The following is a 72,089-nucleotide window of genomic DNA, read 5'->3' as shown; positions in this document are numbered from 1 at the left end:
TTCGGGGATGAATAAAGTGTTACCGTATCATATCGTATCGTATCGTAGATCCATGAACAGAATGCAGAGAGTTAACTCCAATTAAGTAATATTGCCACTGAAGAGGGATAATGAAAACAGATCTTCAAATTGGTAACATGTCTTGAACACAAATTGTGTTAATTAACTGACACTGGGTCACAGATTTACATCGTGCATTTTAGCTTCCAGTGCAATAAAATTGTCTAAAAATAGACACAATTTTCTCATTTTTATTTAAATTGATCAGCCTTCCAGGAGAGTGAATGAAACTCAATCGTGAGGCACAGTTTTGATGTAAAAATGCATATAATACAGTGCAGTGGGAGTCAGCTTGCATAATAATTTAGCCTATTGTAATTATAGCATGAAATGGTATCACTGTAGGTGGGTGGATATCTGGATATTTGCCACATCGCTCAAGGAACAAATACTAGTAGGCAGCACGGTGGTGCAGCTGGCAGAGCTGCCGCCTCACAGCACGAGAGACTCGGGTTCAATCCTTACCTTGAGTGTTGACTGTGTTGGTGTTCTCCTTGTGACTGAGATGTTCCTCCAGATGTTCCGGTTACCTCCCCCATCCCAAAGACACGTGGGGTTGCAGGTATATTGGCCTCTGTAATATTCACCCGCGTGTGTAGAGGATGCATGCATATGTAGGGCAACATAATTAGTGAGAATGGATGATCAATGGTCAGCGTGGATTCGGTGAGGTGAAGAGCCTATATCCATGCTGTATCTATCAATTCAAATAAAAAATATCCATATTGGTGGATCTCAAAATTCAACTCATCTTGAAACTCTGTGTTTCAATTTTCCCCACAATCATTGCGAAGAACAAACTGGTTTTGAAAATAGGCTTCTGCGCCTTCCAACTGATGGTATTGGTTTGGCAAGTCCAGTTTAGTTGAAAAGAGCTGATTTTTCTTTTGAAACACAAGAGGTACAATGCTGAAGAAGCTGACCATTGTAGCCTTATTCTTATACCCTTATTCTTATAAGGGTATATTAACATGCTCGGGGTTGCGGGGTTGACGGGAGCTCATGAGTGGTGGTGAGGTTCTGAGAAGGGATTCCTCTGCTCAGAAAATTAAAAATTAATATTTAAAAAAAATTAAAAAAAATAATTTTCAATTTAATTTAGTTCAGGAAATAAATTTCTAGGGAAAAGCAGTGAAATTGAATATGTAGAACTTTAAAACAGGGCAACTGAATGCAACATTGTGAACTAAACCGAGTGAACCAACCAAGTCTTTTTTGGCATTCAGTTAGATTATTGCTGATCTGCAACTCAACACCAGTTACATCCAGCGGCATCATATTTATACGGCCCCCTAACAAAATCCCAACAGTACTGAAAGCCTCATTTAGCCCACGATTCACAGAACTCTGGGAGAGCAAGTTTCAGCTTTATACTCACCCCAGGGTAGATTCTGTAAACCCTGCAATAATGAACTGCAGTCCAGAATAGAGCCCTGATTATTTTCATTTCAGATTTGGCAATAATTTATGATAATTGTAGCTGCATTTTTGATGTGTAGCTGATTGTAGCTGATTTTCACCCAGAGAGTTGTGAATCTGTGGAATTCTCTGCCACAGATGGTAGTGGAGGCCAAATCACTGGATGTTTTCAAGAGAGTTAAATATTGCTTAAGGGAGTCAAGGGATATGGGGAGAAAGCAGGAACAGGGTACTGATTTTGGATGATCAGCCATGATCATATTGAATGAGGTGCTGCCTCAAAGAGCCGAATGGCCTACTCCTGCACCTATTTTCTGTTTACATGTAGTTCCTGTCGCTTAGTGACTAATTCAAATGAGTGGTCACTAAACAGTCATGTCAAACTAACATTTTGAGTATATTTTTTGCTCTCTTACCTGCGCAAGTTGGCTAGACTGGAAAGCAAGGCCTTTTGTTTCTTCATAATTAAATAGCTGAAGTAATTAAATATGGTCTGGTCTTACAGTGCCATCTAGAGTTTGCACTCTGTATGTTTGCCAACTGGCACGGAAAATGTGAGCAGTTTTTGAATCCTGGGATTTCATGGGAGACTAATAGTCATATAATTTACTTCTGTGAAACAGCATATTTTCCCACCTCTGATCTGCTTTCTCCTTTCTTCAGTGGTATTGTCTCCACCAGTGTACTGCTAGTTGCTTTCATTAAACCAATACCAGCCTTGCTTTGTACCTTATATGTCTTCAACGTGGTACAAATATGATCCTATAAATTACCTTGCTTGATTTTGATTTGTTTGATTTTCACCACCTTATTTCATGAGATGCCATAAAGTTGGGCCATCTCTATTACCTCAGCAGTAGGTAAGATATTTAGGAAATGTTACTAAGATTGAGAGGGTGGGAGAAAGAACTTGGAAGATGTTAAAGGTGGAGTCTTTGGCTTCAAAGTTGCTTTGGTCTGCAAAATGCTATCTTGCTAAAGGAGTTGAAGGGCACTGGACGGATCAATGTTGAGTGATGAATAAATTTCCTCCTGGTACTAATTTTGATTAATTTTGGTTTCATTTAGCAGAAATCAGCAGAGCAATATTGAACAAGGCGTCGCTGAGGATTTCAAGTCCTGGCAAACAATATTAAACTTCCAATGTTGCGTGAAATAGGCTGACGGTACTGTGTGAAGAAAGTACTCTGGAGATGAGGAGAAAGAGGTGGAAGAAGGGGAAAAACTGGAGGAAAAAGGGCAGAAGGATAACAGGAGGTTGAGGAGGATACCAACAAAGATAAAGGAGTATTTCTAGAGGAGATGCTTGCATATATGGGCGGGATAATCGCAGCCATTATCTAGTTAAAGAACATCTTTGAGAGACAGACTTCCATGATCCTCCTCCATTCCATTTCATTTGAACAACAGAGAGATCCAAATGTGCATTACCCTCTGTTTTATAATTTATTTGCCAGAGTAATTTCTGGGACTGGTCCACTAGTTCTAGGGAGAGCAACAAAAAGGAAGTTGAATAATTCTAGATTTCCCATCAAAAGGACATAATTTCGCCATATTCAGGGACTCAGCGGCCAACCTAATCCCATCCCAAGTATCCCATTACCATCGTTGACTTCATCAGTAAGTGTGCAGAAGAATGCATGCCAAAGAAAACAATACAAATTATAGACACAATATGCTGCAGTAACTCAACGCCTCAGGCAACATCTCTTGGAAAAATAGATAGGTAACGTTTCAGGTCGGGACTCTTCTTAAGACTGATAGTGGACGATCTGGAGGCAAGAAAAGACCAGGACAAACCAGGGCCGGCGTAATAGACATCAGTCAATAGTCTCTCTCCGGTGATAGAGACTGGGAGATCAAGAAAAGGGAAAGAGGTATCAGAGATATGATGAAGAAAGATCAAGAATGACTTCCACTCTGCCCTCAAATGCACCTGGAATGACATCTACCACAAAGCTACCGCCACCCACAGTTATCTGGACAACACTTCTTCCCACCCTGCCTCTTGGAAAGATGCTATCCCCTATTCTCAATTCCTCCGTCTCCACAGCGTCAGTTACCAAGATAAGGTTTTCCATACAGGGATATCCGAGATGTCCTCATTCTTTAGTGAATGTGGTTTCCCCCCTTTTGTCATAAATGGATCCCTCACACGTGTCTCCTCTGTGTCTGGTAGTTCTGCTCTCGTGCCCCCTCTCCTCAGATGCAACAAGGACAGTTTCCTCAATCTTTACCTTTCGCCCCAACAGCCCCCGCATCCAACACATCATCTCCCAACATTTTCATCACCTCCACCACTAATCCAATCTTCCCATCTCCACCTCTTTCTGCCTTCCACAGAGAACGTTCCCTCCGCAACCCCTTGGTTCATGTATCCCTTCCCACCCAACCCACCCCCTCCCCGGGTACTTTCCCCAATGCAACTGCAGGAGATGCAACACCTGTCCTTATAGCCCCTCCCTCAACTTCATCCAGGGCCCCTGATAGTCATTCCAGGTGAGACAGAGGTTCACATATACTTCCACTAAAGGCCTCCTCCACTACCAGCATGAGGCCACACAAACAACACCTCATATTTTGCTTGGGTAGCTTACAACCCAGCAATATGAACATTGAATTCTCTAATTTTAGCTTTTTGCTACATACACTCCCCTTCCCAACTCCATTGCTCCCCCCCGCCCTTTTTCCTCCACTGAAAATTTGGTTAACCAGTTCCACAACCTGCCACAATATATCCCTCTTGTGATCACATTGTCCCTGGCCAACAGGCAGCCTATCAGGGAACATCCCTGCCTGAGGTCATCTGATGCCGGCCCTGGTTTGTCCTGATTTTTACCTTGCTTCCATTCCTCCCAGCTGCCCGAAAAAGTGTCTCGATCCGATACATCACCTGTCCATTTTCTCCAGTGATGCTGCCTGACCCGCTGAATTACTCCAGCATTTTGTATTTTTCTTTGGCATAAACCAGCATCTGCAGTTCCCTTTTATTATATTAAGACAATACAAGTGTTCCCTAACCAAAGAAAAACAATGATAAACCCTGAGGTCTAGACTTTAGAGATACAAAGTAGAAACAGGCCCTTTGGCCCACTGAGTCCAAACCGACCAGCGATAACGCTGTACACCAGAACTATCCCACACACTAGGGACAATTTACAATTCATGGAAGACAATTAACCTGGACCTTATTTAATTAATTTAATTAATTAAGACAATTAACCTGGACCTCGTTGGAGTGTGGGAGGAAATATGAGCACCAGAGAAAACCCACGTGGTCACAGGGAGAACATACAAACTCCGTATAGACAGCACCCGTAGTCGTGATGGAGCCCGGGTCTCTGACGCTGCCAGGCAGCAACTCTATCACCAACCACTGTGCCGCCCTAAGGTCTATTCATAGATTTAGTCCAAGTCTGCAACATGTCTACAGAGAAGCCATCTCTTTGAGCTTAGACATTGCTAGAACATCCCGATGCAAGGAACCTGCAGATCCCTAGTGTGTAGGATAGTGCTAGTGTACGGGGTTATCGCTGGTCGGCGTGGACTCGGTGGGCCGAAGGGTCTGTTTCCACTCTGTATCTCTAAAATCACAGCACCAGAGACCCGAGCTCGATCCTGACTCCTGGTGCTGTCTCTATGGAGATATGCATCTGCAACCACATTGGCCACCACATGTCTGACTATCCATCTTCAGAATGACCCATGGAATGGATTGGGTCGGATGGAGTCACTGGCTGTGTTCTCAAGACCTGCGGCGTCCAACTGGCAGGTGAATTCATGGACCGCGATAACCTCTCTCTGTTCTATTTTGAAATTCCTACCTGCTTTAAGAAGACTACTATTAACCCAGTGCCAAAAAAAAATAAGGAGACATGCCTTAACAACTACCATCTGGTGGCTCTGACATCCACCATCTTGAAGTGCACCGATAGACTGGTGATGGCGCACATCAACCAGCCTTCAAGACAGACTTGATCCACTGCAGTTTGCTTACCGTCACATGTCCACAGCAGAAGCCATCTCCTTGGGCTTAGATTCATTGCTAGAACACCTGAATGCAAGGAATCTATATCAGACTCCTACTTATTGACTGTAGCTCCATCTTCAACACCATAATCACAACCAAACTCATATACAAACGCCTGGACCTGGGAGGTATCACCCTCCTCTGCCACTGGATCCTTGACTTCATTTGACCCACAGACACAATCAGTGAGAATAGGTGACAATACATCCTCCATGATCATGCTTAACCCTTGTGCCCTGCAACGATGCGTCCTCAGTCTCTCCCCCAGACACTCACAACTGTGTGGCCAAATTCTCCCCTAACTCCATCAATAAATTTGCAGATGACACCAACATAGTGGGTCAGAGCTTGACCAATAATGACATGGAGAACAGTAAGGAGATAGCGAGCTTAGTAGCAAGGTGTCAGGACAACGACCTCTCAATGTCAGAAAAACAAATAAACTAGTTATTGCCTGCAGGCAACAATCTGTAAGATTGAAGAGAGATCAGGTAAATGGCATTAACTAGATTAGTATGCATTCAACTGGACAAATTACCTTCTTCCATGTTGCAATAATTCTGTGATCTCAGAATTGTTCTACAGATGGTATTTATCTTAGATAGTACAACAAAATTAAGTTTTTCTCTATAGTTGCTGTTTTAATTTAGGAAAGGCAGCAACTAATGTGGACACTGAAATCCAACTAACATTAATATGATAATAAATCACAAAGGGTAGAGGAACTCATTGGGTCAGGCAGCATCTGTGCATTAAATGGACAGGTGACATTTTGCATTGTAGCTTTCTTCAGTCTGAAGAAGGGTCCTAGCCCAAAACATTATCTATTCCTCACCTCCGTAGAGACGGCCTGACCTGCTAAGTTGCTCAGATTCCAGATTCTGCAGTTCCCTGTGTCTCAATACGATAATGACCAGATATTTTGTTTGGAGATGTTGAATGAGACATGAAAATCTGTAGGGAGATCAGGCTGAAATTGTCTGCTCTTCTTCAAGCATTGTACTGGAAGGGCGGATCAGAATTCAGCTTAATTGATCGCTTAAAAGACAGATGATCGCAGTAATCTTAATTCTTTTTCACATCAGCATTGAAAGAAGTATCAATTGCCAAAATTTGCTCCTTAACAAGCAACATTGATAACTCTGAAGTGATTTGATTTAATTTATAGCTTTTGAGAGTCAGATGCTAAAGTAATATGTAACACTGGACATTGATGAGGTTCTTGAGGTTGAAAAGAAGCCAAATTATCCAAAGATTGTGTTAATATAATGCTCTGTGGGTTCTCAAGTCTCCTTTGCATTGTACAATCCAAACAGTATAATACAAGACCCTTAGACATTTCTTTGGGTGCATTTAATATTCAAATGTACTTATTTAACTGAAGGGTCTACACATTACTGAAATTCTATGGACAAATTTAAGCGTAGGAACTGAGCAAAATAAAACCTAAAAAATTGATGGTTTCATAGGCAAGTAGCTAACTCTCACTGCACTTCTTAAACATGGTTGTGCGGCGGTAGAGTTGCTGTCTTATAGTGCCAGACCCGGGTTTGATCTTGACTATGGGTGTTGTCTGTACGGAATTTGTACATTCACCCTGTGAGCACATGAGTTTTCCCCGGGTGCTCCGGTTTCCTCCCACACTCCAAAAAATACAGGTTTGTAGGTTAATTGGGTTTAGGAAAGATTGTAAATTGTCTCTAGTGTTTAGGATAGAGCTAGTGTACGAGGATCGCTGGTCTGTGCGAACTCATTGGGCCGAAGGGCCTGTTTCCACGTTGTATCTCTAAACTAAACTAAACTGAGCTAAACTAAATAGAGGTTAGAAATCCTTAACCTTTCCATGCAATCCACTTGTCCTGGGAAAGGCATGTTATTATTATGCAGGAGTAAATGTTGGATTTCATGAGAACCATTTATTCTCTGTGATAAACATAACATTGTTTCATGGTATGATATGGTATGGTACTTTATTTGTCACATGTGCCGAGGTACTGTGAAATTCATGAAAGTAATTTCAATATCACTCAAGAAGCATGATGACGAACAAAGTAATCTAATTAATAACAAAGCAAACTAATTGATTGGGATGCAATCAACTGGAGAAGTTCTCAAGTGGAGAAGTTCTCAAGTCTCCTGTGTATTAATGGCATACAGTACAATCCAAGACTCTTAGACATTTCCTTACAACCCTCTACAACTAAGTTGTGTGCCTGAGTGAAACCAGGGCTGCACAGTGGCACAGCAGTTAGGGCTGCTGTTTCCTGATTCTCTCCTTGACTGCTTGGCTCTAGTTTCCACCCACCTGCCAAAGACATGATGCTAGGCTAATTAGCTCCTGTAAATTAACCCTTTAAAAACGTTTTTTTTAAAACGATAATGGAATCAAAGAGTAGTTGATGGGCATTTGAGGGAAGTAATAGTGAAGTAAAGACAGTGGGGCAGAATGAGACCGATGGGGTCTGTCAACTGGGAAACATTGCAGATTTACCAGGCCAAGTAACGAACTCAGTTTCATAGTAAGTAAGAAGATCTAGAAAACTTAAACAAAATGGCAAAGGCAGAGGGTGGGAACGTAACCACTTACATGTTCCTTTCAAGTTATATATGAGTCTGGCTTGGATATATATCACTGTCTTCTCTTTGCTACTGTTTTCAAATCCTGAAGCTCCTCGCCCAACAGAAGGACTGCAGCAGTCCAAGGAGGTGGCCTACCACCACTCACTTTCTCAAGGGCAATCAGTAATGGGCAGTAAATGCTGGTCTTCCCAGCAACAACTTGCATTCAACGTCAGAACTTAAAACTTTGCATAAGATACAGTGAGAGAGATCAGCCAGGTGTACAATGGAATAGATGGCCAGTGCTAACAAGGAGAAAGATGTGGGTATGAGCAGCAGATGAGGAGAGGTGGGATAAAAACAGTTTCAGTTCAGTTTAGTTTATTGTCACGTGTACCAAGATACAGTGAAAACCTTTTGTTGCATGCTAACCAGTTAGCGGAAAGACAATACAATCGATCCATTTACAGTGTATAGAAAATTGTGGAGTGATTGCACAGACAATGATATGGCAGTTGATAAAAGTCATTTCATTTGGAGCTAATTTTGGGGTCAAATGTGCCACTAAAACTTTGATTCAGTTTATTCATCATTGAAATTGTAGGAGTTACTAAACCACTACCTTTGCAGAGTCAGCAGATTGCCTAGAATAACTCCTGAAGGACCTCGTTATCAGAGTGCAGTGGATTTGACAGCAACAGTCAGATGGCTGGAATTTGTCAGATGTATTTGTACATGGTTGAACAGGAGTTCCCATACCACCACACAGTCACAAAGGTAAATGGCAGCAAATTGGACCGATGTATTTCCAGTTTCACAAAATCAATAGTGTCTACACTTCCACTAAAATAGCTCAAGAAAAACTTTTACAAATCAGTGAAAATCCAAATAAAAACTGCAGATGCTTAAAATCTAAAACAAAATGTGAACATGCTGGAAATACTCAGCAGATGGGAGAGAATCAGAGTCAACATTTCTGGTTGAAGGCCATTTCAAAACTGAAACATTGACCCCTATTCTGTTCCCACCGATGCAGAATGACCTGCTGGGTATTTCCAGCATTTTCTGTTTTCGTGTTTAAAATGTTTACACAATGAGGTCACAAAGATAAGTAGTTTATTCACTATGAGGAGTGTGTTCTTGTCCATGAAGTAGTTTTGGATTTTTCATAGCTCCAAAGATCCATTGATGTAATTCGTAAGCAGGTAGTAAGCCTTTGATTTAGTGAGCTTCTAGTTTAGACTGCAAGTTTCTCTTTTCATTTGTAATGGCCTTCTGGAGGACTTACCTGGACTTCTTAATTGATTGTTAATCACCTGAATTGAATGCCACAGATCTGTAACTCGATAGATTGCAGATTTCCTGGTTCATCCAAGGCTTCTTGTTAGGGAACACTTGGATGGTCTTGCAGAAACATACTCGTCCACACATTTCTTTATGAAGTTGGAAACAACCATTCATATCAATATCTCAGAAACATGGAGACAAGAAACTGCTGTTGCTGGAATCCTGACCAAAAAACAAATGGTTGGCGGAACTCAGTGTGCAGGCTGCATCCGTAGAAGGAATGGGCAGATGATGTTTTGTAGTGGGACCCTTCTTCAGACTGATGGAGTAGCGGGAGAAAGCTGAAAGAGGGGTAGGATCTTGCAGAGTGAGAAAAGACCCTGTGACGATGCTTGGGACCATAACTGGGCAGAAATCAAGTTCTGGGAAGACTGGGGAGTAGATCCTAGGGACTCTGGCTCCCCAAGAATTCCTGAATTCCTTTGGCATTGGCATTGGCATAGGCATATTATTGTCACGTGTACTGAGATACAGTACATACCATACATGAGTACATGCTCATCAGGTAGTACAAAAAAATAAATAACCAGTGTACAGAATATTATGTTATAGAGATTACAGACTCTTTTATGAGAAGCCCGTTCAGTAGTCCAATAACAGCGTGGAAGAAATTGTTCCTGAATCTGGTGATACATGATTTTAAGCTTTCGTATCATCTGCCCGATGGGGGAGGGGAATAACAGTGTGAAATTTGGATGATTGTGTTGGCTGCTTTCCAGTGTGAAGCATAGATGGAATCGCTGGAGGGGAGGTTGGTTTGTGTGATGGGCTGGGATGCATCCACAACTCTGCAATTTCTTGCGATCTTTGGCAGAGCAGTTCGAATATAAAACATCGAAAGGTACATCACAGGAACCAGCCTTTCAGACCACATTGTCTGTGCCAAATCTGCCGGCACAGGATCTATTTCTCACCATTCCTTGCATATTTATGTGCCTATCTAAAAGCCTCTTAAACACCGCTATTGCAACAACCTCCACCACCCCTTAGCAGAGTGGTCCAGGCTCTGTGTAAAAAAGTGTGCTAATAGTTTGTTTAAACTGTGCCCATTTTTCCTTAAAGCTATGCCCTCCAATCTTTGCCATTTCAACCCTGGGATAAAGGTCCTGACTCTCTACCCTATCTATGTCCCTTAATTTTATAATGTATACTTTTATTAGGTCTTTATCAAACTCCAGTGTTCTAGTGAAAACAACTTCTCCAACCTCTGTCCAACCTCTCCTTGTAGCCAACCTCCCCCCCCCCCCCCCTCCCTCCCCCCAAATCCAGGCAATATTCCAGTAAATGTCTTCAGCACCCTTTCCAAAGCCTCCACATCCTTCCCCTAATGGGGCGAACAAAATCGACGCAATACTCCAAATGTGGCCGAAGCAAAGTCTTACAGAGCTGCATTATGACTTCCTGACTCTTATACTCGATGCCTTAACCAATGAAGGCAGGCATACCATGCATCATCCTTACCACTCTATCTACTTACGTTGCTACTTTTAGGGTGCTATGGACCTGGACGACAAGGTCCCTCAGCACATTAGCGCTGTTGAGGGTCTTGCTTTCAATGTTAGGGGTTTTGCCGTCAATGCTGTTAAGGGTCTTGCTAAACTAAATTAAGATGTTTTCTGTGGTGCATCCGTAGAAGTTGGTATGAGTAACAGGAGACATACTGAATTTCCTGAGTCTTCTGAAGAGTTAAGGGCCTGTCCCACTTTAGGCGATTTTAAGGCGACTGCCGGCGACTAGGCTGTCGCCAACAGTTCGCTGGGGTGTCGCGGGCATGATCGTGAGGAGCCTTCCAAGAATCGTAGTGCGTCGCTGAGAAATCAACCATAGTGAAATTTCTCGGCGACAGCTGGCTTGTCGCCAGGTATCGTTGCTTATTGTGGGTGCTGTCACATGCTGTCCCCAGGTTTGCTAGGTTGTCTAGTCTTAGATGCATTTAGAAGCACCTAATATTAAATTAAGTAAAGTCATTTGAAGATACCATAAAATACTTGCGTTTAACCAATTTATTTACCGTCAGGACATTTGACAGGTAGATTGGAGGCGACAGTTTGACAGTCAGGTAAGCGTGGGAATTTTTGCGATGTTTATGGCCATCGGCGATTACATTTAAAATCAGATATGCACCTCCCGTATATTTTCAAAGAATGCCCACACTCATCACAAAAATCCATTTAACCACTTTTAAAATTAAATTTCTTAATACTTCTATTAGTAAACTGGAAGTCAATCCAGCTTATGCCTTGTTACCGTGAAGCTTGGTTTTCAAGTAACCCGGGCAAGATGTTATATTTCAAAACTCTCAAGTACTTACCGACTTGTCAGTGATTTCAGCGAAAATTTGGACACCGGAGAAGCATTGACAGCGCGGGAATTTTGCGATGTTTCCGAAGACGGTGTAATCTCGACCTGACTCGGCATTGTCGTGGTCATTGTCGTGGTCATTGTCGTCGGGTAAAAGAAACTTTTGGCGATCTGCTACGACTTTGACAGTCGCCGGCAGTCACCTAAACAATCGCCTAAGTGGGACAGGCCTTTTAGAGGCGCTGCTATGGTTACTTGACTGTGGCATCAATATGGTTGGACCAAGAAAATTGTGGGTGATTTTCCTTCCTTGTTGTGAGACGTCATTGATGTTTCATTGAAATCTTCACTCATGGCAATTGGCATAATGCACACAAAGCCTGGAATTAGAGTGGTTCAGGACCATCACATCACATTATCCAATCCAACTGCCCTGTGCCTACAAACATGCTCATCATTCGAGGTATTCAGTATTCTTTAATTTTACAGCCCAGTGGTATGAATATTGATTTCTCTCACTTCAGGTGGCCCCGGCATTCCTTCTCTCTCTATGCCTCCCCCACCCAATTTCCATTAGCTTCTTATTTTCACCCTACAAACAGCTTACAGTGGCCTGTTTCCTTTATCATCATTACTTTTTTGCATATATTTCATTCATTGTTCTTTATCTCTCCACATCACCGTCTGTATATCTCGTTTCCCTTATCCCTAACCAGTCTGAAGAAGGATCTCGACCCGAAACGTCACCAATTCCTTCTCTCCAGAGATGCTGCCTGTCCCGCTGAGTTACTCCAGCTTTTTGTGTCTATCTTCTTTTATTTACTAATTGATGGTCTTTCAAACCAATCTGTGTCAAGTTGGTGTAGGAAAGGATGCTGAAAGGTAGACACAAAATTGAAGGTAGACACAAAATTCACAATCTGACCTTTCTGCCCTGGGCCTCCTCCATTGTCAGAGTGAGGCCCAGCGCAAATTGGAGGAACAGCACCTCATATTTTGTTTGGGTAGCTTATACCCTAGTGGTATGAACATTAACTTCTCTAACTTCAAATAGCCCTTGCTTTCCCTCTCTCTCCATTCTATCTTGGGTAGCTTATACCCGAGCGGTATGATCATTAACTTCTCTAACTTCAAATGGCCCTTGCTTTCCCTCTCTCTCCATTCTATCTCTGTCCCGCCCACTCCCCTGACATCAGTCTGAAGAAGGGTCTCGACCCGAAACGTCACCCATTCCTTCTTTCCAGAGATGCTGCCTGTCCCACTGACTTACTCCAGCATTTTGTGTCTACCTTTATGTCAAGTTGGTTGTGTTTTTATTCACAGGGAAATATCATACTGCCATAAGTGAAAACTGCCAGAAATAGAAATGTATATAAAATATAGAATGTAAAACATATTTTAATATTTAAAACTCCTGGAGAGCACTATCAGTTCTTCGACTGACTAAAACATGGAAAACTTCACAGTGGCAGAACAGTTTATTTGTGAGATTAAAAAAAACATAGATGAGACCATTTAGCCAAGATTCTTCTAATCAGCACTATTTTAGGCTTTGTAGCATCTTACTTAAGATAGATAGTATGTAATCAGCACTAATCTAATGACGTGACAATAAATCTATACTGTTATCTCTTACAAAGTACAAAGTAAGTCATCTATTTAGCAACTCAGAGGAAAACAAATGTGGTCCTACATGCCCCAAAGCACTCAAATCTAATTAACATTGTTGCTTAGGCACTGGGGAAAATAAAAATATATATCTATTTTAAATTATACATATATAGATACATAGATCCATAGACAAATGGTGCAGACGTGGGCCATTCGGCCCTTCGAGCCAGCACCGTCATTCAATGTGATCATGGCTGATCATCCGCAATCTGTACCCCGTTCCTGCCTTCTCCCCATACCCCTTGATTCCGCTAGCCCGAAGAGCTCTATCTAACTCTCTTTTGAATGCATCCAGTGAATCATCCTCCACTGCCTTCTGAGGCAGAGAATTCCACAAATTCACAACTCTCTGTGTGAAAAAGTTTTTCCTCATCTCAGTTTTTCCTCGTCTTATTCTTAATTATACTAAAATAAAGAAAAATAAATTAGTAAGTGTAACATCATTGATCAAAATATATATTGTACAGATTGTAAGTCAGCAAATTACATTGAAAATAATTGAATCGAATAATTTCAAGGCTGTGAAATCAATGGAGAGGACACTGATGCCTGAACTGCTATCATAGTCATCATGCATCTTATAGTAGATCAATTTGGTATACACTTTTTAAAAATGGTTTGTCATAATTAAAAAAACACTAAACTTATTTTTATCATGCTAGGTATTAAAATGTCAATAAACAATTTATACCTAATCATACTAATTGGATTTTTATTAAAAGTGAGCATATTATAATTAATATAATGGCTTGGTTCAGGATCCAATGTTAATTAATGCCTGTCAATTCCTGTTAGGTTCCTGTAGTTTATAGATTGTCAGCATTTTTTTGTTTCTAAAATAACCTGAGATTTTGTGCAGACTCAGTTCTGCTATTAACTTTTCTTACTCAGAAGTTGGGTTTGGTGATTTGCAATGGTATTCCATGCTTTTTTCCCCAAGTTTCAACTCTAGGCTTGAAATTGGAAATCCTAAACTTTAAGGTACCTTGCTGCTGCTTGTTGCTTATTTTGAGTTTTTTTTAGTTTCCCAGTGAAATAACATGGAAAATATGATTCATAGTAAGAAATGCATTTAAAGTACATTCACAGAAAGTGTGCAGGTTCCCTCTATCAAAGGAATGTTAAACTGAGGCTCTGAGGTGAATGTAAATAATCTCATGGAGTATTCAAAGAAAGCTTGATCTCCCATAGACCTGGATAACATAGGGGAGCACAGTGGTGCAACTGGTAGAACTGTTGCCTCACAGTGTCAGAGACCCAGGTTCAATCTTGACCTCAGGTGTGGAGGTGTGTGTGGTGTTTGCATGTTCTCTCTATGACAAAATGGGTTTCGTTCAGGTGCTCCAGTTTCCTCCAACATCCCAAAGACATGCAGGTTTGTAGATTAATTTGCCTCTGTAAATTGACGCTAGTATGTAGGGAGTGGATGACAAAGTGGGAAAACATGGACCTAGTGTGAACTGGTGATCGATTGTCGGGAACCAAGAGATATGGAGCTGGGAAATGGTACTGAGGTAGAAGATCATCTTGTGATTCTGATGAATGGAAAAGCAGATAACATTTCTTACAGATTCAAGAAGCTGCAGATGTAAACTGCTGGAGTAACTTAGCGGGCCAGTCTGGAGAACATGAAGAGGTGACGTTTCTGGAAGGAACTTGACTCAAAATGTCATCTATCCATAGATAGACATAAAAATCTGGAGTAACTCAGTGGGTCAGGCAGCATCTCTGGAGAAAAGGAATAGGTGATGTTTTGTGTCGAACCCCTTCTTCAGAATGACAGTCAGAGGGAAACAAAAGATATGGGTACATAGAACAAATGAATGAAAGATATGCAAAAAGCAACGATGATCAAGGAAAGATGGAGCTCACAATGGTCCATTATTGGCTGTGGGGAAGATAATAATGAGTGATACAAACACTCAACAGTAAAACTAGTATGATGACTAGGATGGGGGAGAGATGGAGAGAGAGGGGATGCAAGGGTTACTTGAAGTTAAAGAACTCAATATTCATACCATTGGGTTGTAAGCTGCCCAAACGAAATATGAGATGCGATTCCTCCAATTTGTGTTGGGCCTCGCTGACAATGGAGGAAGCCCAGGACCGAAAGGTCAGAATGGGAATAGGAGTTAAAGTGCTTGGTAACCGGGAGATCGCGTAGGCCAAGGCAGACTGAGCGAAGGTGTTCAGCAAAACGATCGCCCGGTCCATCTATCTATGGTCTCCAGAGATGTTGACTGACTTGCTGACTTACTCCAGCACCTTGTGATCAATTTTTAGTCTTATTGATGGAACCTAAGTAAACATTGATGGAATATAAGTAAACATTGCAATAACTCTGGTGCTATATATTTTTACTCCTCCTTCATATCTTAAGAGGGTCGTTGCTTGGTGTTTTGTGCAAAGTGCAATGCTCAGGATCCTGCAGTAATCATCACCATTCTGGCTCGTGTACATTTTAAGTTTGCCATCAGACCAGTTGAGGTTTCTGAAGGGTAACATCGCTATACCAATGGCTTTCACAATGTCTTGTTATCAGATGGCATTCCTGTGTCTAACTGGTTGCATTACTTATCAATAGATTTACCTCTTATAGCACAGACAATTCATTGCCACTGTGCTCTTAAATTCCGTGAAGGTCATTATTAGAGACAGTATTGCATTACACAACTCTTGTTTGAATGATTATATGAAAAGAATAATGAACATCATTATCTTAATTCTCCAACAATTGATTAATTTTCCATCTTAACAGAAGGAACAATGAGATTAAGAAACCAAATTGGAGGTTGATTGAACAATCTTTATTTGCCATATTATTTATCATTGAAAACATTATTACATCCGTAGAAAAATAGTTTCATTATTTTTAAATATAGAATTAAACATCAAATGGCTATATTGTACATCTCTTATTTGTTTTGTACATATCTTTAGTACATTCAGCATAAATAAAGTAATGTGGAGGTTGATTTTGTTTTTATATTATTAGCATTCCATAAAAAGTATTTCTGAAAATTAATTATTTTTTCTATTCAAGAGCTTTCTTTGAAAGCTAAGGTAATTGATTCTTGCATGCTTCTTGGAAAGTCCGTTTAATAATGTATCTTAAATCTTTAGTCTTTGATTTTTCTCAATAAGTTTTTTGTAATTGAGCATGTCTAGCTCTTTGTGGATCTTCTAAATGTTCTCCTGAAAGCTCAGTGCTTAATGTTCCTGAAAAGCCTCCTTATGCATGTAACGCCATTCAATTGCAACAAGTAGTGGCCAATGTTCATCAGTTAGTTTTGGGCAAATCAGAACTCCAGATTTTGGTATTAATACAGGATATGCAAAAAATATCACATTCCTCATGCAGAATTAAGTTGTTGTAAAGGTTTTTTACTGTGATGTATTCTTTTGATCAAGTTGGTCTCCCATTCTGCACAATTTGTGGTATTCCGTTGCTTAGGTTATCTGGGATGTCCTGCACATGAAAACAAGAGAACATTTTATTTTAATGTTTCTGTGTGATTATCTTAATACACAGAGGAATTAGTGTATATGCAATATTTGAAAAATGGCTGACATGAGCTGTGGTAGAGTAAGTGAAGGGTATGTTAAAGAAGTGAAATAATGATCAACCCCTCCAAACAAGTGACAATTTTATCACCCAAACATCTCCCTTCCCCCACTTTCTAGGGCTCGATTCTTGATGGGTGCCATGAACTAATTCAACCCCACAGCCAGCACACCATCCCAAACCCGCATCTGCATCCTGGTCACAGTCTGACTGTCTGGCACTGTCACTATGGTACCCCTGGAGGCAGCCTTGTGCCACCCTAATGCACATTGGGTCAAAGCCTATTCATCACAATAACACAATGAACAGAGCAGAATGAATGTGGAAACTAAGAAAAGAACCTCAAAGTAATTTCAAAATCTACGCAGTATAACATAGGAATCAGAACGGCATGTCATCATTAATATATTAATTTTCAGAATTGTTGCTGGAAGACCAGCATTTAGTACACATCAATAATTCCTTCTGGGAAGGTTGTAGTGGGACACCTTCTTGAATTGCTGCAGTCCTTCAGGTGAAAGTCCTGTTTGGGAGGAAGGTCCAGGGTTTGGAAGCAATGACACTGAAGGACCAGTGGTTTCTTTCCACGTCATGATGGTAGGCACCCTGCAAGTGGTGATGTTCCCATGCATTGCCTGGCCTTGTCCTTCTTGACAGCAGTTGTAGGCTTGTGAGGTGCAATCAGAATAGCCTGGGCGGGTGATGCAGTGCATAATATAGATGGTGTACACTGTAGATAACATCTACTGGTGATAGGAAATTAATGTTTAGGGTGCTGCATGGGCTGTTTTCCGGCTGGTGTTGAATTCCTTGAACGCTGTTCAATCACCTACACAAGTGGAGAGTATTCTACCATGCTCCAGACTTATGTCTCCTAGATGAAAGAAAGGCTTTAGGATGAAAGAGGGAGTTATTCACCACAGGAATCCAGTCTCTGATCTGCTGGTGGCCATTGTATTATGTGGCTGGTTCATTTGAGCTTCTGATCACTGATGGCTCCCAGGTTGTTGAATTTGGAGGTACAGCAATGGTAATGCCATTCCATGTTTGGATCAAGGCTATAATGAGATATAGTGCTATGTAATCCTGACGAGACTCAAACTGAACATCAGTGAATAAGTTATTGAGAAGTAAGTGCCACTTGATGGTGCCATCAAAGACTTTCCATCACCTTGATGGTGACTGAGGGTGGAATGCTCATGTGGTAACTAGTCAAAGTGAATTTGTCTTTTATGAACAGGATGTACATGAGTACTGGAAGAGCTTAGCTAGAGGTACATTCAGTTCTGGATCACACGTCTTCAATATTACAGTCAGGATGACCATTATCTGCATCCTGTGCTCTCAGCTGTTTCTTGATATCGTCTTGAGATAACTGAATAGGCTGAAAATAGTTTCTATACTGTTGAGGACCTCAGCTTGAGGCCAAGATGAACAGATAAAATGGAAACAGGTCTGCCATTCAGCCCCGTATGGCAGTTTCACCATTCAATAAGAATCATGCTTGATCTTTTACATTTTTACTTGACAGCACTAACACCAATATCCCTTTATTCCCTTCACCTCGAAATCCATCAATGTCATATCCAAAGATTCACTACCCAGTGGGTGATGAAATTCTTCACAGTTCTGCTCTGAATGGATGACCCCTTGCTACTAGTATTTGATTCCTGGTTCCAGACTCTCCACTATTTGCCACTTCCAGATGAACATGACAGTAAATGTTTATGTCTTCTCTTTAGCACTCACATATTGGGCCCTTCCATCTCTGAAGGTGGAGATTTCTTGAAACCTCTGCCTCCTGTTAGCAGTTTAATTGACCATCGCCATTCATAAGACAGTGTGCAGAGCTGGTGTTTGTGAAATTGTATGCTTTGTCTATTCCATGCTGTTTTTGTTTAGTATGTTGTCCTACGTTGTAGTTTCACCAGATAGGCATCTCATTTCTGGGAGTCACTGGTGCCTGACATGACCTTCCATGCTCCTTAATGAGCCAGGTTGACATCATAGACTTTGTCCATGGAAATGATGCATCACAATACTGAGAACTATATTCTGAACTCTGTATCTTCTCTTTTGCTCTACCAGTTTTACCTGATTGTATTTGTGTATAGTATTTTCTGATCTGATTGAAGAGCATGCAAATAAAGCTTTTCACTGTACCTGGATACACATGACAATAATAAACCTAAACCTAATTCTAAATCTGAAAATGACTTGGCAGCAAAATGAGGGATATGTGGACTATGGAATTAACAGAAAGTGGTAGTGTATATTTCTGCTTCTAATGGTCCACTGAAACTCAGGATGTCTTCTGGAGTCTATCCAATTTAGAACAATTATAATGCTCACAGCACAATGGAGAATGTCTCTGGTGTAAAGGTAAGACTTTGTCTCCACCAGGACAGTGCAGTGGTCACTTGTACCATTAGAGACTTATTCTAGTAGTTAAGTATGTCAGGATTCAACCAGCAAGCTTACGTCCTCCATCCAGAGTAAATTCTCTGCTATTTCTACGTTCAGTGCTTCTGCCAAGTGTTATATTCAAATATGGAGGAGCACTGGTTCATTACCTGGAGAAGGTGGCAGGAAGAGGTTTCTTGGCCCATGTTTGACATGATTCCAGGAGAATTCATGGGATCTACAATCAGCATTAGAACACAGAGAGCGACGCCTTCCCACTGTGCTGTTCCCTTGAGTAGATCTCTCCTGGCAGTGAGAGAGGACATACCGAGAGAACATGATGGAGGAGTGTGGCATGCTGTTTGTATAGATGACTGTGTCAGGATGCTGCTTGTTTTGTCTGTGGGACAGTTCTGACAATTTTTTGTGAGGAGAACTTTGTACAGGGAGGTGATTTTACCATGCCTGATCTTAGTGCCTTGGCTAAACCAGGTGGATTCACAATTTTTTTTTCTTGCATTATCATTGCAGTTATGGTCAAACTAAATCGTTTGCTGGGCATTTAAATGTGAATGAGATGGTTCCACATCTAACCTGCTGAGAATTTCTGCTGAGAAGAAAATTAGGAAGGTTTTTACAGCAATGATTAATAATGCTCGTTGCCTTTTAACATTATTAAAGGAAATTAAATTCCACAGCAGGATTTGAATTCACACATCTGGATTATTATTGTAAGTCAATGTCAATTTAATAAATACATCACTCCAATATGTAGTGCAGTATTAAGGTGGAATAGCTAAAAGAGAAGAATGACAAGATTTTTCTCAAATACACAAGGGGTAGAGAGCCAAGTTCAGTTCTGCAGCCTATAAACAATGTTATTGGTTGGAAAAGAGGAAGAGGGTGGGTGTGCCTCTGAAATATGCAAAAGAGTTAACAGTATCGATTAGGTGAAGCCAGAATATCACATAAAACATAGAACACACAGCACAAGCTGTGCATGGTGCCAAGGCAGGCTCTTATTTGCCTACAAATAATCCATATGTGGATAAATGTGAGGTTATCCATTTTGGTGGCGAAAACAGGAAGGCAGATTATTATCTGAATGGTGTCAGGTTAGGAAAAGGTGAAGTACAACAAGACCTGGGTATCCTTGTACATCAGTCACTGAAAGTAAGCATGCAGTGAAGAAAGCTAGTGGCATGATGGCCTTCATAACGAGAGGAGTTGAATATTGGAGCAAAGAGATCCTACTGCAGTTGTACAGGGCCCTGCTGAGACCACACCTAGAGTATTGTATGCAGTTTAGGTCTCCTAATTTGAGGAAGGACATTCTTGCTATTGAGGGAGTGCAGCGTAGGTTCACAACGTTAATTCCCGGGATGGCGGGACGGTCATATGATAAAAGAATGGAGTGACTGGGTGTTTATTCACTGGAATTTAGAAGGATGAGAGGGGATATTATAGAAACATATAACATTTTTAAGGGATTGGACACGCTAGATGCAGGAAACATGTTCTCGATGTTGGGAGAGTCCAGAACCAGGGGTCACAGTTTAAGAATAAGGAGTGGGCCATTTAAGACTGAGATGAGGAAAAACATTTTCACCCAGAGAGTTGTGAATCTGTGGAATTCTCTGCCACAGACCGCAGTGGGGGCCAATGGATGTTTTCAAGAGAGAGTTAGACATAGCTCTTACGGTTAATGGAATCAAGGGATATGGGAAGAAAGCAGGAACAGGGTACTGATTGTGGATGATCAGCCATGATCACATTGAATGGCGGTGCTGGCTCGAATGGCCAAATGGCCTACTCCTGCACCTATTGTCTATGTAACTATGTATCTATGTATCGTCGTGGCTATCCCTCGAGGTCGAGGATGATGGTCTACGTTCCTTGACAGAACAAAGACGCCTGTGCGTGTGTTTGTTTAACATGTACTTGATGTTGCATGGTCCTTCACAAATCAATCAACTAATTCCAATGGCAAGGGAACCAAGACGATTGGAGCTGATAGATTTGTTGCAGCCTTCATTCGCCTTCACAGCCGTTGAGTTCAAGATAACTTCATCCGCCTGGTCTGCCGTTGAGGTCTTGTAGGTTCGATCATTCTTAGTCTAGACCATCATCCTCGACCTTACCGCCATGGCTGGCCCTACCAGAAGCTAGTGCTTCCAAAGGCATCCCTCTTAGAATCATGGGGGCACGCAAGCCTCTTCGCCACAACAAGGTGAACGATCCGAAGAGTGGCATGTATAGCACTCCATTCGGTGTATATCCATGTACCTATTTAAAAGCTTCTTAAACACCACTATCACATCTGCCTTCAACAGCACACTGGTAGCTTGTTCCAGGCACTCACTACCCTGTGCATACCAAAAGACTTGCCCATCTCCTTTAAACGTTGTCCTTCTCACCTTTAAAGATATGTCCTCTAGTACATGATATTTCCATCCTGTAAAAAAGTTCCAACTGTTTACCATAAGTATACCTTTCATAATTTGATATACTTCCAACAGTTCTCCCCTCAACCTACGACATTCCAGTGAAAGCAATCTATGTCTGTTCAACCTCCCCTTGTTACTTCTAAAACAGGTAGAAAAGGACCAAACAATGTAATTCTAACTAAAAATGGACAAAAATACCATTTAAACAGCTATTAAGTAAGAAATCTTATTTAAAATGTTCAACTTTTCGGAACATGATGATGGGTAGGGCAGTGGAAAATCAAAATACATCAAAATAGTTGCTGATTTAATAGATTGGGCATTAAGGGATGGAGGAAAAAGAATGGGTGACATATAAATTCAACTATAAGGACATACATACACCAGTTTTTTTTCCCCATATTTAGCGTTAGAAGTATCTCTTGGTCAAGCATGTTGGATATTTTTTACTCAGCAGTTTAGTTGCAGTATTGAATTCTGATTTATAGAAGTAGAATCTTTGAAAAGAGCAGCAATTTTCATATGGCTTACTTCTGAGCATGGCAAAAGAGGAGCAGTCAAAGTTTCGCAAAGATTTGCATTATCAGCAAACCTAGCAAATGAAGGGTCTCGACTTGAAACGACACCATTCCTTCTCTCCAGAGATGCTGCCTGTCCCGCTGAGTTACTCCAGATTTGTTTGTCTAAATTCCAATGTAGTGTACTTTCAGCAACTGCGATCAACTCAGTGTCACAACAGTGTTATTATTTGCATGTTTGCACGTGAATTGTTGCGAGAATGATCCCAGTAGTGAATTATAATACTTGACATTGTTTATACCGACAGTTTTATTAAGTTTAATTTATATAATTTTGGTATTAATATAAAATGTAATCATAAGAATCATAAGACCCAGTATGGGTCTCCGAAAAGAAAAATCTCAATCCATTTATTGCCACGCCACCCAGCCTTTGCACTATTTCCAGAAACTAAGCAGCAAAAAAGAAATGCAGAGGCTGGGAATCTGAAATAAATTTAAGGAGAAAACATGTCAGAGTTAATGTTTCAGGTTTAAACTACATTGCTCTCTATACAGATTTGTTGAATGATTCCAGTTCTCTCCGATTTCATTGGAGTTGACGAAACCTTTCTGCTGATCTCAAGTATTTTTCTATAGATTTTGGCTACACTATTCTAAGAAAATGAGGTGCCAAGAGCAGAGATCAGCAGTCTAAATAAACATGACAGTCTGTTTTGGAAAGATGTGCACTATGAAAGCTGTGGTCTCTTCATTTTCTCCAATAAAGTTAAAGACATATTGAAGAAAAATTCAGATCATTATAATTCTTCATTTTAATGAGATAGTAAAGCATCAATGATCAATTCTGGAACAATAAATATAAACAAATGTAGATTTTGGTCTGTGGAGTTTTGCATAATTCACTAAATTGTTCAAATGCTCTGTTAATGAAACTAGGAGTAGCAAGTGCTTCTTTATGGATGTTTATCTGAACATTGGGGTCAAGGAAAGAGCGTTCACATGGTGGCCCTGTTTCCACCAATCTTTCCCCCATTACACACAAGAAGCACAATAAACGCAAGACTCCATTGTATGCAGAAGCCGAGAATTTCTAATCTTATGATGTGGACTCGATAAGAAGATCTAAACATTAATCGCATAGTATGCAAATGATTAGATCATTAAGATTTTACCATGGCCTTGATCAGAATTTTACAATCAGCAATCTTAGGAAGGAATAGTGGCACAGACAATGAAAGAAAGGGGATGAGCAAAAATCGAAGTTAGAAATAAAGATAATGTGCACTATAAAAGGAGGTTTACAAAAGGGCTGATTTGTAAGAAGGTTAAAATTAATGCATGGATATTTGAGGCATACAGGAAAAGGATAGATTAAAATTGGGGATCAACTTGAACAAAATCATACATAACATATGAAATTAAATAGATGTAGATTAATAAATGTTAATGACACAAAATTTGATTGCATTAATAGCAACTTGTTTGCCCATTGGCAAATATGGAAAATGAACATAATTGTCTCAATTTTATAGCCAATAGCAAATGGATAGCCAGCTGATTGAGAGTCATAGAGTCACAGTCATACAGCATGGAAACAGACCACTCAGCTCTATTTGTCCATGCCGACCAAGATGCCCTATCGAAGCTAATTTCATTTGCCTACATTTGGCCCATATTCCTCTCAAATAGTGTACCTTTCCAAGTGTCTTTTAAATTCTGTGATAGTACCTGCCTCAGATAACTCCACTGGCACCTCATTCCATATACCCACTGCCATCTGAGTGAAGAAGTTGCCCAAGTTCCTATTACATATTTCCCATCTCACCTTAAACTTTTGTCCTCTGGTTCTTGATTCCTCTACCCGGGTTAAAAGACTATGCATTCACCCTATCAATTCCCGTCATGATTTTATACATCTTTATAAAATTCCCCCTCAGCCTTCTACACTCCAAAGAATAAATTCATAGCTTGCTCAAAATCTCTTCCTACAGCTCGGGCCCTTGAGTCCTGGCAACTTCCTTGTAAATCTTCTTTGCACTTTTTCCAGCTTCATGACATCCTTCCTATTGCAGGGTGTCTAAAACGGAACACAATCCTCCAAAAGCGGCCTCGCCAATGTCTTGTACAGCTGTAACATAATGTCATAACTTCTATATTCAATACCCGACTGATGAAGGTCAATGTACCAATAGTCTTTACTATCACCCTATCTACTTGTACTTGTACTTCTAGATCCCTCTGCTCTACAACACTCCCTCGGGCCCTACCATTCATTGTGAACATCAGGCAACACAAAATGCAACACCTCGCACTTATCTGCGTTAAATTCCATTAGCCATTCCTCAGACCACTTGCCCAGCTGATCAAGATCAAGCTGTAATTTTTGATAGCCATCTGTACTGTCTATACCACCTACTTTAGTGTCATCAGCAAACTTATTAATCAAGCCTTGTACATTCTCATTCAAATCGTTGATATAAACCACAAACAGCAATGAGCCCAGCACCAATCCCTGAGGCAAACCACTCATTGCAGGCTTCCAGTCTGAAAAAAACCCTTTCACCACCACCCTCTGCTTCCTTCCACGAAGCCAATTCTGTATCCAGTCAGCTAGCTGTCCCTCGATCCCAGGCAAACTAATCTTCCAGAGCAGCCTATCATGTGGAATCTTGCTGAAGTCCATATGTGGTTTTGCCCTTATCAACCGTTTTAATTACTTCTTCAAAAGTCTCAATCAAATTATGAGACACAATCTCCCATGTACAAAAACCATGATAACTATCCCTAATCAGTCCCAATCCATCCAAATGAATATATATCTTACCCATCAGAATCCACTCCAGTAATTTACCTACCACCGATATTAGGCTCACTAATCTACAATTCCCAGGCATTTCCTTGCAGGCCTTCTTAAATTGAGGCACAACATTAACCACCTTCCATTCATCCCACACCTCACCAACAGCCTATCAGACTGAATAATTCTCATGGACAACACACAAGGAAAATACTTGCAGAGGTAATAATTCACATTTCACTCATTATGCAGAAAGAAAGAATATATATTGTGTGTGTGGGATCACACAATACAAGGAACAAACTTTAAAAATATGACTTCCATTTAAAGTAAATCTATGGAATTATTGCAAGGAAATGGAAATAATAACACAATAAAATTGCCTTCAAGCCTTTGAATGGTGTAATTATGATTTATTGTATCATTGAAACTTGAGATATTTCTCATTGAACTATGCTTAACATTTTGATGATTTTCACAGTATGAATAGTGCATGAAACATTCACGTCAGATTCTATGTTAACTGTACCATGTGCGATATTAGAATATTACTTCAGTATTTTTATATTAGATATTTCTGTAGGGCTGTTAGCAATGGCTATTAGCATTATGCAATAGCAATGACAAGGGTTGGTAGCTTTTCCATAATAAAGCATTGTTTAGTTTTTAGTTTAGTTTAGAGATACAATGTGGAAACAGTCCCTTCGGCCCAATGAGTCCACGCTGACCAAAGACCACCCATACACTAGTTCTGTCCTACATACTAGGGATAAGTTACAGAAGCCAATTAATCAATACATCTGAACATCTTTAAAATGTGGGAGGAAACCAAAGCACCCAGGAAAATGCATTCAAGGAGAACATGCAAACTCCATACAGACTGCACCCATAATCATAGGTAGACACAAAATGCTGGAGTAACTCAGCGGGTCAGGCAGCATCTCTGGAGAGAAGGAATGGGTGACGTTTCAGGTCGAGACCCTTCTTTAGACATTAATTAATGCTTCTCATATTAACAAATCCCTTACTAAAAGTCATGGATTGTTTGAGGTTCTGTCCACTAATATAAAAGGTAAAAACTACCTGGAACTACCTGCTGCAAATAATATGCAATAATCAAAACACTTTCCTCATTGACTGACAATGATCAGGCTCTACCGTCAGATCCTTCCATAGTTGTCATCTCACCCACAGCTGCAAAGAGGATGAGATGATTGCCCCCTTCTTTGGGGACTGCAGATTTGTAAAGAAGGAAAAAGATGAAAGGGTCCTTGTCAGGGTTTATACCAAGTAGCTATGTAGCAAAGGACTATTTAAACTATGGAATGTTACCAAGGCAAACATCAAGTGCTGATGGAAGATCATCAACTCAGTCAAAGTCCCACTTTTGTCTGCCTAAAACTTGTTGGCCTTCCAAGGAGAATGCAGCAGCCTAGAAATGGAGCTTGATGCAGTCAATGCAAACACTTTGCGGGGAGGCATTGCAGTCTAAGGTCCTGCTGCCACTAATATTTGTGGGCTTTGATCCAGTGTATCAGCTTTTCAAACACCTCTGTTTGTATGTCAAAGAGGCCACAAGAGTTATAATGGTGCTATATATCAGAACACTTAAAAAAATTATACCACTACAAATGTACAGACCCAATAACAGAACAGATGTGAAGACTGAACTACATAATGAATATAAAGAAAGACAGGCATTGTTTTTTTGTACTTCCTCAATAAATGTTTTTATGAATAAAGTGTAATTTTGGAATAAAATTATTTTATTTATTATACTTCTCTAATACTGTTGCATTTGCTTCCAGCACATTGTATCTGGATAGAGTTTCCAAACTGTTCATTCCTCATAAATCTATTTCCATTTTTTCTTTTGGAATTTCATTTATTCTCTATAAATGCTTTCATGGATGTCAATTGATTAAAATTCTTTGTCAACATTTCGTTGTCTTAATGACTGGATGTTGAATTTAACACCACTTTCTGACAATCCCAGAAGGATTGTTTTACCATGCTGAAGTGCTGATAACATTACAGCCTTGGTCCATGCTTAAATACCGTCTATTTTGTTAGTGTATCCTGCCATGATATCAGAAATGTTATCATACAATTAACACTGCAGTATAAGACCTGCACTTGATTCCAATAGTTAGGAATCTGTGGCTGTCCAAATCCATTTCCAACAAGATCCTGGTATTTTTGCCCGCAAAGATAATTCTGTCTGACCTGACACCCAAGGTCCAGATGTTAGGGGACAGTATGCTTTACCACTGCACCAGGCTCCCTTTTGCTTGGCTCAACATTTTCCATTCTTTACCTTTCCTGTCTGTGCATTTGCCACAAATGGAAATGATTGTTTTACTGCCCCTTGCAGAGCAACGTGTATTGTAGCTACTACCCTGAACTTGATTATAAAGATATTCAAACTTTAAAAAAATTCCAAACCAAAGAAGAAGAATCTCAGAATAGAGCCTTCACTTTCTGATTTCAATAGACAATAGACAATAGATGCAGGAGTAGGCCATTCAGCCCTTCGAGCCAGCACCGCCAATTTAAGGAACAGAAATTACCTGGCATCTCAGAGTTAACTTAAATGTAATAAATTATTTTTGGACTCAAATATGAATATGAATTTGTATGCCCTGGACCAGAATGTGCTTAGTAATACAATATTTGACATAATAATTTTCTAAAGGAATTATCAACTCCAACGCATGGAAGCAACCTTCTCTACATGGAGGAGAACCTCTTAGATGATGTTGAATGCATTGAAGATGGTGAATATATTGAAGATGGTGTCTTGATCCTGAAGAACTGTGTAGTGCTTCTTCCTGGGGAATTAATCATCATTTTGTCTATCTTCAATTAATATGTTCTTGAACTAGGTAGTGCCTCAGGATCTGAGGTGACCTGCTTCTAGTTCTGAGAAATCTAACGTGACAACCAAGTAACGTGTGGGAGCTGTAGACTTTCATAATTGAGGCAGGAAGTGCCTGACAGAGTGGCTGAATGGATAGTTTATGAGATGGTGCACTTCTCGTGCAGGGGTTCTGTACAATCTCATGCATTGTCACCAGTTTTTTATAAGCTCATAAGTGGTAGGAGTGGAATTAGGCCATTCAGCCCATCAGGTCCACTCCGCCATTCAATCATGGCTGATTTATCTCTTCCTCCTAACCTCATTCCCTGCCTTCTCCCCAAATCCTCTGACACCTGTACTAATCAAGAATCTATCAATCTCTGCCTTAAAAATATCCACTGACTTGGCCCCCACAGCCTTTTGTGGCAAAGAATTTCACAGATTCACCACACTCTGACTAAATAAATGTTTCCTTATCTCCTTCCTAAAAGGACATCTTTTAATTCTGAGACGATGACCACTAGTCCTAGACTTTCCCACTAGTGGAAACATCCTCTCTACATCCACTCTATCCAAGCTTTTCACTATTCTGTATGGTTCAATGAAGTCCCCCCTCATTCCTCTAAACTCCAGTGAGTACAGGCCCAGTGCCGACAAACGCTCATCATAGGTTAACCTACTCATTCCTAAGATCATTCTTGTAAACCTCCTCTGGACCCTCTCCAGAGCCAGCACATCCTTCCTCAGATATGGTGCCCAAAACTGCTCACAATATTCCAAATGTAGCCTTACCAGCACCTTATGGAGCCTCAACATTATATCCCTGTTTTTGTATACAAGCCCTCTTCAAATAAATGCTAGCATTGACTTTGCTTTCTTTTGTGTTCCATGTAAACTTGCTCCTCTTAGAGTGGTTATTTTCCAGGCATTCCCAAGAGTCAGTGGGATGTTGAGTGTTGCATTTTTACAAGGAGATGAGTTTGTGAGATGGGGCACTTTTTCTGCTGCTTATGCAGACCTTGATGTGCTCTTGATGGGTAGACTTGATGCTTTGAGCCATGGATTCCCAAGAGTCAGGAAGGATGTTGCATTGATTCAGGGAGGTTTTGAGCACATCCTTGATAATTTTACTTTTCCCACTTTATAATCTCTTCTTGAGTTGGAGCTTGGGATAGCGCGTCTGTTTCAGGAGCAAAAAATAAACTGCTTGAAAAACTCAGGCAGGGTCTGTGGAGGGAAATGAACAGATGACGTTTTGGGTCGGGACCTTTTGTTCAAAATTGGTGTCGAACGTGTGGACAACATAGCTCATGCAATGTAACTGACCAAGTGTGCTGGTCAACATATGTTCTATATGCTTGAAAGTCGCACTTCAAACCATTGTTAAATCGTTCACTCGGTCAACAAGAAATCTAGTATAGGAATGAACTGCAAACGCTGATTTAAACTGAAGATCGACACATTTTGGGGTGAGACCCTTCTTCAGACTGAAGAAGTCGACCCGAAACGTCACCCATTCCTTCTCTCCAAAGATGCTGCCTGTCCCGCTGAGTTACTCCAGCATTTTGTGTCTATTAACAAGATATCTAGACTCCATTCCTCAGCAAGCTACCCTATATAATCTTGGCATGAGATTGAAAAGGCCTTTCATTTACTGAGAAACAACAAATCCCCTTGAAGAGATGAAAGTCCACCTTAAGTAAATGGTGACACAAACCCAGAATATTCCTGCTGAATGTCCCAAGAAAGTTCTTTGCAAGAAGCTTCTTCAATTGTGCACTGCGTCACAACGCACACTCTACCAAGATGTGCAACTGTCACGCTCATAACAAGCCCAGGATAACTTAGGAACAACAAAAGACATTTTGCTCCATTACTAAGCAACTTTAGTACAACCAGCCAGAAACCATTGACAATTAATTTTGGGGTAATCACTTCATTCATTTGAGTGAGTCTTCACCTTTCTGGAAAATATATTGAAGTAAATATGTATGTCCTGGTTAAAGTAAAGGAACTTCATGAATACACAATACAATGATAAACACACTGATAATGCAATTTCAAGAGATAGAACATTACATTTTCATTTTCCAATATTAATAATAATCACCAAAAAATATAAAATACTTAATTTTTCAGAGGGAAGGCAATTTGGCAAAACTAGTCAATGTGCATTAGCAAGTTATCCTTGCTGTTTGCATTTATTCAGCCAAATAACTGTTCAGTGTCCTCTGAAATGTTATGTTCCTTTTGAGTCAAAATTCAACGAATTCCTTATACTCGCCATTATTTATGTAAATTGGATGCTAAAAAACTAATGAGATCATCCATCTTACTAAAATAATTATCCCAACAAGAATTTTAAAGTGTTTTTTTTTATTCAGCACGAAGGAGAGTGAATATGAAGAAATAAATTTGGAAAATCATTATTTTAAAGCAACTGCCTTGAACAAAGAATACAAAAACATCCCCCTATGCCTGTATTATAGTACGGACAGTCGGAAAATGGTTTTAGCTGGCTTTAAAGCTAAGCCCCTGAAATGACACTTTACACAAGCATACTGTTGTGATGTTTACTTCTTGGGAGGAATGTTCACTACTTCAACCACACAGACATATGCTTATGAGAGAAACAAATTAATAGCCCTATACAGAAAACATACTTATTGATGAGTGAAGCCACTGATGAAATTAGACAATTGCTCTTACAAAGTCAATACTGTGGAGTTAGGAAGAAATAAAAGTGTCAAAATCGTCGAAAATTTAAGCTATTGAGCAGGCCATTCGGCCCATTATTTGGGATTCAGTCGAAAAAGATCAATCAAGCCGAATCCCAGCGACCAGCATGGCTCGCCAGGCCCTAGTGAGACCACACCTGGAGTACTGTGTGCAGTTTTGGTCTCCAAATTTGAGGAAGGATATTCTTGCTATTGAGGGCGTGCAGTGTAGGTTCACTAGGTTAATTCCCGGATGGAGGGACTGTCGTATGTTGAAAGACTGGAGCGACTAGGCTTGTATACACTGGAATTTAGGATGAGAGGGGATCTTATTGAAACATATAAGATTATTAAGGGATTGGACGCAGAGGCAGGAAACATGTTCCCAATATTGGGGGAGTGCAGAACAGGGGGCCACAGTTTAAGAATAAGGGGTAGGCCATTTAGAACGGAGATGAGGAAAAACTTTTTCAGTGAGAGAGTTGTAAATCTGTGGAATTCTCTGCCTCAGAAGGCAGTGGAGGCTAATTCTCTTGATGCTTTCAAGAGAGAGCTAGATAGAGCTCTTAAAGATAACGGAGTCAGGGGGTATAGGGAGAAGGCAGGAACGGGGTACTGATTGAGAATGATCAGCCATGATCACATTGAATGGTGGTGCTGGCTCGAAGGGCCGAATGGCCTACTCCTGCACCTATTGTCCATTGTCTATTGTCATTCACCCGCCAGATCATAGCACTTCGAACGTGCATCAAGCATGTTTTGAAATACAATGAGGTTTTCCGTTGCTACTAACTTTATATGCAAAAACATGTCACAGTGGTTGCGTAACTCAGCGGGTCAGGTGAACATGGATATGTGATCTTTGGGTCGGGACCCTTCTTCAGACTGACTGTGATGGGGAGGGTGCAAAAGCCAGAATAGAGATGGGGGCAGGATAAAGCCTGGCAAGTGATAGATGGATATGGATGAGGGAGGTTTTTGATGGGGAGACAGTTGGACAAAGGCCAGACATGAAAAGACAAATAAGTTTGATAAGGATAGAAGAGGTATGAATTGTGAGGTTAATTGTGCTCTAACCTCATCTGCTGCATTCTGTGTTTCCAATGTGGCCTCCTTTACATCAGTGAGACGAAGCATACACTAGGTGACTGTTTTGCCAACACTTGTGCTCGGCCGGCCAAGGCCTGCTGGATCTCACGGTTACAAACTATTTTAACTTTCCTTCCCAATTCCATGCTGACTTTTCTGTCCTTGGCCACATACAAACTGGAGGAACAGTACCTTATGTTCCACTTGGTTGCCTACATAATAACGGTTTGAACATTAAATTCTCCAATTTTAAGTAACCAAACCACCCGCCCCCTTACCGCACATCTCACCATTTTTCCCTCTCTCATCCCTGTTCCCCACTTTCACTTACACCAATTTCTCCCCTCCCCCTCCCCCTCCCTCTAACACTGTCACCTTCCACCTATGTGTATTCCTCAGGTTTCACAATTCCACCTCTTCCATCACCTCACACTTTTTGTCTTCATCTCTGACCTTTGTCCAAACATCTGCCTATCAAAGACCTCTCTTACCTATATCCACCTACTACTTGCCAGACTTGTCCGCTCCCACCTCTCCTTCAGCTTTCTCCTCCCACACCTATCCATGTTCTCCAGAGAGGCTGCTTGACCTGCTGAGTTACTCCTGCACTTTGTGTCTTTTTTGTTAACCAGCATCTGTAGTTCATTGTGTCTGTTACCCTTTTATGCAGTGAATTTCAGACTCCCTGTACCTTCTGCATGTAAGTATGGTTCCTCAATTGCTCTCTAATTTTATCAATTGTTTAAAAACGATCTTCCTTGCTTTTTGGCCACCCAGCTGTTTTGGTCACTTCCCAATTTTATATACTTCAATTAGAAAGCCACTCAGCCTCCTTTGTTCCAAGGAAAACCAATGGCTTTGCAATCTTCCGTCACAACTTCAAACTCTGAAGCCAGACAACATCCCGATACATCTCCTCCATACCCAAAATCCACGACAATCACATTGTTTCTGTAATGTGGTGACCAGAACTATAAGTGGCATACCGTTTTTGGCATAACCTCTCTGCTCATATATATCCGAGCTAATAAAAGAAAGCATTCAGTTTATTCTTTTAACCACCTTAATGAACCATCCTGCTACCTTTGAGGATATAAGAATATGTACTCAAAGGTCTCTATGTTCCTCCACTTCTTTCTGTATCCTTCCATACTCTCTTGCCTTACCTCACACGTCTCTGGATTGAATTCCATTTGCCATTCCTCTGCTCAAGTGAATGCACCGGCTGTATCCTCCTGCATTTAAAGATTTGTCCTCACTGTCAACCACACAGACACCTTTTGTATCATTTTCAAATTGCTTTAACATCCCTGCATGTCTAAGTGAAAAATATATACTACAAAAAACAAGGGACCAAGTATTGATCCCATTAATAACAGCTTTTTGGACAAAAATACATTCATCAGCTTTTATAATTTGCTTCTGGCTATTGAGACAATTTTGCATTCAATTTGCCATTATCCCTTGTATCTTTGGAACATTTTTAAAATTACATGTCTGCCACGTAGGCATCTTTCAAAATCCTCACTAAAATTGATGTGGTCTCAAACCTCCACAAAAAATGCAGTCAGGTCTTCTTAACCCATTCTAATCTGTGCCATTCTAACTGAAGGTGTACCTACCTCTTGGAACTGGCCTGTAATTACTTGGTTTATACCTTCCTTTTAAGCTTTGATACAATGTTAACCATCCTCCAATGCTCTTGTCTGTTCCTGTAGTCAGGGTGGATTGAAAAATAATGGTCTGAGTTTATACAATGCTTTTTCTCCCTGCTTTTAACATCATGAATATATTTCATTCAGGCCTGCCATTTATCCACTTTCAAAGATGCTTTCGAGCTTCATACCTGATATGTTCATCCTATCCAATATTTTTCTCTCTTCCTTAACTGCAATGTTTTGTGAAGATAGATTCCAAGTATTCATTAATTCATCAGTGAAGTGCTTTTGCCCTTCTCAATAATTGTCAGAATTTTCTATTAAACAAATCTGCAAGTTAATAATTACTTGGAGGAACAGCACCTCATATTTCGCCTGGGCAGTTTGCAGCCCGGTGGTATGAACATCGACTTCTCCAACTTTAGATAGCTCCTCTGTCCCTCCCTTCCCCTCCTCCTTCCCAGATCTCCCTCTATCTTCCTGTCTCCACCTATATCCTTCCTTTGTCCCGCCCCCCTGACATCAGTCTGAGGAAGGGTCTCGACCCGAAACGTCACCCATTCCTTCTCTCCCGAGATGCTGCCTGACCTGCTGAGTTACTCCAGCATTTTGTGAATAAGTTAATAATTACTGTCTGCTTCAAATATTTATCTCTGACAGAGAACATGTGATCTATTTTATTTATCTTTGAGTAAATGATACTTTCTTTTCTGCACATAAGAGAGAAAATATAGTGAAGGTCAATCATTTCTGTTCAGTTTTACTGTATGGGCTTCCTTTGTTTTACAGGCACATCTTTTGCTTTCCTTTGCTTGTACGTATGCTGATGCCAAATTTGAAACATTACTGCTCCTATTGACCACATAGTCGACTGACCTTCTCTGATGGATACATTTCCTATCAGCATTAATCAACTTTGATAAGAATTCAGTGAAGGTTTGTTCTATTTGAAGCACGATTTCTATTATCTCAGCAATTGTCAGAATTTTCTATTAAACAAATCTACAAATCAAGAATTACTGTCTGCTTCAAATATTTATTTATGACAGAGAACCCGTGATCTATTTGACAATGCCAAACTGCTATTCATAAAAATAAAAGCTGCTGTTTTGTTATTTCTAACATGGCATCAGCACAATGCAACTGATTATTATACCTGATAATCAGTGAGTATAGAGTATAAGGCATCAATGATGTCTTGGAATCCATGCCTTGGTGTTTTCTCATAACAGTTCAAGCTGGCTTGAACAGTGTCTTGAAATCTGGATCCCAAAGGCTTCACATGAGCCAAGAAGCATTGATGGGAGCTATTTCAAATGGGCCAAGGATCTTGTGCCCAACTTCAAATTGCTCTAGTTACAACTGCTACACCCCAAGAGCATTGATGTGGAAGATGGTACCTTCAATAATGTGACATATAGAGGTAAACATCCATGTTTTTAGCTCTTACATTTTATACAAACATCCGTACACTTTCTGCAATGCAAATCCAATAAGATCAGGTGCACACTCACTTTGCCCTGCACCAGTTACTACTCATCAACGACAATTTCTGCTGCAGTTCATCAACAGGGCTCACTGTTAGTGCACCTCCCTTAACGTTTCTGTCTACTTTCTGTGAAATATATATTGTTGGATCATTCATATATAGAAAGTAATACAAAGTGTGTTGGTGATTAATTATTTTCTATTTGAGTTTGGTGAATGAGGAAACTTATAAAGTTTGTGAGGAAATAACAATGCAGTATGACATGTGTAATGCATTGTTATTGCATCTATTGTGGACATGATGCCACGTGCTGTTCATTATGTTGAGGTACAGGCCAAAGTGTATGGACATGATGCCACGTGCTGTTCATTATGTTGAGGTACAGGCCAAAGTGTATGGACATGATGATATAACATACTGCAAATCACAAATATCTGAATATTATGGGACAAACCATAATTTCAATGATGCCTCCAATCTCCATAGATCTCATGTCTTTCAAGCTCTCCTGAATGGTTCGACAGTAGTTTCCTCATCTAAGGTCAGGTTGTTATGGTCTGAAGTCCATCACCTATTGCAGTTACAGCCCGCCTATTATTTTCTGGGTTTGCCTTTAAACATAAAAATAATGAGGATTGAGACATGGCAAATTATCCCATGTTCTGTAGTGTGTTCAGTTGTTTACATTCTCTCTTTAACAGCATGTATAAAATTGCATATTATTTGCATAACTGTAACTTCTTGTAAGTACTTGCCGACAGGACATAGGTTGTGTAGAATCTGATGATATCAGTAGTTAGACTTTCTTTAGACTTAACAAAATAGCAAATTAAACCAATGTGCAAGTTCATACTTCAGCAAAAGGAAAGAAAAAGTCACCCAGGGCTTGAATGAACAGGACAGGCAACTATTCCTCGCCTTAAACTAGTCTGAGCGAAGGATTATGCAATTAACTGGAGACTGAGAAGAAAGAGCGGAAAAGATGAATTCAATTCTAAATGAAGTACACAAGGAAAAATAAAAAGGAAAGAAGACTGAATTGAGAGCAAAAAAAGATGTAAACAAAAATTCAAAATGCATTTTTGAAATTTAATTTAATGATCTGTAAATTCCCATTAAATATGATCTGGACTGATGCTCCAAACTTGCAATAACTATTCTATTACAATGCCCTCCATAATGTATTGACAAAGACCATGTAGAAATTACAGCAGTGTTCATACATAGTCTCCCCCCCCCCCCCATTTCAGGGCACCATAACGTTTGGGACAGAGCAATGTCATGTAATTGAAAGTGGTCATGTTTAGTATTTTGTTGCATATCCTTTGCATGCAATGGCTGGTTGAAGTCTGCGATTCATGGACATCATTAGTTGCTGGGTGAGTTCTCTGGTGATGCTCTGCCAGGCCTGTATTGCAGCCATCTTTAGCTTATGCTTGTTTTGGGGGCTACTCCCCTTTAGTTTTCTCTTCAGCATATAAAAGGCATGCTCAATTGGGTTCATTTCGGGTGATTGACTTGGCCACTCAAGAATTGACCATTTTTTAGCTTTGAAAAACTCCTTTGTTGCTTTAGCATTATGTTTGGGATCATTGTCTTGCTGTAGAATGAACCGCCGGCCAATGAGTTTTGAGGCATTTGTTTGAACAAAAGAACTTGAACAGATAAGATGTGTCTATACACTTCAGAATTCATTATGGTACTACCATCAGCAGTTGTATCATTGAAGAAGATAAGTGAGCCAGTACCTTCAGCAGCCATAATCTTCATCTCATCTGTCCACGAGACCTTTTTTCAGAACTGTGGTTGCTCTTTTAAGTACTTCTTCGCAAACTGTAACCTGGCCATCCTATTTTTGCGGCTATCCAGTGGTTTGCATCTTGCAATATAGCCTCTGTATTTCTGTTTATGAAGTCTTCTACGGACAGTGGTCATTGACAAATCCACACCTGACTACTGAAGAGTGTTTCTGATCTGTCGGACAGGTGTTTGGGGATTTTTCTTTATTATAGAGAGAATTCTTCTGTCATCAGCTGTGGAGGTCTTCCTTGGTCTGCCAGTCTCTTTGTGATTAGTAAGCTCACCAGTGCTCTTTTTCTTCTTAATGATGTTCCAAACAGTTGTTTTTGGTGAGCCAAAGGTTTGGCTGATGACTTTAACAGTTTTATTCTTGTTTCTCAGTCTCATAATGGCTTTTTTGACTTTCATTGGCACAACTTTTGTCCTCATGTTGATAAACAGCAATAAAAGTTTCCAAAGGTGATGGAAAGACTGGAGGAATGACTAGGTGCTGAGAGCTTTCTTATACCTGCATTATGGAGGCAATTAAACACCTCTGAGCAATTACAAACGCCTGTGAAACCATGTGTCCCAAACATTATGGTGCCCTGAAATGGGAGGACTAAGTATAAACACAGCTGTAATTTCTACATGGTGAAACCAAAATGTATAAAAATGGCCTTTAATAAAATTTGACAATGTGCACTTTATCCACATGTAATTTTTTCTATAATAAATCTCAAATTGTGGAGTACAGAGGCAAATAAATAAATGATGGGTCTTTATCCCAAACATAATGGAGGGCACTATTTATTCCAGAGAGAATAAATAACTGTAATTAAGATCCCACATGCTGTTAAAAGGTAGATAGTTTGGAATGGACGGGGGTTAACTTTCTATGGCATTTGTTTTACACCAGCTCTGCAAGTACAGAAACTTATTAGCACTCAATGCATTTCAAAGGTGAAGCATTCAGCAAGAAATGGTTACTGTGTGTCCACAGTGAGGTGGGAGACACAGAAAGCAGAATTTTCGTATTTTACTCCTGCTTCTTCTTTTCACCTGAAATTGGTGGATCATTCAAGCATAAATAATGAAAGCCCCATTACTGACACAAATATTTTGACAGGAAAATCTGTGCTAATATTGCTCCCTAACTGCAATTAATTTTGTATTGATATTTTGCAGGTATAGATTTGACCTACTAGCAATTCAGACCAGGTTCACAATTTCTCATATGGTTGCCTTTCCCCACCAAAAATATCCCAATATTTGACTGGAAGTTCAAGAAAGCTCAGATATCATCAATTTCCTTTGTTGAGAGTAAGCCCTATCTCTAATGCCAACATCAACAAAATGTCAACAGTTATATTGGAGAACTGACATTTTAGCTGACTGGAAGGTTCCACAGTATATTTGTATATTTATTATATTTGATTTATTTTGTCCCTGCTTCTATTAATAATTTCCCGAAGCCCATGTGTACTGTGGTGATTTTGTTGCGATCAGTTAGTCTGATCTAGTGCAATCCCACCCTTTCCACATCTAAGCCATTCTAACCAGACGTCGAGATCACCACCAACAAAAGTGGGATGTTGTTTATAAATTAAGCAACAAGTTAATCAAAGACTAAAACTGACACACCATAAAATTACTTAATTTAGAATTTCATGCTCAATAGGTAGCTCCAAATGTGTTGTACAGTATTGACTGTCTTGTCCTGACAAAAGTGTTTCATTGTGCCTCGGTACACGTGACAATAAACTAAACTAACTACTCTGCGTCAGAAATTCAGTACTAATACACAACAGGATCCTTCAAGGTTTGCTCATAATTTAGGTCTCAGTAAAATGAATTTTATCAGTGGGCTTTCTTTAACGTACCTCTGGTGTGATTGGGTGGACTGGAAGTGCACTTGATCTCGGCAAAATATATAGGGATTCAGTGCATTGTACAACCTGCACAAAAATTGAAATTATCCTCAAAATGCAATGACTTATAACTTCAAAGTCTGTATGGTGTCCAGTATTTAGTGGTATTTAGATTAACAAGTGATTCTGCAGTTCCATTGCAACTGTGCGATTAGGAATCCCACATGTGATTTCTCAAAAATAAAGAAGCCAAGATCAATGACCAAGAACCTGCAGTGGAGGAGTCCACTAAACTGCAAAGAGTAGAGGGGAAGACAATGTAATCAAGAGCAAAAGAATGGTTACATGTGTTAAGAGGCTATGAAGTTTAAGAGGAAAGAAGGCTGTGAGAGATCAAGCATTTTAATGGTTTGAAATTCTGGTCCGTGATGAGTTGAAATAAAAAATAGAAATGAATTAAAATAACATTGAAGTGTCACAAGCTGGTAAATAAATCCAACTTTTGGCTGCCTGTAAAGAAAGGCAAAAGATGCACTAAAAAATGAAGGAAAAAATCCATTCAAATGCAGGGATAATGCCCTTCATATTCTTACAAATTATTTGAATTGATTTTAGTATTATACAAGGCCAAGTGGACTCGTTGGGCCCATTCCTCTTAGAGGGGGGACAGGGAAGGGGAGAGGGTGCTTACAACAAAAGAATGGGAAATAGGATAAGATGACTGACACAAGTGCAACATGTCATATGGCTTTGTAATCTTATGATTATTTTTTTAGAATACTACTGACAACTAGAATCACAATATGCACAGCTGGATTTAATGAATTTCTTCCAGTGACATCTTATACACACAGTTGTTTGAATCAAAGATATTATCCCATTGCAATGATAGTATAAAAATGGATTTGTAAAATAATTTTAAAAATCCACTAACATGATTGAACAGAAGTTTCCACTCCATCATGCAATACAAAATGAAATATAAACATAATTTTCTTATTTTTCTTGCTGCAAAGTTAAAATCAGGTTTACAAAATCTATCCAAATTCTCGGTTGCAAAAATATTACATACTTTTTCTGTCATTTCATGGGAGTGATGCAGCGAGTGGTCTCTTTCCAAGAACATCCTCTGTTGCTCAGTGCTGGCCAGACGACAGGTGAGCCAGGCTGACAGGGTGCATCCCGCAATGCCCAGGCATGCCATTGACATGGCAGCGAGATGAATGGGGTAAGTAAATGTTGTCCTTTTTGCGACTGCTCGCAGAAACTGAAAATTTAATATTCCTCCGATCAGTCCACAGATACAACAGGCAGAAAATAATATCATCTGGCAGGAAACAGGAAGGATTAAAATCAGGCACCACATCAGCAGATTGCAAATAAAATTAGAAGGCAAAATAAATATTCCACTAATTGATATGATACACAGATAATAGTTCGTAAATGAGCAATAATCATCTTGTTTTAATGAATTACACCTATTTATTCTTGCCAACAAATTTAAAACGGTCCGTTACAGAGATACATCTTATCTGACATTTCACGATGCGACAAACTTTAGCAAAATTATTCCCTTCAGCAGATGATTTCAATATTCACGGACAGAATTTTTATTCAAGGAATGCTAACGAAAATTAAATATCCACTGGCTATAATTGTAGTCTGTGTTTTGTTGCTAATGTTGTGGCACTTGCTGATGAACTTGGAGAGAGCAGCCCTGCTTTTTCCATGCCCTATCTGACCTCTGTGAAGGGCTCTTGACTCTCCCTTCGTTGGTTCCTGCCAGGCATTGATACAAAGGGGAATCTCAGGTATCCAGAGGCAGTGACATCATTGGGTTTTGTTTTTAAAAGCAGGATGTACAATCTATCAGGTTGTTTATTTGTTACATAGAATGAAGCAGAAGAATGAAGCACTAATCTTTAACAATGTCGTTATTCCATTTTGCAGACAGCAAAAGAAGATTTTGACGTACAGGTGAGACCAACAAAAAAAGATGAAATTTAGCATAAATGCTTTAAAAATTAATTTCAAAGAGATCTTTTAATTATTTTTGAAAACAATGGATGTATGAAACTATTATCTAAGGGAATAACATGCCATGTGCAAAAAATAATTACCTTTTATGGCTGACAGAATTGTAAAACAGTAATTATGGTTTAGCAGACAATTAAAGACTGTTCTGCACCTTACTTTGCAAAACTTAACATTTTCAAGTTTTTTATGAAGGGGTGTAACCACCTGAAATGCTGGCTATTTCATTGACTTCTGAAGAATTGATTAGTGAAGGATGTAAAGTAGATTTCAGCAATATAATTACTGTTGGCAGCTTCTAGACGTCACTGTTTAACATCAATGAGTGTACTACAGAAACCACCAGCAAAGTCTTTGATTAAAATGATGGGCACTGAAAGCCATTGTTATAGGCTGAGAAACTTCAGCCATACATCTCCAGTCCTAGCTCGTGCATACAATTATTTTAGAAAACTTAATATATCAAGTATCGTATATTTACACCATGATAATTTGCCAAGAGATCACAACTATCACTTTCAGCTAATTAGAAATGCAATGGAATTGCTGACATCTTTAAATATTCTTTGACCTTCCTTCCTTGGAATGATAATACTATTTGTGTAGTAATTGTCAAGTTTGTACGTGATACATTTTGAAAAATTAAAGCTGGGCAGGCATTCGTGCTGACTTGATGTTGGGGCTGGGTGGGGGAGGGGGGAGGAGGGCTGATGGGGGTGATGGTGTTGTCAAAGTAAAAGGAAAACTAGGGGTACAAGTGTATCATTCTATGAAATTGGCAACACATTTAGGCAGGGCGGGTAAAAAGACATAAGGAACATTTGCCTTAATCAGATGGGGCATTGAGTATTAGAGGTGGGGCATTATGTTACCAACTGTATAAGATATTGGTGACTATTATGTGCAGTTTTGGGTGCCACACAGTAGGAAGCATGTGATTAAATGACAGAGGGTGCTAAAGATTCACAAGGATGATGCTGGAAATGAGAGGCTTAAATTATAAGGTGAGACATTGTTTTCCCTGGAGTCAAGGAAGCTCAGGGCTGACTTTTTAAAATTATGAAGGCATAGAAAAGGTGGATGTCACAGTCTTTTTCCAATGGTAGGGGAGTCTAAAATGAGAGGACATAAGAAGGATAAGAAGGGAAAGATTTAAAGGAGACCTAAGTGACATGTAAGTATATGGAAAAGGCTGCCAGAGAAAATGGCAGAGATAGGTACATGTACAATGATCAAAAGGCATTTCCACAGATGCATGGATAGGAAAGGTTTAGGGGGATATGGGCTGAACAAAGGCAAATGGGAATAGTTCATGTGGGCATCATGATCAGCATGGACAAATTGGTCCAAAGGCCCTATTCCCATGTTGTTTAACCTTATGACTGACTCTATTTCAAAATCACAGCAATGTGCTTCAAATAGATATTCACACAAATTTTGAAAAAAAACCCCAAACAATTTTCAATGTGAGATGATTTGACTGAAGCAGTGCTCATGTTAGAGAGTGGATTAAGCTCAAATACCAAACATTGTGTGGGAGAAAAATTGTAATATCTGTTTTGCCTTCTTTTTACTTCTTAGTGGCACAAAAGGCAATGCCTCAATAAGACTTTGTACCATTATATAATCTACATCCCATACTCAAGTTAAAATTAGTTGTATTAAAGTTAGTAAAGGCAAAGATATTTCCCCATGGAATAATTCAATGCATGAAAAGCAATAAAGAACAACAACACTTCAATTTATTTTGAAAGAAATACAATGGTAATGCTGAACTACTGCCATTGTGGTTTTAACTGGTATAGTACTGGGGCTGGATGTTTTAAAAATAAATCACTCACTATCCGACCAGATTTCTTCTTGGCGCAGACAATTCCACAAATTCCACAGATTAAAAACTGTAAAGAAGAAAAAAAAACATGTTAAATAATAAAGAAATAGGGCCATAAGAGTTTTGTTTGTACTGCCACCAACAATAAAGCCGTCTTGTGATTACATTTACTAGAATATAATTTTTCATTGCACTCTAAGAACATTAGAAATAGAAGCAGAGGTGGAGCATCATACCACCTTGCCATTTTATAAGATCACAGCTGGATCTTTCAGTTTAGCGACACTCTCCTGCAACCCCATGTTCCTTAGCGTAGGGAAAATACTGCAGAAGCTGGTTTAAATCAAAGGTAGACACAAAATACTGGAGTAACTCAGTGGGTCATCAGTCTGAGGAAGGGTCTCAACCCGAAACGTCACCCATTCCTTCTCTCCCGAGATGCTGCCTGACTCCAGCGTTTTGTGTCTACTCCATGTTCCTTGATTCCTTCTATATCCAAGGGTGTTTTTAACCTCTCTCTTGAATATATTCAGCAACAGAGCTGCTACAGAATTCCAATGGCTCACTGCCCTCTTCATCACTGAATAGTTGACTTATTATGATCTCTTACTGTAACTGTTAGTTGTATACTCCGAGCCAGGGGAAATATCATTCCCATATCTATTCTGTAAAGTTCCAGAAATAAATGGCATGATTAAATGAGATCACCGCTCATTCCTCTATCCATCTGGCTGCTTAATCTCACTTTATAGGACGAACCCCCATCCCATCCAAAACCAATCCAGTGAACCTCTATAACACTTCCTTTTGAGTGTATATCTTTCCTCAGGTAGGGAAATCAAATGTGTATGCAAAATTCCAGATACCAACCAACCAAGGACATTTATCTTTGCACTAAGAAGCTATGCTTGATGCAATTGTGAAATTGTATCATGGTGATTAAATAGACAATAGACAATAGGTGCAGGAGTAGGCCATTCAGCCCTTCGAGCCAGCACCGCCATTCAATGCGATCATGGCTGATCACTCTCAATCAGTACCCCGTTCCTGCCTTCTCCCCATACCCCCTCACTCCGCTATCCTTAAGAGCTCTATCCAGCTCTCTCTTGAAAGCACCCAACGAACTGGCCTCCACTGCCTTCTGAGGCAGAGAATTCCACACCTTCACCACTCTCTGACTGAAAAAGTTCTTCCTCATCTCCGTTCTAAATGGCCTACCCCTTATTCTTAAACTATGGCCACTTGTTCTGGACTCCCCCAACATCGGGAACATGTTTCCTGCCTCTAATGTGTCCAATCCCCTAATTATCTTATATGTTTCAATAAGATTCCCCCCTCATCCTTCTAAATTCCATTGTATACAAGCCTAATTGCTCCAGCCTTTCAACATATGACAGTCCCGCCATTCCGGGAATTAACCTAGTGAACCTACGCTGCACGCCCTCAATAGCAAGAATAACCTTCCTCAAATTTGGAGACCAAAACTGCACACAGTACTCCAGATGCGGTCTCACCAGGGCCCGGTACAACTGTAGAAGGACCTCTTTGCTCCTATACTCAACTCCTCTTGTTATGAAGGCCAACATTCCATTGGCTTTCTTCACTGCCTGCTGTACCTGCATGCTTCCTTTCAGTGACTGATGCACTAGGACACCCAGATCTCGTTGAACATCCCCTCTTCCTAACTTGACACCATTCAGATAATACTTGTGGAAGAAGTCACAAGACACTTCATCCTTCTTTAATGCAAGTTTGTTTCACTAATTTAAGGGCTGTCATACTAAAATAAATTTTCCTGCTTCGCAATGAAATATACCTCTCACACAAACATAATTCACCCCTGATCTTCAATTATTGCAGTAAATTTCACATTGTGATATGTTCTCACAAACCCTGTGATAAATGCATATCTGATTAATGACATCTAGACAGTGGAGGCCCAGTTCAACACGCTATGATTGACATAACAATTGTCAGCCAAATCTGCTTTTAATGAATAACATAGTTAGCCTACTCATCACTGCTGCTTCTCAATGGTGAGGCTCTTATTATAGGGCTCTGCTTCATGTGGTGTGGAGGTGACAGCTAAACTCTGGAAAGTGCTTTCACGATGAAGCACAAAGCTCTGAGAAGCTGTTTCATCTTGAACTTGACTTGAGAAATACAGGATGTTAAAAATTGACTGGGGAGTTTGTTGAAATTTCCAGGCACACTAATTTTCTTTGAGGTACATGTTGAAAAACAAAACAATGGATATAATGGTTTGAACTGAAAAAACTTAAAAGCACATTGGGTTCCAGTGGAAATTTGTATGTGTATGAAGCATAGTTGTGTGTGATTCCAAACAAGTACTCTGTGATTTTTATTGACAAGAACACCATGAAGATTTTATATGGCCAATGAGAAGCATTGCTGTTAAATTCCTCTGTCGAGCACCAAAAATGTTGCAGATGATGCTTGTGAGTATGCAGGCCCACCTCAAAAATATTAACTACTGTCCAGGCAAAGACATGCACATTGAAATATATCAAGCAAGCTTAGTGTAAGACTGTTAACATGCTGAGAAATATTCCATTGTCTCTTGCACTGGTCTAGGAGAATGAGGTTGATACCTGGCTAGCAGCACCTGAAACATGTGATTCGGACAGGATGGAAGGAAACAAAACACAGGATTTTGTCTCAAACTGTGGGCGGCACGGTGGCACAGTGGTAGAGTTGCTGCCTTACAGCGAATGCAGCGCCGGAGACGCAGGTTCGATCCTGACTACGGGCGCCGTCTGTACGGAGTTTATACGTTCTCCCTGTGACCTGCGTGGGTTTTCTCCGAGATCTTCGGTTTCCTCCCACACTCCAAAGACGTACAAACATTGGAGGTTAATTGACTGGGTAAATGTAAAAATTGTCCCTAGTGTGTGTAGGATAGTGTTAGTGTGCGGGGATCGCTGGGCGGCGCGGACTCGGTGGGCCGAAGGGCCTGTTTCCGCGCTGTATCTCTAAATCTAAAAATCAAGAATCTCACATTGTTCCACATGAGAGATGAACAAGGGCGTGCAATGTGATTTGATCCTCAGAGGTTAAAGAATGATTGTTTCCAAGCCACAAGAGAATAATATGATAAAGCATCTCCACTCCTTATAGTACACATGTTTAGAAATGTGAGACCTATAAATCTCCCGAAAGGTACTAATTTAGGGAAGCACCTCATCCTTGTCAAACCTTAGAAAGGAGCTGGACAAACAAAACTGGCTCAGATCTGTATAAGTTGAAAGGGGAAATATATCATATGATATCTGTTTTTGTTCTTGTAATTGTTGACAATCATCTGCAATTTTGAAAGACACCTTGTCAGATACGGTGTAGATCATGAACAATGGGGTACATCTATGCGGTATAGCAGATATCTTGGGGAGTTCTTTAAAGGTTGAAAGTTTGTACTCTGGACAACATTACCTCACGTTCCAAAATAATGGAAACCCAAAGAACACATGAAGGTGGCCATGGAATCACTGATCATTCACAGCCAGACCCTCACTTGTACTGAACAGATTTTAAAGCAAGGTTTCAATCTGAAACATCGTTTATCCATGTCCTCTGGAGATGCTGCCTGACTTGCTTTGTTACTCCAGCATTTTGTGTCCTACACAAGATTCTAACATCAGTAGTTCCTTGTGTCACCCGACGTCCCTCCAAGCCTTCCACAGTACTCCAACCAAAGAATGACAAGCAATTAACATATATAACAACAACTACAGCATGGAAACAGGCCTGTCCGGCCCTACCAGTCCACGCCGACCATTCTCCCTGACCTAGTCTCATCTACCTGCACTCAGACCATAACCCTCCAATCCCCTCCTATCCATATACCTATCCAATTTACTCTTAAATAATAAAATCGAGCCAGCCTCCACCACTTCCACCGGAAGCCCATTCCATACAGCCACAACCCTCTGAGTAAAGAAGTTCCCCTCATGTTACCCCTAAACCTTTGTCCCTCAATTCTGAAGCTATGTCCCCTTGTTGGAATCTTCCCCACTCTCAAAGGGAAAAGCCTACCCACGTCAACTCTGTCCGTCCCTCTCAAAATTTTAAAAACCTCTATCAAGTCCCCCCTCAACCTTCTACGCTCCAAAGAATAAAGACCCAACCTGTTCAACCTCTCTCTGTAGCCTAAGTGCTGAAACCCAGGCAACATTCTAGTAAATCTCCTCTGTACCCTCTCCATTTTGTCGACATCCTTCCTATAATTTGGCGACCAGAACTGCACACCATACTCCAGATTCGGCCTCACCAATGCCCTGTACAATTTCAACATTACATCCCAACTTCTATACTCGATGCTCTGATTTATAAAGGCAAGCATACCAAACGCCTTCTTCACCACCCTATCCACATGAGATTCCACCTTCAGGGAACAATGCACAGTTATTCCCAGATCCCTCTGTTCCACTGCATTCCTCAATTCCCTACCATTTACCCTGTACGTCCTATTTTGATTTGTCCTACCAAAATGCAGCACCTCACACTTATCAGCATTAAACTCCATCTGCCATCTTTCAGCCCACCCTTCCAAAAGGCCCAAGTCTCTCTGTAGACTTTGAAAATCTACCTCACTATCAACTACTCCACCTATCTTAGTATCATCTGCATATTTACTAATCCAATTTGCCACACCATCATCCAGATCATTAATGTAAATGACAAACAACAGTGGACCCAACACAGATTCTTGGGGCACTCCACTAGACACTGGCCTCCAACCTGACATACAATTGTCAACCGTTACCCTCTGGTATCTCCCATTCAGCCATTGTTGAATCCATCTTGCAACCTCACTATTAATACCCAACGATTTAACCTTCTTAATCAACCTTCCATGTGGAACCTTGTCAAATGCCTTACTGAAGTCCATATAGACAACATCCACAGCCTTGCCCTTATCAATTTCCCTGGTAACCTCTTCAAAAAATTCAAGAAGATTAGTCAAACATGACCTTCCAGGCACAAATCCATGTTGACTGTTTCTAATCAGGCCTTGATTATCCAAATAATTATATATATTGTCCCTAAGTATCTTTTCCATTAATTTTCCCACCACAGACGTCAAACTAATAGGTCTATAATTGCTAGGTTTACTTTTAGAACCTTTTTTAAACAAAGGCACAACATGCGCAATGCGCCAATCTTCCGGCACCATCCCTGTTTCTAATGACGTTTGAAATATTTCCGTCATAGCCCCTGCTATTTCTGCACTAACTTCCCTCAATGTCCTAGGGAATATCCTATCAGGACCTGGAGACTTATCCACTTTTATATTCTTCAAAAGTGTCCGTACCTCCTCTTCTTTAATCCTCCTAATTTCCATCACTACTCTACTTGTTTCGCTTACCTCACATAATTCAATATCCTTCTCCTCGGTAAATACCGAAGAAAAGAAATTGTTTAATATCTCCCCCATTTCTTCCGGCTCAGCACATAGCTGTCCACTCTGACTCTCTAATGGACCAATTTTATCCCTCACTATCCTTTTGCTATTGACATATCTGTAGAACCCCTTGGGGTTTACTTTTACATTACTTGCCAAAGCAGCCTCATATCTTTTTTTCGCTTTTCTAATTTCCTTTTTAAGATTCCTTTTACATTCTTTATATTCCTCAAGAACCTCATTTACTCCCTGCCGCTTATATTTATTGTATATCTCCCTCTTTTTCCGAACCAAGTGTCCAATTTCCCTGGAAAACCATGGCTCTTTCAAATTATTATTCTTTCCTTTCCACCGAACAGGGACATAAAGACTCTGTACTCTCAAAATGTCACCTTTAAATATCCTCCATTTCTCTATTATATCCTTTTCATAAAACAACAATTTCCATTTCACTCCTTTTAAATCCTTTCTCATCTCCTCAAAATTAGCCTTTCTCCAATCCAAAATCTCAACCCTTGGTCCAGATTTGACCTTCTCCATAATGATATTGAAACTAATGGCATTATGATCACTAGACCCAAAGTGCTCCTCAACACATACCCCCGTCACCTGACCCATCTCATTTCCTAACAGGAGGTCCAACACTGCCCCTTCTCTGGTAGGCACCTCTACGTATTGCTGCAAAAAACTATCCTGCACACATTTTACAAACTCCAAACCATCCAGCCCTTTAACAGAATGTGATTCCCAGTCTATATACGGAAAATTGAAATCACCCACAATCACCACTCTGTGCTTACTACTAATATCTGCTATCTCCTTACATATTTGCTCTTCCAATTCTCGTTCCCTATTTGGCGGTCTATAATACACCCCTATAAGTGTTGCTAAACCTTTCTCATTTCTGAGTTCCACCCAAACAGCCTCCTTAATCGATCTGTGAAGTGATCCACATTTAGTTCACAATTAGAACTCTATTGTCAGCAATAGAAATTTTGATACAACTGAAAGTGCACTCATTTGTATTAACCCAAGCATCTCAAAAACTTTGTGCCAGAATAAAGCACATAAAGGATTTTTCCCTGAGTCTGCTTCTTGTTGTTTTCATTATTAACAGTTTAATGCTATATGTGACCAATAATAATTATTTTTACTGCTATCATCTCTTTAGGAATTGTCTTGTGACTAAGCTGTAAACTGTGAAAAGAGTTTGGGAAACAGCCTGCTTGGAAGAAAATCACAGTAAGAAATTCTGGCCAGCTCTTCTAAGCTTTTCATAAATAATATACTTTGACCAACAGTTGACATTATCAACTACTTCCAGTAATTTTGAGAGGAGTAATGGAAATACTGAAATAGTTATCAATTGCATCATGGTGGCACAGTGAGCCTGAAAACCTTCTCAGCAGTTAATGATTATCAACCAGATGCAAAAGATAAAAATATACCAATAAAGAATTTTCATTTAAATCAACTTTTGTGTCTTGAAACCTCTTTTACCTAACATAATCTAAAGGATGTTTAAGGAAGATGCATACCAAAGATTTTCCACCATTCAATCACCAAGTAAGAAATCAAAACTTCAAACATATAGGTTGGTAGCATTTCAGGGTTGGTGATGATAGATGAAAGTAAAAAGGTATTTGCCAAACGCATGAAACAAATGCATTCGATCACTACGTGATAGAATAAAACACAAAAGTGCTGGAGGAACTCAGCGGGTCAGGCAGCATCTGTGGAGGGGCTGGATAGGTGAGCCTTCTGAGAGAATAATACGGACTTTCGCACAATATAACACACAATCGAGAAGGCAATGGCCATCAACAGGTCAGCTAGAGTGCAGAAGTCTGAGCTGTTCAATGGGAGGGCTGGTGGAGACTGGATTGAGCACTGCGGGGACAATCTCACCCTCGCCTATACTGGTACCACGGCCAAGGCGAGCAGCGCTCTCACTGTGCCTGCCTGTGGTGATCAAGGAGCGCCCGTCAATTTGGTTACAGGAATATGGTGGAAATGCTCGAACCTGCACTGGGCTCTCTGCGAGTCCCACTTTCTCCAGATGTTTCAAACTTACAAAACACAGCGTCGCAAGCCGTCAATCGAATTAAGATCGAGGCAACAAAAAAAAAAGTCACAGGCTCCAATGTGTCCACACAGAGCGGGTTTCAAAGCAAGCACTCAATCCGAGATATTCTCAGCACAAATCACCATCCTCGTGGTGCTGATCGTTAATTAAAATACAACGGAAAGGGTGATAATCAGGACTAGTTGAGGGTGTGTGCATGTCACAGCCATATCGACATTTGCAAGTTATTTCTATTTCATATCCTGCATTATTTTACACAAATCCTTCATTTACTGGCTCCCCGGGCTATATCGTTCCTTTTAAATATTCACTTACACCCGGCGCACGACCCCAAATAATCCACTTTTCCCATGTATATAATCGCTTTCACATTGTACAACGTAAAAGTAAAAGAATCACATTTAACGCGTAGCTAACGATCTATGTACCTTCCACAAACTCGGTCTAATCTAACTGTCTTTGGGTTTGTTGTTGTTTTAAATGGGTAGTAGTTTAAACAGAGCAAAGCGTCGGCGCCCCTTTCACCTGCCCAAACCCCACACCCAAACCGCACAAAAAAAAAGCAAAAACAAAAAATCGTTTCACCGAGACCAAACGCAATGCAAGAAATCCAGGAGGAGAAACAGTTTGCAACGTACACAAACACCGCTCCATACCGGTGAAGAATCCCCGAGCTGGGGCTGGCGAGCCCGGCACTTGGCGATGCTGACAGCCCCCAAAGCCACGCTGGTGACCCCGAAGCCTACTTCCAAAGCAGACAGCACGAAGAGACTGGCAATGATCTGACCCCTGGTGCACATGGTGCTGCCACCAGCATTCTCTCCCGAAATACCAAACCAACACGCCTGCCACACAATCGAATATACAAACAATATATATATATAGATATATATATAGATATATAATTCTTTCAAAAATTATGTCTTTAGAAAGCTTCCATGGTTTCAGCCAATCCTTCTTCAACTGATGGAAAGATAACACGTACAGCCACATCCAGTAATAACATCCCCTCGTTGCCAGTTGCACGGAGACTTATTACAGTGGAGGCAGTCCAACGTGTCATTTAGCGTGTGTGGGCAAATCACCTTTCTCGATGTAGTAGCGCAGGGCGCAGGGCGCTGGGCTATCGCCGAGCTGCCGTGACCTCACGGCCGCTGAAAGAGCAACAGCGTCTGCCTTCCCTTCCCTTCCCTTCCCTCGACCACCTCCACCGTGGCCAGCTCACGGGCTGGCATTTCTGCACCACGTAACCCGATGTGGGGCATGGGCGATTGATTGCTTTGATAGATGCAACTGTGTGGGTTGCGAGACCAGAACTCACACCTAAGCATCAGCAAGCGCATTTGCTTGTATCGCCGCACATATTGTCAACGCCCAATCTTTCTGGAATTCTGCTTCGCATCCCCCGCTTTCCTTCCCCCACCACGCCATCCTTTCCTTCCCCCACCACGCCATCCTTTCCTTCCCCCACCACGCCATCCTTTCCTTCCCCCACCACGCCATCCTTTCCTTCCCCCACCACGCCATCCTTTCCTTCCCCCACCACGCCATCCTTTCCTTCCCCCACCACGCCATCCTTTCCTTCCCCGACCACGCCATCCTTTCCTTCCCCCACCACGCCATCCTTTCCTTCCCCGACCATGCCATCCTTTCCTTCCCCCCTTCCTTCCCCCACCACGCCATCCTTTCCTTCCCCCACCACGCCATCCTTTCCTTCCCCCACCACGCCAGCCTTTCCTTCCCCCACCACGCCATCCTTTCCTTCCCCCACCACGCCATCCTTTCCTTCCCCGACCATGCCATCCTTTCCTTCCCCCACCACGCCATCCTTTCCTTCCCCCACCATGCCATCCTTTCCTTCCCCCACCACGCCATCCTTTCCTTCCCCCACCACGCCATCCTTTCCTTCCCCAACCACGCCATCCTTTCCTCCCCCCCACCACGCCAGCTGAACTTCCCACCCCAAAATTGTTCTCTCTTCGCAAAGATCGCCAAATGCAGTTGTAATATTTAGTTCGCCCACTCAAAACCCCGAACTACCGAAACTCTCATCCGTGACTTAGTTCCTTCCTGATTGGACTAATAATAAACCACGGGCCGAACATCGAAAATGTGTCTAGATTTTGACTTTCGTGACACATCTCTGACAAATTTCGCTACTTGAAATTTGGCACGGATTTAGATTTTAAAAAAATCATTGAGAAGGAATTCATAACTCGTCAGGTCAAAAGGTTGCACATTAATTAATTAAGCTAATTAGAAAAAGTCAGCAGCGGGCTGTGTCGATCCGTGAGACCCCGCTCTGACCTGCTCCGGTCCCGGTCCCGGCTTCTCCACAGCTTTCCTGGAGCTCAGAGACAGAATTCTGAACACGCACTGCAGGGTTTCGCCAGGAATAACTGCAAAGACATTCTGTTCGTGTTGATATGAAAACTAAATTGGACGGAGAACTTCTTAATCTGTGAATTTGCGTTCTTAAATTGGCGTGTCAAAAATGTAATGCTAGGGTGGTTATGGGAGATTTCAACATGCAGGTAGACTGGGAAAATCAGGTTGGAAATGGACCCCAGGAAAGAAAGTTTGTAGAGTGCCTTCGAGATGGATTCTGAGAACAGCTTGTACTGGAGCCTACCAGGGAGAAGGCAATTCTGGATTTAGTGTTGTGTAATGATCCTGATCTGATAAGGGGACTAGAGGTAAAAGAGCCATTAGAAGGCAGTGATCACAACATGGTAAGTTTTACTCTGCAAATGGAAAGGCAGAAGGGAAAATCGGAAGTGTCGGTATTACAGTATAGCAAAGGGGATTACAGAGGCATGTGTTATACCTCTGTTATACCTGTTATGTTATGAGGCAGGAGCTGGCCAAAATTGACTGGAAGGAGGCCCTAGCAGGGAAGACGGTAGAACAGCAATGGCAGGTATTCCTGGGAATAATGCAGAGGTTGCAGGATCAATTTATTCCAAAGAGGCGGAAAGACTCTAAGGGGAGTAAGAGACACCTGTGGCTGACAAGGGAAGTCAGGGACAGCATAAAAATTAAGGAGAGGAAGTATAACATAGCAAAGAAGAGTGGGAAGACAGAGGATTGGGACTCTTTTAAAGAGCAACAAAAGTTAACTAAAAAGGCAATACGGGGAGAAAAGATGAGGTACGAGGGTAAACTAGCCAATAATATAAAGGAGGATAGCAAAAGTTTTTTTAGGTACGTGAAGAGGAAAAAAATAGTCAAGGCAAATGTGGGTCCCTTGAAGACAGAAGCAGGGGAATTTATTATGGGGAACAAAGAAATGGCAGACGAGTTAAACCGTTACTTTGGATCTGTCTTCACTGAGGAAGATACACACAATCTCCCAAATGTTCTAGGGGCCGGAGAGCCTAGGGTGATGGAGGAACTGAAAGAAATCCACATTAGGCAGGAAATGGTTTTGGGTAGACTGATGGGACTGAAGGCTGATAAATCCCCAGGGCCTGATGGTCTGCATCCCAGGGTACTTAAGGAGGTGGCTCTAGAAATAGTGGAAGCATTGGAAATCATTTTTCAATGTTCTATAGATTCAGGATCAGTTCCTGTGGATTGGAGGATAGCAAATGTTATCCCACTTTTTAAGAAAGGAGGGAGAGAGAAAACGGGTAATTATAGACCAGTTAGTCTGACATCAGTGGTGGGGAAGATGCTGGAGTCAATTATAAAAGACGAAATTGCTGAGCATTTGGATAGCAGTAACAGGATCATTCCGAGTCAGCATGGATTTACGAAGGGGAAATCATGCTTGACAAATCTACTGGAATTTTTTGAGGATGTAACTAGGAAAATTGACAGGGGAGAGTCAGTGGATGTGGTGTACCTCGACTTTCAGAAAGCCTTCGACAAGGTCCCACATAGGAGATTAGTGGGCAAAATTAGGGCACATGGTATTGGGGGTAGGGTACTGACATGGATAGAAAATTGGTTGACAGACAGAAAGCAAAGAGTGGGGATAAATGGGTCCCTTTCGGAATGGCAGGCAGTGACCAGTGGGGTACCGCAAGGTTCGGTGCTGGGACCCCAGCTATTTACGATATACATTAATGACTTAGACGAAGGGATTAAAAGTACCATTAGCAAATTTGTAGATGATACTAAGCTGGGGGGTAGTGTGAATTGTGAGGAAGATGCAATAAGGCTGCAGGGTGACTTGGACAGGTTGTGTGAGTGGGCGGATACATGGCAGATGCAGTTTAATGTAGATAAGTGTGAGGTTATTCACTTTGGAAGTAAGAATAGAAAGGCAGATTATTATCTGAATGGTGTCAAGTTAGGAGGAGGGGGAGTTCAACGAGATCTGGGTGTCCTAGTGCTTCAGTCAATGAAAGGAAGCATGCAGGTACAGCAGGCAGTGAAGAAAGCCAATGGAATATTGGCCTTCATAACAAGAGGAGTTGAGTATAGGAGCAAAGAGGTCCTTCTACAGTTGTACCGGGCCCTGGTGAGACCGCACCTGGAGTACTGTGTGCAGTTTTGGTCTCCAAATTTGAGGAAGGATATTCTTGCTATGGAGGGCGTGCAGCGTAGGTTCACTAGGTTAATTCCCGCAATGGCGGGACTGTCGTATGTTGAAAGGCTGGAGCGATTGGGCTTGTATACACTGGAATTTAGAAGGATGAGGGGGGATCTTATTGAAACATATAAGATAATTATGGGATTGGACACATTAGAGGCAGGAAACATGTTCCCAATGTTGGGGGAGTCCAGAACAAGGGGCCACAGTTTAAGAATAAGGGGTAGGCCATTTAGAACGGAGATGAGGAAGAACTTTTTCAGTCAGAGAGTGGTGAAGGTGTGGAATTCTCTGCCTCAGAAGGCAGTGGAGGCCAGTTCATTGGATGCTTTCAAGAGAGAGCTGGATAGAACTCTTAAGGATAGCGGAGTAAGGGGGTATGGGGAGAAGGCAGGAATGGGGTACTGATTGAGAGTGATCAGCCATGATCGCATTGAATGGCGGTGCTGGCTCGAAGGGCTGAATGGCCTACTCCTGCACCTATTGTCTATTGTCTATTGTATCGGTGAATGCACTCCTTATTTAAAACATTCATTCAAAGGATGTGAGCATCACAGGCTGTGCCAGCATTGAATTACTCATCTCCAGATGCTCTTGAGAAGGTGCAGGTGAGCTGCCTTCTTGAATCGCTGCAATCCTTGTGTTGTTCGTGAGCGAGTGAGTTCCAGGACTTTGACCCATCAACAGTGAAGGAACAACGACACGTTTCCAAGTGGGGATGGTTTCTGGCGAGCAGGGCAACTTCCAGGTGGTGGTGGCCCCATGCTTTGGCTGCCCGAGTCCTTCTTACGGATTTGGGAGGTGCCTTCTCAAGAGTTTCAATTACTTGCTTCAGAGCATCCTGTAGATGGTGCAAACTGCTGCCACTCTGTGTCAGGGGTGGGGTGAGTGGATGAATGTGAATAGGTGTCAATTAAGAGAACCACTGTGTCCTGTTTGGTCTCAAGGCTCTTGGTATTGTTGAAGATGTGCTCATCTGGACAAATGGAGAGTATTCCAACACGCTCCTGACGAGCTTTGTCAATGGGGGACAGCTTTTGGGGAGTTAGGAGGGGATTTACTTGCTTTAGTTTAATTTAGTTTAGAGATACCATGTGGAAACAGGCTCTTCGGCCCACCGAGTCAACACGACCAGTGATCCACACTCCTCAATACCATCCTACGCACACAAGGGACAATTTACATTTATACCAAACCATTAACACTATCCTACACACACTAGGAACAATTTACATTTATTTCAAGCCAATTAACCTACAAACCTGTACGTCTTTGGAGCATGGGAAGGAACCAAAGATCTTGGAGAAAACCTATGCAGGTCACGGGGAGAACGTTCAAGCCCTCGGGATCTCTTGCAGTGCAAGTGCTGTAAGGCAACTCTACTGCTGCGTCACCATGCCACCCTGCTTGCTGCAAGATTACTAGCCCCTAACCTCTTTTAGCCACTGTGTAAATAGCTAATCTAGTTCAGTTTCTGGTTAATGATATTCCCCAGATATCTATATTGCGGATTTGGTTAAGTAAATCCCAGTGTATGTCAGGAGATGATAGTTGGATTTTCTCATTTGTCATTATCACAGCCTGGCACTTATGCGGGTGAATCTTACTTGCCGCCTATCAGCCTATTGTTAGACATGGTTCACGTCTTTCAGTATTTGGACATAGAATGGCTTCAGTATCTGTGGAGACATAAATGGTGCTGAACATTGTGCAATCATCAGCGCACATCCCTCCTTCTGACCTTACGACTGAAGAAAGGTAATTGATGAAACAGCTGAATGTGGCTGAGCCCTGGACACGAAGCTGAGGAGCTCCTGCAGAGATATTCTGTGGCTGAGATAACCTCCAGTCACCACAACCATCTTCCTTTGTGCTAGTGTGTAGGAAGGAACTGCAGATGCTGGTTTAAACCAGAGATAGACAAAATTCACTCCGCCATGATCCTAGTGGGCTCCCTGCCTAGCCTGAAACAAAGCACGTGGTTGGTCAATTGGCGTCTGACTCAATGACAAACGTGCTTCGATTGGACAATTACTACTCGGAAAATTGACAAGATTTTGGAGGGTTTTTCCATATTTTAAAAATATGTGCTGGTTTGTTCTTGATAAGTTTCAGATATAATTTTTATAATATTTTTACACAATATGTTATAAATACAAGTAGATATGGAATGTGGGTCACGACATGAAACGAAAAGGCACCTTGGCCCACAGTCCAATATGAGTGCCCGTCAACAACGAAAAATGTAATTCATTCTAATTGTTCGGCCTGTATCTGCCCAAATTAACACATTGCGGTGATCCTATGCCTTACACTGGGACAGTTCCCCCAATCCTCAAATGTAGTCTCATCCTGCAGTTTTGTCTCAGTCCTGCCCATTTTTTTTAACTCTCAGTACCTTTGTCCTTCCATGCCACACACCCCATTTCACCAACTTTTGAGTACCAACTATCAACAGGTCACAAGGGCTGTACAATTGTATGATCCTATTTCTACAATTCTAGGCACTTGACTCACAAAGGCACCAAAACTACAGACCAAATGCAGGAAAATGGGACAAATAAGTACTCTAGTTAGCATGGACATGGTGGGCTGATTGGCTGTATTTTTTCTGCTGTATTTTGATTCCATGACTCTATGACCGGTCACTCCATCATTGAAAGTTATGCCTTTAGCCATCAGCGTCTCACTGATTGGAATCTCATTCACCTTACCTCAACACCTCTCAACTCCACCCCTCCCCTCCCCCTCCCCCACTCCACAAATCACCCAAACATCTGGCCCAGTCAAAAAAACATCTGACTCATTTCAAAAGTCTTAAAACGCACTGCTTTAGCAATATTCTAATCATCTCTCAATTTTATTATGCCTGGCATTCTATTTTTTGTTAATTACGCCTTCAGTACATGCATAACTGCAGTTGGTTCTCCATTGAACATGCCATATAAATGTCTGAATGGAATATTATCAGTTCACTAGCATTAATATATCAGGCTTTAATGAGTTTCATCATGAATGTGGAGAGGATGTTTCCACTAGTGAGAGAGTCTCAGACCAGAGGCCATAACCTCAGAATAAAAGGGCGGAGCTTTTGAAAAGAGATGAGGAGTCAGCGTGTGGTGAATCTGTGGAATTCATTGGCAGATAAGGCAGTGGAGGCCAAGTCAATAGATATTTTTAAGGTCGAGATTGACAGATTCCCGATTAGTTCAGGTGTCAGGGGTTATGGGGCTTTGACAGGAGAATGGGGTTGAGAGGGAAAGACAGATCAGCGATGATTGAATGGCGGAGTAGACTCGATGGGCCGAATGGTCTAATTCTCCCAGAATTTATCAAGTTATAAATTCCAGATTTAAAACTTTAAACTGTTCTATGACTCTGTAGTGCATCTGATCCAACAATTTCAGGACACTTTTCTGTAGTTGTTCACCCATAAAGAACATTTCAGCTCAAAGCCACTGTAGGTGGATAGGTAAAAAAACGGGTGATGTTCACATTTTTATGCAATTGACTTTTTAGACTATATTTGCCTTTTATCATTAAATTGAACTTTCACTTAAAAAAAACACAACTATATTTGATCAACAGTTCTATGAACTTTTGTTCTATATTTGCTTAATTTTATTGTATCGAAGAAGGTTTTCTGGAAAGTTTACCACCTAACAAATGTGGACACTATTTAAAAAAATGTCTGGATCCTTACTGCTAACTTTCTGGATTTCAAAATGTCAGTTAAATTTGATTATCTTTTGCTTGCCTGTGATTACAATGAGGCAAATCTATCTCACCATTTCAAAATGTTAGAGCAGCAAACCAACTCGAAAATTCTATCATCAAAAGGGTAAAATACGTTGGAAAAGTGCCCAAATATGTCACAAATGCGGGCAACCCTTGTGTAAGGGGAAGGTTTTCGTTCCCTAGAAAACCATCCATAATGTGGTTTTGCATAACGAGAAGCCACACACATCAAGAAATTGATAGAAAATAAGCATATAAATTCCATAAGACAAAAAGTTTGATTTGGTATTCTCAGATTTCTTTTTGGTATTGATTTGTGAATTCTGTTTGGATACATTTTCTTTAACCTAACTGTTGTATTGCGTCTCATCTGCACATTTAAAGAGCTCCGAGTGTGTGCTCTGCAGAAAATGTTCATTTTTGGCATCTCATTTTAAACATTTTTGCATATTGTTTTTTTACCGACTGTTTTAGCAATGAGATTATTAATAAATGTATCAAAATAAACTGTCATGTATGAACATTTTCTCAGAAAGCTTGCAGTGTTTAGGAAAATTTTAATGAGTGCATTTTATAGCATCACAACAGAATTTATTAAGTGATCCCTCATAGAAAATAATAGAAACTGAAGAATGAAATCTTACAATAATTCATGCATGAATTGTAATAATCTCCTAGTTTATCTGACACTGTTTAAACTGCATTTTCTTCGAGCAATAAAAACTTTTAAATTTAAGGGTGAATCCTTGATGATTGCCATACATTATTCATGAAACAAACTAGAGATCAAAATAAATTCACTTTTTTTTACAATATAATCTTTTTAATAATTTATCTCTCAGTCAGTTCTGGCAAGTATGACAATTGTGAAACTTTTTATTTGATTGCCACATTGTGTTTTTGTAATGGAGTTAGTAGAAAGCTCCTTACTACTGACAATGCATTGTACTATGACTCCTATGAACGTGACTTGTTTTCAGTTTGTGCACCCAATGCATGGCCCTAATATTCTCAATACCGTCCTGAACACTCGTTCAGCACATTGTGAGGTTTCGGTTGAAGAGTCTTAGGAATCAGTGGAGTGCAACATATTTGTCACAGCAGCTCTGAATCTGTGCTGGTCAGGTTTGAAGCTGCTGTGACAAACTTAACAAAGCCTGCAGTAAATGGTAGTGCAGAGGATGGTCAGGAATTTAGAAATGAATGACAAGTAGTTTTAAATCCTCCAAAATTCTTTCTCTCAAATCTACCCCTACGATGAAATTCTTTCTCTCGAATATATGTCCATGGTACCAATTCTGAAATGCTGGGAAGGCTTAATTGGACAGACAGCTAGGTAGCTTCGTGATAAACTGCCTTCATTCGGCGATCTAATGGCCAAGATGTTAAATTTGCATCTCAAGTTCCACAAATGTTTTTTTTATTCACACTGCTTCTTGCTGGACTGACAGAAAGGATTATGAATGCTTTCCATAAAAGTCTGTTAATGTTGGTTGTGCTATGCGCAGCATCAGCAATTTCCGGTTCAACATGATGTTCCAGGTAATGCCATGTGAAAAGAAGTCACTTCAAATTCAAAATCCCCTTTGATGTTCCTGACTTTCTTCCTCAAATCACACTTGGTTCATCACTGGTGAATGACACTTCCTTCTGGAAAGTGTTTATGGTATAAAAATGATTTCAAGCTGAGGTGGATAGGATGACAATCAAGGAGGCTTCTTTGTTCTGGAAAATATCAAACATTTTACATGTTGTTGAAGCTGCATCAGGTTTGATGAGCCATCCCCTCTGAACATCTAAGATCCAAGAAACTCAGTCAATGCCAACAATGCAGCCTTTAATTGGCCCAAAGACTCATCCTGCCATACCTCCACTGGCATGATGACAAAGTGCTTCATTTAGGCTTACATATTACTTCTATCAGCACATTAATCTTGAGACTCACATTCACTTCCTTTACTCCCTTTATTCTTGTTGCTTAATTTTGTTTGATAGACAAGTGTTTATTGAGCTAAGCAATTGAGTTTCCAGCCAGGAGGCAGAGCAGAGCAGCAGCAGGAAGGTTTAAAAGAATGCTATTTGATTGTCTCAATGCAAGGAACAGTATTGAAAGGAACAGCAATAAAACGTGAAGGGATAGTGGAGCAGCCATTTTGGGAGAGGCAGTATTTTGAAGTGAAGTGCTGTGATTGCAGGTAAGTGCTGAGGCTTTGGTTTAAGAGGATTTAGCAAGAAGACCAGATAAGATAAGATCTTATAGAGAGAGGGGCAGATATGACAGAATGTTCCAGGGTATAGATGTGATAGAGATCCAGGTAAGAGGGGAAGAGAGCCTTTTTGATCAGGGAGGACATAAATACAGTGCTCAGAGAGGATATTCTCACTTGATTGTCCAGTGAGGCTATATGTGCAGACCTTAGAAACAGGAGGGGATAATCACTTTGATGAAATTGTATTACAAGCCCTGCGGTAGTCAGCGTGAATTAGAAAAGCAGATATGTAGGGAGAAATGTAGATAGCTGTAAAAATAATAGAGTAGTATTACTGGAACATTACAATGTTTCTAATATTATCTGTGTCTCCCATAGCATAAAGGCATTGGTTGGGGGGGAATTTGATCAATGTGTCTAAGAAAGCATCCTTAATCAATAAATAAAAGGCCCAATTAGAGAGAGTGTAACACTGGCAGGCCAAGTGACTGAAGTGTCTGTGGGGTAACATTTTCGGATCAGTGGCCATAATTCTATTAGTTTTTACTTGGTTACAGTGAAAGATAGGACAGGCCCACAAGTTAAGTTTCTAAATTGAGGCAATGCCAATTCTGGAGGCATTAGGTTGGAATTTGCAGTGGTCGGTTGGGAGAATCTGTTTATAGGTAAGGAGATGACTGGCAAGTGGGAGGTTTTCAAAAGTGAGACAGAAAGAGTACAGATGCAGTATGTTCCTGTTAGGGTGAAGGGCAAGGCTGGCAGGTTTAGGAAACCTGGGTTGACAAATTACGTTGAGATGAAAAGAAAAGAGGCATACGTCAGATTTAAGCAGTCAGAATCAAGCAAATCCCTTGCCGAGTGAAAAACTGTAAAAGTACACTTAAGAAGGCAATCACAGCGGCTCATAAAGAAGCCATGAAATGAGCTAGTAGGCAAGCTAATAGAAGTCCTAAGAGATCCTACAGGTATACAAAATGTAAAAGCATGACTAGGAAAAGAATATATCCTTTTGAAGATCAGCATGGTTGCCTTTGTGTAGAACCACAAGAGATATTGAATGAATACTTCTCATCCATTTTTACACAGCAGATCATGAAGCTAAGGAATTGAGGCATGGAAGTGGAGATGTCTTTGGTCATATACAAATGACCAAAGAGGGGGTATTTGTGGTTTTAAAGTGCATTAAGATGGATACATAATCAGGACCTGATCAAGTGCATCCTTGGATCTTGTTGGAAGCTAGGGAGAAAATTGTGGAGGTCCTTGCTGAGATATTTGCATCATCTTTAGTCACAGGTAAAGTTCTGGAAGACTGGAAAATTACTAATGTACCTACCATTATTTCGGTAGGGCTGCAAGAACAAGCTAAGGAACTACAGGCTGGTGAGTCTGATGTCAGTGATGGGAAAATTGTTGGAGGGGATTCTTAGGGACAGGGTCTACCAGCATTTCGATAGGCACAGGCTGATTAGGATAGTCAATATGGCTTTATGTGGGAGATTGTGTTTCACAAATCATGTTTCACGTCTTTTTGAAGAGGTCGCCAAGATGGTTGATCAGGCCAGGACAATGGACGTTGCCATATAGATTTTAGAAAGGCCTTTGGCAGGATCCACATGGTTGGCTAGTCTGGATGGTTAGATCACATGGAATCCTGTGAGCTAAGCCAACTGGATTCAAAATTGGTTTGTAGAAAGGAGTCAAAATGTAGTTGTGAAGGGTTGTTTTTCAGATTGGAGGTCTGTGACCATTGTAGTGCCGCAGGGATCCGTGCTGGGTCCACTGCTATTTTGCTAAATAAATGAACAATTTGGATGACAACACAGTTAACATTGATAGTAAATTTACAGATGTCACCAAAATTGAATGAATGAATGAATGAATGAACGAATAGACAATAGACAATAGGTGCAGGAGCAGGCCATTCGGCCCTTCGGGCCAGCACCACCATTCAATGTGATCATGGCTGATCATTCTCAATGAATAAGTTTATTGGCCAAGTATGAATATACAAGGAATGTGCCTTGGTGCTCCGCTCACAAATGACAACACAAACATACAGTTAACAATTAAGAATAAAGCATAAACACATCAAAACAATAAGGATACACCATTACGGTCTAAACATGCGGGTGAAAATAAACCAGAGCAAAAAAGAGACTACAGACTTTGGTTATTGAGGAAAGATATCCGTTTACAACATGACCATGTTCGTGGAAAGGATGTTTTGAGTAATGGAAGAGTCTAGAACCAGAAGGGACAGCCTCAGAATAAAAGGACTTACATACCTTTGGAAGGGAGGTGAGGAGGAATTTCTTTAGCCAGAGCCTGGAGATTCTGTAGAATTTATTGCCATAGCTGGCTGTAGAGGCTAAGTCATACAATATTTTTAGTGAGATTAATAAATTTTTGATTAGTAAGGGTGTCAAAAGGGAGAATGGGGTTGAGAGGGAAAAATAGATCAGCCATGATTGAATGGCAGAGTAGACGCGGTGCGCTGAATAGCATAATTCTGCTCCTATGTCTTATGGTATTATGAGTTTATGGTGTTGCACTTTGGTATGCCTAACCAGGGCAAGATTAATACAGTAAATGGTAGAGCTCTGGAGAATGTTGCAGAAGAGAGAGATGGAGTACAGGGGTGTGGTTCCTTGAAGGTCATGGGTCAGGTGAACTCCATGGTGAAGAAAGCCTTTGGCATGCTTACCTTCATTGGGAAGGGTATTGAATACATAAATTGGTTCACTATGATGCAGCTCTACAAATCGTTGGTGAGCCGTCCTTCTGGTCATCGAACTTTAAGAGGTTGTCATTAAGTTGGAAAGGATACAGCATAGATTCATCAGGATGTTACCCTGGGCTTGCATGCTTGAGCTACAGGGAGCATGAGGTAGGCTAGGACTTTTTTTCTTTGGAGCACAAGAGAATGAGGGATGATCTTATTGAGCACAAGATTATGAGGGGCATGGATAAAGTGACCACTCACAGATTTTTTTACCAATGTAATGGATTCTAAAACCAGATGGCATAGGCTCAAAGTGAAAAGGGAGAGATTTAAGAGGAACCTCAGGTGAATTTTGTTTCACTCAGTGGGTAATCTGTATCCGAAATGAGCTGGCAGAGGAATCTACAGAAGTGGGTAGAACTATGACTATAACTAAAACATTTGGACAGATATCTGGAATGGAAGGGTTTAGGGGCTATGGGCCAAATGCAGGACGAGCCCCAGTACACCAGTGCCCGTTCTGTGCTGAACGGGTCGAAGACTATAATTCTAAATTGACTGCATGGTTGATCTCCAAGGATGAGTGTGGAATTTGGAGAAGATCTGATGGGAATTTAGAATGTTATCAGATGTATGGAGGTGAATAGAAATGATAGGAGCCAACTAATCCTGAGGAAAATATATAAATTCTTTACCGTAAATTGTTCATTGAAATTATATTTTTAATTAGTGCAAACTTAATGATATTTCCAAAATCTCACCAATTGCAACACACAGCATAACTTTCAGGACTCCAAGCAAGTGTGCTGCCATGGGAACAGGAAACTAAATCAAGCACATCATATTTTGTTTAGGCAGTTTACACAGATTGGAGGAATAGCACCTCATATTTTGCTTGGGCAACTGACACCCCAGCAGTATGAATAATGACTTCTCAAACTTCAATTAACCCTTGCTTTTCCTCCCTGTCCATCCCCCCTCCCCTTTCCCAGTTCTCCAACCAGTCTGACTGTCCCCCTGATTATGTATTATCTCTGTTTGCTCCGTTGTCACCTTCTCCTAGCTAATAATGATCAATTCTCCATTTTCCTTGATCCACATATTTTTAATGTCTCATTTTCTCACCTTACACTTCCTTATCTCCGTGTCTCCATCTGCCCTGACTCTCAGTCTGAAGAAGGGTCTCGACTTGAAACGTCACCCATTCCTTTTATCCAGAGATGCTGAGTTACTCCAGTATTTTGTGTCTTTCTTCAAGTACTTTCTTCAAGTACTTTGCTGCTCAAACCTGGGATTTGATCCAACAGTATTTGCTACCATTAAACTATTATGCTACTACTAATGCACAGATTGGAGAATACATATGATGGATAGTTTTCTAAGTCACCAAAAACTGATATAGACTCACTTCTTTTCAGTGGCTACTTTCCACTTGGTGCAATCAACCTGAAATGAAGTACATATTTCCTGTAATGCAACTATTTTTTTTTGTGGATGTGATGAAAAAATAAGAACCATTTGAGGCATTTTTATTCTGGAGGCAATTCAAGAAAGAGTTGCAGCCCTAATGCTTGGCTGTGGAAGACTGAGCTTTAAATAATGTGAAAATGAACCTGGGTTATTCAGTCTTGGCAGGTTTTTTTGCATAAAGTATAATATTATAGAGATATGTAAGGTGTAAAGTGGTTCTGAAAGATAGAGCCTCAATACTACTTGAAATAAAACCATTAAAGTAGGGCAATGAAGCCTAAGTTCAAACTAATAAAAGATAAAGTTTCTGGATAGGCTGATAGAAGTAAAAAAATGGAATCATTTAGATCTAAATTTACTGTTTTGCAGTGAAGGCCAAACTGCAGTCATGCTTACGCTGCAGAGTATTATAAAGTACTTCACGCTCAGTGAGCAGTGTGACATTTATTATTAAAATAAATATCTTTTAAAAAAAATCAGTGATCAATGGAAGGTAAAACTGAGGAGTAAACAGTCTGAACTGCCTTGGATGAAGACAGGGAGAGTGATTGTAATGGAGTTGGAGTAATAGCATGTCCAAATGACTTGACAGTTTCAACTTTAGATGAGTAAAGCAGATTATTAAAATAAGAAAACATCATATATGTTATTGATGTTTGCGATTTCCTAATGGCGTTTACTGGAACCATTAGGAGTAGAGTGTGCCAGACCTGACAAAATTCCATTCACTTAATGTTCCGTCTGCTTCAGGACACAGTTGAGTCACGTAAGCCTGTGACCTGTTCTCAGTTGGAGTCTTAGCACCAGTTCCCCAACACCCTCTCGATGCCTGATTTAATTGATTGATTAATTGAAAGATTGAGTATGGAAAAAGGCCCTTTGGCTTGCCAATTCCACGCTGACCATCGATCACTGGTTCACACTAGCTCTATGTTATCCACTCCCTGCACATTTGGGGGCAATTTACAGTGCCCAATTATTCCTCAAACTCAGCGGGACTGGCAGCATCGCTGGAAAATATGGATAGGTGATGTTCGGGTCAGGACCTTTATTCAGACCTATGGAAGAAGAAGGGTCTGAAGATGGGTCCGAACCTGAAACATCACCTATCCATGTTCTCCAAGGATGCTGCCTGACCCGCTGAGTTACTCCAGCATTTTGTGTCTTTCCTTGGTAAACGAGCATCTGCAGTTCCTTGTTTGTACAACCTACAAACCCTCATATTTTTGGGATGCGGGAGGAAACCGGGGCACCCGGAGGAAACCCATGCAGTTATAGGGAGAACGTGCAAATTCCACACAGAGAGCAGCCAAGGACAGGAATGAACCCGTGTCTCAGGTACTGTAAGGCAGTAGCTCTACCGCTGCACCACCATGTTGCCATGAAGTGAGACAAAAGTATCTGAGTAATAACGTCTGTAAGGAATTTGGATACAGGTGACAAGCGGCAAATAAACAGAAAACAAGCAACAATAATAATTGAGCTTGTGTAAACCATTGGCATGCTGGAACAATGGTTTCTAAGAAGCACACCCTGAGAGTTAGATGTTATTAGGGAAGATGTGCACAAAGTGATGTACAGTTAGACAACTTGTTGAAAGCAGAAATGGGCAGAATGGACCGTTGCCAGAGTGGAAGTTTCCTTCTCCTATAGTTCTCCCTGATACACTCCCTCCTGTGATTACTGACAGAACCAGGAATCTGCCTGGCATTCCACTTTCTTTTCCAAAATTTAGAAACCACTGGGACCTATCAAAACTCAGGCTGTGCTTTCCTGATAAATCTTTCTTGACCTTGCTGTTGTGCTGCGAAACACCGGCATGCACAACGTAGACTTTCCAAACCTCAATAATATTTTGTAATGCTCACAGAATTCTCTGGTCTGAAGAAGGGTCCCGATCTGAAACTTAATCTAACCATGTTCTCCAGAGATGCTGCCTGGACCACTGAGTTACTCCAGCACATGGTGCCCTCCTGTTTCAGATGTATCTGCTATGGAGGAAGGTTTCTCATTATCCACACTAACTATGCCACTTATAATTTTGCATACCTCTGTCAGGTTCCTCTTCAGCTACCTCCATTCCAAGGAAAACAAACCTTGGAATGGACGTAGCTGAGGAGGAACCTGATAGAAGTATCAAACTGAGGCAAACATGATAGAGGCTTTCTCTACTCCCTATACACTCATAACTGCATGGTTAAATTCTGCTTTAACTCCATTTATCAGTTTGCAGGTGACATCACCATTGTTCGCCTGATCTCCTACAATGACAAGTCAGAGTACAGGAAGGAGATAGAGAGCTTTGCAGCATAGTTCAAAATAAAAACCTCTCTGTCAAAGTCAGCAAAATGAAGGCACTGGTCATTGATTTAAGGAAGTGGAGTGGAGTACACATCCCTGTCTTTATCAATGGTGTTGAAGTGGAGATAGTCAAGAACCTCAAGGTATAAATATCACCAACAATTTGTTCTGGTCCTATCACATTGACACCATGGCCAAGAAAAAACACCAATGCCTCTACTTCCTCAAAAGTCTAAGGAAATTTGAAATTGCAGAGAGTTATGACCACTGTCCAGCCCATCATGCAAACCAGCTTTCCCTTCAACTCCATGCTGCCTTGGGAAAGCAGTCAACATGATCAAGAGCCACTCACAGTCGACCATTCAGACAGGAGATATGAAAGCTTGAAAGCACATACCATCAGATTCAAATACTGCCTCATCTCTACTGTTATCAGATTCTTGAATGGTTCTCTCACATGCTAAGGATGTTTTCTTGATCTTCCAACCAACCTCATTGCGGGCCTTGACTATATTTTTAACTGCACTTTCTTTGTAGCTCTAACACTGTATGCTACACTCCATCCCCTTTCTCTCATGCACTACTTTGTTAAACCAATGTATGCTAGGATTTGCCTGAATAGCATGTGAAACAAAGTTTTCAATGTATGCACGTGAAAATAAAACAAAATAATGCCAATACAGACTCAGCTCATCCAGTCTCTCCTCATAGTTGAAATGTTACATTAAAGGCAGCTTCATGGCGAATCTTCCCTCCATCTTCTCCAGAGCATTCACAGCCATCCTAGAGTGCAGTGACCAGAAATGCACACAATACTCACACTTCCTTCCATCCAATCTATCTTCATGGTGAATTTCATCAAGTAGGCTTGCCGTGAAGTATCGTCAAGGATGCCTATCCCCCTCGCCATTCCCTTTTCTCTCCTACAACTTTCTGGGAGAGGATACAGAAGTTTGAATGCTCAAATGTCCAGATTTATGAACAGTTTCTTCCCACAGCTATCTAACTTGTGAACAAATCACTTTTCCCAAACTCCCTTCCCGGAAGTGTAACCATGTATTTCTTACCCTTAACTTTACCTTAGGGATTATTCTGATACTATACTTCAATGTTCTTTTGCACTACTCGGATTTTCTATTACAATCTTGCACCATTCTGTTGTTTTGCACTTGTCGTTGTATTTGTTGCTGCTGTTATTTTTACAGTATACTCTGTGAGCTTCTGTGAACAAGAAATGTCACTGCACCCTGGTGCAAATGGCATAAACTAATCTAATTTAGAAATAAATAACGTGACAAAAGGAACAGGTCAGGGAGTGAATAGTCTCTACTCCAAACTCCCCAGAACTCATCGTCAATTGTCTTTAAATTCCCACACATTCCAGCAAAAGTATTATCTTCATTACCCTTATATTGCATCCCATTCATGCACCACCTACAAAATGGATCGTGGAAACTTGTCAAGCATTATTTGTTTGCACCTCCCAACCCAAGATTTTCTACATCTAGGTTGATAAGGTTAGCCTTTGCATGTGGAACCCACGTCCTTCAATTCCTTCTATGGGTCACACATAATTGATCTGGATACATATCCTAGTACCTTCATCATCTCCAGGTCAACATCATGGATCGCCCTGTCAACAGTACTCTGGACTTCAATGATTCATGAATGTGCTTCCTATCCTCTTTCCATTTGCAATTAGTGTTGTACCGTCAACTAATGAATAAGTAGAAGATGACAAATCAGTTTTGAGTTGTGTGTAGAAAATAATATCTGGTTTCCTTCTCCTCAATGTGGATTTGGTGAATGGATAGATAAAGATGTGAGTAAGTGTAAGGAGGCGAGAAAGATGTCCAAAGCTGGGGAGAGGTGTGATGGAATTGGCTTGGAAGGCAGAGCAAGGGGCAAGGCTGTATAGGTGAATGTAGATCTTTGCTCATCTAGTTACGGCAGTAAAATATTTCATCTGTTGGAACCCAGGATCAAGATGCAAAGTTCCTGCTCCAGACATCTAAAGTCCCACCCAGCTGTGCCTTATATGTGGTAGCATTAGATTTCAAATTCCTACTACAAGGGAAGATTATCACCCTCTATGCCACCCTATGCCTCAAGTGAAGTGTTGTAAAATGCTGGAAAACTAAGAAGCATTCTGAAGCTATCCTTTGTCCCTGAGTATCTGCAATTCCAAAACCTCAACCTCTGACCTTCAAACATCACAACAACGATTACACAAAAGAAGTAAATACTGTAGAATTTATTTGGTAAATCATCCTAACTTAAAACTTCATGTTGTTTAATTTCATAAACACTTGACTCCATAATAAGAATAAAATTCATCTTCCACTGTATTTCATTTATGAGCTTCACTTTATATATTTCAAGCTGGGGGTTTCCAGAGTTGCACAGAGTTCAACTGGGGTTTCCAGAGTTCCAGAGCTGGGGGTTTCCAGGGTTTCCAGAGTTTCCAGAATATGGAATTATTTCACTGCAACTAATTTCAAAACCGCAGAAAATGTTCAATATCTGAATGAAGAAATCATTTGGTTTGTATTATCAGTCTACTTTCAAATTGAATCAATCCTCCATTCGGACTACAGAAAGCAGTTACTATGTGCCAATGCATAACTTTGCTTGTTTCGTTGACATGCTCTTAATTCTCCAGAACACTACACTTATTTGTGTCAAATTCATTCAGATCTGTTTCTCTTCAACCTTTTGTTCACTTAAAACTCAGATTCTCGGTCATCTTTTACAAATGAAATTCTATTCCAATTTTCCCACATTTCAGTTAGATCGGCAGAGCATATGATGAAATGACAAATGATGTGATTCGATTTTTCATAAGATCTAGTAACTATTTTATATTGTGAATTTAAACCAATAGTCTCATGCACTCAATCCGCAGTGTGGAGATAGCACACTTTATGTGCACACTCCCCTTTAATTATGTTCTAAGATATATCTTCCCGTATATTTTCTTGCCGATATATATTATCGTTATTTTCCTGGCTCACTTTGCATTTTGTATAGATTTATTCCAATTTATATAACCAATGGTCTCTCACTCCTGATCTCCTTGCTTGGTGTTGATACTGATCAATACCTTTCTGTATTCTTTTTCTTCTTTATTAATTCATTTTATCTTCCAATATACTTTATCTCTGATTTTCATCATGAGACCTCGTGCTGAAGGGAATAGAACATAATATTGATTTCCCTCTGTGGATTGAAATTTGTAATTTATGAAGATTATGATAGGGAGAAATGTGCCTTTTAAATTATTTTTGGGTGTCATCGACTCTAATCTTTATTTTAGAGATGACATTTCTAACTTATTTCCAAAAATAGAACTGGGAAGGATGAAAGTGACAAAGATAAGTGATGGTGCTGCAAATAATTGTAAGATTTCTGAGCAAGATGCTTTCCTCTGCTCTGAATTCTTTCAGGAGAATGACTATATTGAATCAGCAGCCTGGGGATTATTCACAGGCAGATGTAAATCCTTCTTCATCTGGAAGCACATTGGTTGTAGCATCCATAACTCTCTCTGATATTTCACCATTAGTTTAGCAAGCATTCAAAAATAGAACAAATGGAATAATTATAACTAAGCACATCCCACACAACATATGGAATGGTGTCAGAGGTTATGGGGAGAAGGCAGGAGAATGGTGTTAGGAGGGAGAGGTTGATCAACCATGATTGAATGGCGGAGTAGACGTGATGGGCTGAATGACCTAATTCTACTCCTATTCCTTATGAACTTATGACAACAAATAGTGGAACGTTTCTTTAAAATGATCAATATGCACCTGCTTTAGCACCCCATTTCTAGTTTTCACAATGAATGTCATTCAAAAAAATGGTAAGTTTGAATGATGGTCAGCAAATGGAAGTTATCAGTTCCAGCATATGGACCATACTATTCCAGTTAGGTTAGGGCTTCATTACAATTGCAAAAGGCAATCAGGGAGATTTCAATGCTGATGTTTTTCAGGGGAATTCCAGGGGAAAAATAAGGCAGCTAGATCTTGTAAACTTTACTGCAAACCTGCCAACTCCCACAGTTTTTTGGACACATCTATTATAAACCTACCAAGTCCCACAGTTACTAGTCTTACTCTTCCTCCTACCCTGCCTCTTGCAAACCACTAACCCTTACTAATGATTTGGATGTTGGAATTGATGGCTTTGTGACCAAGTATGAAGATGATATGAAGACAGGTGGAGTGGAAGGTAGTGTAGAGGAAGCAGGGAGTCTGCAGTAGGACTTGGACAGGTTGAAAGAGTGGACAGAGAGAGATGTGGCAAATGGAATACAGCATAACAATTTTGATAGTAGAAATAAAGGCATAGACTCTTTTCTAAATAGGGAGAGAATTCTGAAATTGGAGATGCAAAGTAACTTGAGAGTGCTGGTGTAGGATTCTCAAAAGGGATAACTTGCAAGTTGAGTTGGTTGTCAGGAAGGCAAATGCAAGGTTAGCATACATTTTGAGAGGACTAGGATGTAATAGCAGGATGTAATGCTGAGGCTTTATAAAGCACTGGTCTGACCGTATTTGGAGTATTGTGAGCAGTTTTGGGCCCCATATCGGAGGAGGAATGTGCTGGCGAAGGAGAGGGTCCGATGGATGTTTACAAGAATGATCCTGGGGAATATTGGATTAACATATGATGAGCATTTGATGGCTCTGGGCCTGAAATCACTGGAGCTTAGAAGGTTGAGGGGGGACCTCATTGAAACTTGCTGAATAATAAAAGGCCTGGATAGAGTGGATGTGGAGAGAATATTTCCACGAGTGGGTGAGTCTAGGACCAGTGGGCAGAGTAAAAGGATGTAACTTTAGGAAGGAGATGAGGAGGAATTTTAGCCAATGGGTGATGAATCTGTGGAGTTCATTGCCACAGACATCTGTGGAAGCCAAGTCTTTGGGCATTTTTAAAGTGGAGATTGACAGTTTCTTGATTAGTAAATGTTTCAAAGGTTTCAGGGAGTAGGTGGGAGAATGGGGTTGAGAGGGAAAGATAGATCAGCCATGGTTGAATGGCAGAGTAGACTCAATGGGCTGAATGGCCTAATTCTGCTCCTTGGACATGAACTATTCTCAATTCCTCTGTCTCCGCCGCATCTGCTCCCAAGATGAGG

General features: G+C 40.6%; 1 protein-coding gene across 4 annotated transcripts; it reads right to left on the bottom strand.

Annotated features, from left to right (window-relative positions):
• Positions 1 to 16,293: 16,293 nt before the first annotated feature.
• tmem196 (transmembrane protein 196) lies at positions 16,294 to 50,938 on the bottom strand. 4 transcript variants are annotated; one of them, XR_013549401.1, is made up of 5 exons: positions 50,595 to 50,938; positions 42,459 to 42,515; positions 39,656 to 39,910; positions 35,388 to 35,544; positions 16,294 to 16,856 (listed from the first exon to the last, which is right to left on the bottom strand). XR_013549401.1 is itself a non-coding variant. In XM_078428746.1 (4 exons), the coding sequence occupies exons 1-4, from the start codon at positions 50,754 to 50,756 to the stop codon at positions 16,794 to 16,796; spliced, it is 537 nt and encodes a 178-aa protein (XP_078284872.1). In that variant the 5' UTR covers positions 50,757 to 50,938; the 3' UTR covers positions 16,294 to 16,793. The 4 variants fall into 4 exon arrangements, 1 of the variants encoding a protein (XP_078284872.1); XR_013549403.1 differs by having other exon boundaries at positions 39,656 to 39,850; XR_013549402.1 differs by having other exon boundaries at positions 50,613 to 50,938.
• Positions 50,939 to 72,089: the final 21,151 nt, after the last annotated feature.

The sequence above is a fragment of the Rhinoraja longicauda genome, chromosome 2 (assembly GCF_053455715.1).
Source record: "Rhinoraja longicauda isolate Sanriku21f chromosome 2, sRhiLon1.1, whole genome shotgun sequence".
NCBI classification, from domain to species: domain Eukaryota; kingdom Metazoa; phylum Chordata; class Chondrichthyes; order Rajiformes; family Arhynchobatidae; genus Rhinoraja; species Rhinoraja longicauda.
This window is presented reverse-complemented; position numbering and strand designations above follow the sequence as displayed.

Excerpts from the sequence above, each read along its gene's own strand:
- tmem196 (XM_078428746.1), bottom strand. The coding sequence starts at position 50,756 with ATGTGCACCAGGGGTCAGATCATTGCCAGTCTCTTCGTGCTGTCTGCT. Across the intron at positions 39,911-42,458 it reads AGAAGAAATCTGGTCGGATA|ATGATATTATTTTCTGCCTG; the intron begins GTGAGTGATTTA and ends GTTTCCTGCCAG. Across the intron at positions 16,857-39,655 it reads CCCATGAAATGACAGAAAAA|GACATCCCAGATAACCTAAG; the intron begins GTATGTAATATT and ends TTTCATGTGCAG.